This window comes from Hyaena hyaena, unplaced genomic scaffold, assembly GCF_003009895.1.
Source record: "Hyaena hyaena isolate Hyena2069 unplaced genomic scaffold, ASM300989v1 scaffold_35, whole genome shotgun sequence".
Taxonomy (NCBI): Eukaryota; Metazoa; Chordata; class Mammalia; order Carnivora; family Hyaenidae; genus Hyaena; species Hyaena hyaena.
Genome location: NW_024080667.1, coordinates 2,724,146 through 2,794,233, shown reverse-complemented (window position 1 = coordinate 2,794,233; position 70,088 = coordinate 2,724,146). Strand labels below are relative to the sequence as shown.

The following is a 70,088-nucleotide window of genomic DNA, read 5'->3' as shown; positions in this document are numbered from 1 at the left end:
GGTGTGTACAACGGAATACTACTTGGTGATCAAAAAGAAAGAAATCTTGCCATTTGCAACGATGTGAATGGAGCCAGAGTGTATTGTGCTAAGCGAAATAAATCAGCCGGAGAAAGACAAATACCATATGATTTCACTCGTGTGGAATTTAAGAAACAAAACAGATGAACATATGGGGGGGGGAGGAAAGAGGGAAACCACAAGAGACTCTTAATGATAGAGAACAAACAGGGTTGATGGAGGGAGGTGGGTACTAAGAAGGGCACTTGTGATGAGCGCTGGGTGTTGTAGGTAAGGGATGAATCACTGAATTCTACTCCTAAAACCAATGTTGCTCTGTATGGTATCTAACTAAAATTTAAATTAAAAGAAAACCTATATTTTTTTAAAAAAGAAAAGAATGAGAGTCTGGAGGGTTTGTTCTGACCTTACCATAGGGAAGCCAGGGGACATCTGTGAGTCTTAGCTGAGCTATGTGGGTAAGGGGAGTCCTCTGTAGTAAGCCATTTTCTGGAGCACAAGGGTGGGGGGCGGGTGTTCTTAACATTCACTGTTGTCAGGCCCACGGGCTCAGATGAATTCACCCCTGTCATCACTGAATCCCTGTGCCTCAGTTTCCTCTACAGCAAAGCTAGGGAATGGGAGCTCACCTGGGAAGCTCATCGAGAGCACTCAGGAGGTTCATACCTACAGAGAGCTTAGAGCGGTGCTCCCTGCTTAATTTTGTTCTGTGGGGACAAGGTCTCTGCCCTCACCCTTCAGGAAATGGTTACTGAGCGCTTCCTTGCTGTGTGGAAGCTGGCCGCCAGGCACAGAGATGAATGAGAGGGCCCTGAAGGCCAGCAGCTCACTGTCAGGGACCGGGGCAGACTTCCCAGCCCCTCACTGCCATGCCCTCCGACAGGGGGGCCCGGGCCCAGGGAGGCTGGGCGCACATGTGCGGGTCTGGGCTGGAATGTGAGGTCGGGATATCTATGCACACGGAATCTGGCTCACGGCAGTAGAGCTGAAGCTTCGACCCCTTCCTGGCCAGAGTGAGGGTGGCTCCATGCAGTCCAGCCCCACGTGGGGACCCCAGGCCCCCTCCCTGGAGCCCTCAAGGGCCCGTGAGGCCAGGTAGGTCACCACCAGGCCCAGGAGGGCACATTCCTGCGGGCCACGTGTGGGCCCCCTGTTTTCTCTCTCAGGCACACACAGTGGGCACTGGGAAGGTAACAAGTGGGACTAGTGAGTGGCTCTCCCCTCCACGGGGCTCAGGATTCAGATGCACTCGGCTCTGCTCTGGGTGGCCGTCTCCTGGCCTCAGGTCGATGGAGCAGGTGCGACATCAGGGCTCAGAGGCGCTTCCGAGGTTCCCAGACCAGGCTCCCTCGCTTGTTCCCAACCATCAGACACTGGAACAACACACTCAAAAACCTTGTCTAGGATGAGGGGGTGCCTAGCGGCTCAGTCGGTTAAGCTTCCGACTTCGGCTCAGGTCATGATCTTGTGGTTCGTGAGTTCAAGCCCCGTGTCGGGCTCTGTGCTGACAGCTCAGAGCCCGGAGCCTGCTTTGGATTCTGTGTCTCCCTCTCTCTCTGCCCTTCCCCCACTCATTCCACTCTCTCTCTCTCTCAAAAATAAATAAACATTAAAAAAATATTTTTTATTTGTCTAGGATGATCCCAGCTGGGCCCAGGCAGCCCCAAGAAGAAAACCTGGTGTTGAACTCAGCCTGGGGCTCGTTCCAATTTCTCAAGAGAGCACCAAAGGTCATCTCCCGAAAAAGGGACACCGGAGTTAGATCCTGTGCTGGGCACCAGAGACATGGCAGTGAGGGAGACAGAGAGACTGGACCCTCACAGGCTTACAGGGTAGCTGGGGAGAGGCTGTAGAAGAGGCAGTTATCAACACAAATAAGTACGGGGGGCTTGTCAGACGACTACGGGGCGCCCAGTGAAATTTGAATTTTTAGATCAACAATGAATAATTTTCTTTGTGCTGCGCGATGTTTGGAACCCAGGATCAGTTTTCATTGTTCATCCAAAATTGAAATGTAACTGAGTGTCTTGTGTTTTTATTGGCCTGCATAAGCTATTTTCAGCCAGTGACAAATAATCTGGGGAATGTAAACGAGGGTGATTGGTTTCATAGACTGCGATGGAGGGTGGGGAGGTGAGGGGCATCTTCTTTAGCCAGAATGGTCAGCAAAGCTGAGACAGGAATGAAGAGAAAGCCCCCATCTCACACCCCACCTCTGCCTCCCCACCCCCACACCCATTTATTCAACTGCCTTCAGGTTTCTTTTTTTTTAATATTCATTTTTTTAAACATTTATTCATTTTTGAGAGACAAAGAGAGGCAGAGCGTGAGTGGGGGAGGGGCAGAGAGAGACGGGGACAGAGTATCTGAAACAGGCTCCAGGCTCTGAGCTGGCAGTCAGCACAGAGCCCTGGCAAAGGGCTCCAACCCATGAACCGTGAGATCATGACCTGAGCCGAAGTCGGATGCTCAACCGACTAAGCCCCCCAGGCGCCCCTGCCTCCATGTTTCTTACGCTTCAACTCACTGCCACTATGAACACTTTAGAATTGTCCCTAGGAGCCAGACAAAAGCAGAAAGATGCAGTTGAGCATTACTGAAATATCTGTAACCGGCCAGTCCCAACGGGAAGTCCTTGAACAGCATTCAGAATACAATCAAGCGGTAAATCCGGTTGAACCAAAACCCAGACCCAAACACTTCACCTCAAATTTGACTTGACAAAGAGCCAATACACAGGTTGAAACCGGGCTACGGAACCACTTCCTTCTCACATGATGGGAAATCCTGTTCGAGGGACAAGGCATAGGGCTCATGTCCCATCAAGGTCATGGGCAAAAACCTACATCTAATCCTGAGGTTTCTGTGGATGGTAAGAAATCTTAGAGGAGATAACCACAAAATGGCTTGGGAAGTTAACCCCAAAATTTGCTTGGAGTAGCGAAATCATAGCTTTCGTGAGCCCACTTCTCTTAACAAGAATCGAGTAAAAAAATACTTAAGAGAATCAAACATATGAGCAGGTACATAGTGGTGTTAAGAAATAATGGCTGCGTGTTTAGAATTTTAAGTATTTATAATATTTAAGAGAATATGCTGGATGGGTGGAACAGAGCAGCCTTAAGTTTCTAATGGAAAATGCACAAATGAATCATTGATGGATTTAGACTTCAGATTTTTAAATTAAAATTGAACCAAGTTTGTCAACAGTATTAGAGTTGTTTTAAGAATTTAAATTCACCATCTTTATTAACATAAATTATCAGATTTCTAAGAACTAGGTAAGTGCCTGAGAAAGTTTTGTTTGTCATTAAGGCAAGTGAAGCATTTTAAACAGAAATCGAATATGTTAAATTTGTATATTCTGTTTAAAATGTTTAAGCGGGTTTCACCAAGATTGCAAACAAACATTCATCATTTTTCAGTCATCATTTCAAAAAATTATTTTAAAAGTTGCTATATTCATGAAAGATTTTTTATTCTGAACTCAAACGCTGAAGGGGGATTGTTGAATTTATAGCTATAATAAATTGCACATTAATTTTGGAAAACCAAAGGAGACTGAATAATCTCCAGGCAGAAAAGCCATCCTTCAAGGACACCAAAAACACATATTGACGCTCAGGTCGCAACAGCTGTGGAAATGAGCATCAGGTCACCAGCTCCCACCTTCCCAGAGACTTGAGCCCCCCACCCCCCAACACACACACCCAATGCCCCGATGCACATCCTCCTGCGAGGTCCTGGTCCCTGAACTGCTCCTATCACTTGGCTTCAGCCCTCCGGGCTAGTGGCTGTTTCCAGAACTTGCCCACCAGTAACAACAGCAGCTTCCATTTTCTTTCTTTTTTTTTTTTTAATTTTTTTTTATGTTTTATTTATTTCTAGGAGAGAGAGAGAGACAGCGTGAACAGGGGAGGGTCAGAGAGAGGGAGTCACAGACTCTGAAACAGGCTCCAGGCTCTGAGCTGGCAGTCAGCACAGAGCCCGACGCGGGGCTCGAACCCACGAACCGCGAGATCATGACCTAAGCGAAAGTCGGACGCTTAACCGACTAAGCCACCCAGGCGCCCCAGCAGCTACCATTTTCTGAGCACCGAAAGTACATAAAGCCAGGGGCTTTAATGGGCTTTATATCATTTCATCTTTATAACAATCATGTGAACAAGATACTTTCATCACCTACGTTTCACCGATGGGAGAATCGAAAGGTAAAGACACAATTTAAAAAAAAATTAAAAAAAAAAAAAAAAAGGGGCGCCTGGGTGGCTTAGTCGGTTAAGCGTCCGACTTTCGCTTAGGTCATGATCTCGCGGTTCGTGGGTTCGAGCCCCGCGTCGGGCTCTGTGCTGACTGTCAGCTCAGAGCCTGGAGCCTGTTTCAGTCTGTGACTCCCTCTCTCTGACCCTCCCCTGCTCATGCTGTCTCTCTCTCTCTCCTAGAAATAAATAAAAAACATTATAAAAAAAATTTTTTTAAAAGAAAGGTAAAGACACTGAGACATAAAGGTGGCGTCGCTGGGATTTAAATCCAGGTCCTCCCAACTCTAGGCTGCTGGTTGTGTCTTGCTAGGTCTCAATCCCTCCCCTAAAGAATGGAGTCCATCTAATGCATTCACTGAGAGTGGGGAGGAGGGGGCCCTTCTATCTTCCTTTTCCGAGCGCTAAGAAGCGGAGGGTTTCTGTGCCAGTGGCGCCCCCTGCTGGACGGTGGGCATACGGCACAGCGGAGCTCGGGCCACACGGAGAGGAGCTCACCTAAGATTTCTGCCTTGCCCCACCCCACGCCACCCCAGAGGGACAGAAAGGGCTCCAGGCTCCCAGATTTCTAGGGCCTGCCCCCAGAAAGTTCTTCAAACTCCACTTTGCCTCTAAGTTCAGTCCCACTGCCCCGTCTGTGGCCTCATCACTTGTGCCTCTAGCGCGGCCTCCCATCTGCTCTCAGGGGTCCCTCCTGCCCAACCGCACGGGCAGCCAGGGAGATCCTACCTTCCGTGGCTCCCCACTGCCCAAAGAATCCATCCAGAAGGCTCCCTGGCCTGGCACTCAAAGCCTCCATGGCTTGGCCCCAGACTGTATTCTTGGCCCTGCCGCTCAGGCATCTCCCCTCCATTTACCCCTCTCCCAGAGCTTCCACATTCGCCTTTTTTTTTTTTTTTAGGTTTTTATTTATCGTGGGGCACCTGGGTGACTCAGTCGGCTGGGTGTCCAACTTCAGCTCAAGTCAAGATCTTGCGGTCCATTGGTTCAAGCCCCGCATCAGGCTCTGTGCTGACAGCTCAGAGCCAGGAGCCTGCTTTGGATTCTGTGTCTCCCTCCCTCTCTACCCCTCCCCCGTTCATGTTCTGTCTCTATCCATCTTTCAAAAATCAATAAACGTTAAAATCTTTTTTAATTAGGCTTATCTTGAGAGAGAGAGAGCATGAGCAGAGGAGGGGCAGAGAGAGAGGGACAGAGAGAATCCCAAGGAAGCTCCACGCTCAGTGCAGAGCCTGATGCGAGGCTCGATCCCATGAACCGTGAGGTCATGGCCTGAGCCAAAATCAAGAGGCATATGCTTAAGCGACTGAGCCACCCAGATGCCCCCCAGGGATAACTCCTGAGTTCATGTTCCCCGTTGCCTCTGAGAGACCCTGAGAGACCCCAGTGGAATCCAGCCGCAGTTGCCCAGAGCAGTAATGTCTACGCTCTTTCTTGACTCCCTAACTTTTACTGCCTCAATCCCTCACTCTCTTACTGGGGTTTCCTGGGACTGCCTCTCAAATAAACAACTTGCACTAAATTTCTGTGGCAGAATCTGCTTTCAGCAGAACCCCCCACCCCGGCTTGTGCACTCCCCCGCCGTGGGATTCAGCTAATGACTTTGCCATAGCACGCACTGGTCAGCAGAGGCCTTGAATGATGACCACGAAAACCACAGGCAAGATGACTCGAGCACTTTCTACACGCCTGGCCCTTTCTCTGTATTATCTCATTTAACCTCATGAGAACCTGGGAAGTAGGTGCCCTATGTACCCTCACTTCACAGATGAGAAAACCAAGACTCATGGAAAATGATTTGCCCAAGTTCTCATGAGCCAGCAAGGGGCAGGGCTGGGATTTAAATCTAGGCGGACTGATTCTAGAGGTGGTGCCTGTAACCACATGTAGGATGTGGCAGGAATCATGAGGTGCCTGCCTCCAGGTGGTTGCAAATGCCCAAGCCATGTTCTCCTAAAAGGGGTTGTGTGTGTGTGTCCGCGTGTGTCGCCCCTGCTAGGTTGCTTCTAAAGATGGACTGTATCTTGTGTACCTGCGCCCCTCCTCCTGCCCAGCCCAGCGGTGATGCACGCTCAGTGAGTACTTATTAAGTGCTTATTAGAATGAATCAACACCCAGGCTCACGGGACCAAGGCATTAAGACAACAGAACAGGCATAAAGGAGGAGGCTCAGAGGGCCTGGCTCTGCTACCAGTACCAAAAGGCTGTGTGACCACAGGCAGGTCTCTGTCCCTCTCTGAGCTTCATTCCTCGTCATTCCCCCGTCTCTGGGCTCGTTGCCCCTCTGTCCAAGGAGAGGGTCCCACTCCAAAGGACCCACCACTGATCTCACACAAATGGAGTCAGTAGGGACCCCCAATAGGGAGAGGGTCCCAAACACTAAAGAAGGTGCTAAGACAGAGACAGAGGGCTTCCTTGATCTCCCTGCGTAAGGCAGCGGGTACCATCCATCCCTCCAGGGAGAAAACCTCCCTCCTCCCCGCTTCTAAAATGGGGATTTGGTGCCACCTCGTGGTCATCGCTGCTTCCTCGTCCGAACGTTTTCCTTTCCGTGTATCTTCTGGCCGGTGAGGCCCCGGATTCCATCCTGTTCACAAATTTTCCATATGTGCAGGCACAAAGGCTCAACCCAGAAGAGACAGTCACGAACAAGAGGGCCGCAGCCCCGGCCTAACAGTGTAGAAGAGTCTAGACCAGTACCTCCGGTAGAGATACCCAAGCCACAAGTACACCTCTCTTGTGTTCATTTAAAACTTCCCAGTAGCGGGGTGCCTGGGTGGCTCAGTCTGTTAAGCCTCCAACTTCGGCTCAGGTCATGGTCTCAGGGTTCATGGGTTCAAGCTCCTAGTCAGGCTCTGTGCTGACAGCCAGCTCAGAGCCTGGAGCCTGTTTCAGATTCTGTTATCTCCCTCTCTCTCTGACCCTCCCGTGCTCACGCTGTCTCTCTCTCTCTCAGAAGTAAATAAAACATTTTAAAAATTTTTTTTAAACTTCCCAGTAGCTACATTTTTAAAATCAAAATAAATAGATGAAGATAATTTTAATATATTTTATTTAATCCAATAGATACAAATATGATCATTTCCACATGGAGCTCATCTTTAATTATTATTATTATTTTTTTTTTTTTGGCACACCAAGTCCCCAAAGTCTGTGTATTTTATTTTACCCTCGCCGTACATCTCAGTTCAGACTAGCCACACTTCAAATGCTCAGTGGGTCTGTGTGCCAGTGGCTGCCTGCCACATTGAACAGCTCAACAAATAAACTGGGGACAGCTTACTCTGAAGCCTTGGCAGCTTTTCAGAGATCTGACCCATTACATACATCTTCTTTAGAACTTACCTTTGCAGCTCTCTTTAAGGGGTGTCGAGGGGCTTATCCAAGTTCCGTCCTCCCATTGAGCTGGGTTTGAATCTTAATGATTAGGGATAGGATGCTGTGCAAGTCACTGTACCCTTTGAAACGTAAAATGAAGGCAATAAAGAAACTTACCCCTGAGGTTGTGGCCGGGGTGACTGGCAGGAAGTCGGTCTCCGTAGATGGTGACCTAATGAATCAAAGGCTTAGCCCACCTTTTGCCAATGTGGTGGTTAATTTTATGGGTCAGATTGGTTCTGCTATGATGCCCAGTTGGTTAGGCAAACACCAGAATAGATGTTGCTGTCAAGATATATATTTTTTTTAGATGTGATTAACATATAAATCAATAAACTGAAGGTGGCTCATTCGGTTGAGCGTCTGACTCTTGATTTTGGCTCAGGTCGTGATCTTGCAGTGTGTGGGGATTGACCCCTGCATCGGGCTCTGTGCATAGAGCCTGGTTGCAGTTCTCTCCATCCCCCTCCCCCCACCCTCCCCTGCTCACACGTACTTTCTCTCCCTCAAAATAAATAAACTTAAAATAATAATAAATCAGTAGACTTTGATAAAAGCAAATCACCTCCACACTGTGGAGGGCCTCATTCAATCAGTTGAAGACCGTAAGAACAAAGACTGAGGTTTCTCCAAGAAGCAAATCGGCTTGAAGATTGTAACATAGAAATTTTGTCTGGGTCTCCATCCTGGAGATTTCAGACTCAAGGAAGAAACATCAATTCTTCCTGAATTTTCAGTCAGCCTGTGGTCCTACTCTACAAATTTCAGAATTGCCAGCCCCCACAATAGCCCAGTAGCATGAAGCATTCCTTAAAATAAGTTTCTACACACACACACACACACACACACACACACACTTCCATGGGTGATAGTAACCTTGGAAAGCGTTCACGTTCACGTGTGAGTACAGAGCAAGACGCACCTCCCTCACTCTGAATACCTATGGTGTTACAGATGGAATGACTACATTGTTATTGTTCAAGCCACTGTATAAATATAACAATGTAACATCTCATCCCTTCCCTTCCCCTGAGTGAAATGGCTCACAGGACCCAGGACTGAGGCAGCAGTGGAATTAATGCCCCATCCCAGAGCTCCTCCTTCGCTGGCTGGCCAAAGACCCCTTCCAAGAAAGTGGGATCAGAGAGTGGGCTTTGCTGGGGAAAAAGGGATGTGAGGGAGCAAGGAAAGACCCAGAGTGTGGGGAGCTGCTCTTGGGGGCAGAGTTGGGGGGCAGGCAATCCCTGGGCACAGAGGAGCTGCTTTAAGGATGGATGGCCCATCACCTCCCCACTCTGGCCTCCTATCAAAATCCCTGCCAAATTTGGCTCCACATGGTAATCAGAGTGATTTTCCTAAAGCATCCACCATATCATTTGCCAGTCCTTGCGAGGCTTTCCTGTGACCTTAAGGTAAAGCCAAAAGTCCTTCCTGTGACTTACAAGGCATTGTGTCACCTGGTCCTGGCCCGGCCAGCCCCTGCCCTACCTAAACCCTGGTCAGATGGAACTCACCAGACCCTCACACGTGCATTTGCCTCTGTCTGGAACATTCTTCCCATCTCCTCCTCCCTCCAGACCCTCCTCCATCTCTCGCCTCATTCTACAAGGCAGCCCTGCCCCTCTCCTCTGCGTCCCCAGGGCCCTGGCTCAGTGCCCCTCCAGAACTTCTGTATAGGGCGCCTGGGTGGCTCAGTTGGTTAAGCGTTTGACTCTTGATTTCGGCTCAGATCATGATCTCACAGTTCATGAGACTGAGCCCCACATCAGGCTCTGCGCTGACAGCGAGGATCCTGCTTGGGATTCTCTCTCTCTCCCTCTCTTTCTATCAAAATAAATAAATAAACTTGAAGAAGAAGGAGGAGGAGGAGGAGGAGGAGGATTTGAAAAAAAAGAGCTTCTACACAGAAGGGCTTTAGATTCAGGCATCTGCTTGAGTGGTTTTGGGGATCACCCCAAAATATGCCTCTTTGGCATATTGTTATTTTAAACTGGTTATTTTTAAGAAACTGCAGGCAAAAGAGAAGCTCTGAAAACCAGTAGAAGTTACCATTTCATAAGAGACATTTAATATGTATAAGGGAAATCTTTTTTTGTAAGGGTGTCTCCCTCACTGTACCAGGAAAAGGGGCATGACTATCTCTAGACACTCTCTCAGTGGAGAATCTTAAATCTGCATAACAACGTGATCCTTGTTGACTGTGCTTTTCCTGGTCCCCCCCATAACTGACTCCCAACCCAACATTTTATTTATTTATTTATTTATTTATTTATTTATTTATTTATTTATTTTTAAGTAACCTCAACACCCAGTGTTGGGCTTGAACTCATGATCCCAAGATCGAGTTGCATGCTCTACTGACTGAGCCAGCCAGGCACCCCTCTTCTTTTGTCTTTAGCCAAAAATGGTATTTAAGGTGACGGCTTCAGCCATTTCAGGAGTTACTCAGTTTTCCTGAGTCCCCCACCCACCATGTATACAGAAGGTATACATGCTATTAAACTCCGTTTGATTTTCTCTCATGAATCTGTCTCATTCAGGTGGATTCTTAGAGCAGCTACAAGAATCTTGAAAGGTAGAGAAAAGTCTTTCCACCCCAGCAGTGATCAAGGGCACTCCTCTGTGCCTGCCCTCTCCTTCCTAAGAATGGCACAGCTGTTTGTTTTTAGATCTCAGACCACCGGGCGCCTGGTATGGCTTGGCACACAGTAGCACTCACTAAGTATCATCTACTCCCTACCCTGCATTCTTCCATTTGCTGTCTGGATGGGTGACCTGGCTCCGATCCCTTCCCCTCTCCGAGTCTCCGTGGGTAATCTGAACCTTGCTTTAATCTGCAAACTCTGAAGTTCTGGACAATAGGAAGGGGGATGATGATCGCACCATCAGAATGCATGCTTCTAAAAAATTGCAGAAGCGTGTTAATAGAACAGCATGGACGTCAGAAGCCTGTTTTTACAAAAACTTAACATGTATTTAGATATTTAAAATGATGAGCCCTAGCCTGGGGCAGGAACACTGTGTGTGTGTGTGTGTGTGTGTGTGTGTGTGTGTGTGTGTCTCCATCTGTTGGACTTAGTCTGAGCTGGGCTCTGATATGCTAAACATTTTACTGTGTGTATCACCTTTCTATTCCTTACAACCTTGCAGGCTCCGTGCCTGCAAGTTTCTCCTGTTAGGAACAAGAAGCTAAGGTCCAGAGAGGTCTCCTAGCTAGCAAGGGGCAGCACTGGACTTGACCCCAGCTTTGCCAAGTCCAAAGGCCATACGTGCTCCTCTCCACCAGGCCAGTTGGTGCCTCTGTGCAAATTGGGCATAATAATAGCTCCCGTCTCACAGGGTTGTTGGGGGATTAAATGAGCTAAAAGGTGCAAAGCCCTCAGGGCGGCCTCTGGCAGAGCCTGAGGGCTAAGCCAGGTGGTCACCCACAGCAGCGCCCGATGGCCTCTGGGCGGGATCATAGTTTAAAAAAAGTTCACTGTGGTGTCTCCGGTGCTGATATCATGGGTGATCATGCTTTTTTTCTTTTTCGATGCTAATCAGGTATTACTTGTCTATCTCTGTCTTTTTAAACCCTAGCATGAATGATGCTCTCAGTGAGCTGTCGCTCTCCTCAAGGCAGATGTCCGCCTCCCCTCCCCAAGGCCTGGCACAGAAGGGCACAGAGACCCCCAGGAAAGGGTCGTAGCACAGAACAGCTCAGAGGAGCCCTTCCAGCCCGGGCTCTCCAGCCACAAGCTTGGCGGAAGCCGGAGTCAGGGCTGTGGGGTGCGGGTCAGTGCCAGGAACCGGCCCACGCTAAGCTTGCCCTTTGTTGACATTCCCCAAAAGGCACAATGTGATGCCACTGCGGCTCTTCCGGTCCCCAGGGGAGCGGTGGGAGCAGCCGTGATGCCTGAGACCTCCGGCCCTGAATCCACCGACAGCTGTGATCACTTCAGCTATTTTAAACCCTTGGGCACTGGGAGACCCCCCCGGCCCCCCCAACAACAACCAAGCCCGGAGCCAAGGGCAGGAACCCTGAGTGCGGGTCCACTGGGTCCAGGTTCGATTTTTTTTTTTAATATTTATTTATTTTTGAGACAGCTAAAGACAGAGTGTGAGCAGGGGAGGGGCAGAGAGAGAGGGAGAGACACGGAATCTGAAACAGGCTCCAGGCTCTGAGCTGTCAGCACAGAGCCTGATGCGGGGCTCGAACCCACAGACCGTGAGATCATGACCCGAGCTAAAGTCAGATCCTTACCCGACTGAGCCACCCAGGTGTCCCAGGCTGGAATTTTTTAGGGAGAGGGAGTCTCACCTCTCGAGTGCTTGCCTCGTGCCAGGCACGGTGCCAGTGTTTCCCATACATTGTCTCATGCAATGTCAGCCTCCCGTCTTTGCTGAGAGGTCAGTTGTTCACAGATGACAGAAATGAGGCTCCAAAGGCAGGGGGCATTGTCCAGGGCTCCACAGAGGCAGGCCCTACAAAGGGACTAGAACTTGGGCTTCGTCATCTACCAATTCGGAGACCACGTCGCTTCTCTGCTCCTGTCTGTTCTGCACCCGTCCGCCCCCCCCCCCGGGGCCACACGGGCTCCTACCCTGGCTCCGTCACTCTCGGGATCTAGAAGACTGAGGCCAAATACCTTGACCTTTGTGCAGCTCACTTTCTTCATGTGTAAAGTGGCAGGGTTAATCGGGAGGGTACAATGATCTAATTCTAATACATGAAAAGGACCGCTGGAGCCGCGCCTGGCACATTCCAGAAAGAACGCATTAAGGGCCTGCTGCTATTCCCTCTCCGCTGGCAATCACCGCCTCTTGCCTGACGTTATCCCTACGCTGCTCCTGTCGTGACCTGCCGGGGCCTTGGTGGGGGTGCAGTGTTCCCCCCCAACTCTGTTCCCCGGTGGGTGAGATGAGGGTGTCGTGCTCTATGACCCCCCAGGGAGGTGGGACACGCCCCCCCCAGCATATGGCCCGTATCTGCCACAGAGTAGGGGCTCAAAAGTGACTCCAGCAGAGGGATGCCCAGACAGGAGCCCACCTGGTGGGACCCTCAAAGGCAGCTCCAAGGTGCCCAAGGTAGCTACCATCTAGCTGTCTCCTGCCAGGATGGTGCGCTCCCTCGGCACTGCCAGGAGCCTATTAAAAGTTACCAGCGTCTCCCTGGGTCTGTGAGCCTTTTGGGGGCACACGCCCCCTCCCAGCCCAACTCAGGCCTTCCCCTTTCTCCACCCACATTCCTCCCAGATCCTGCTACCCACGAGCAGCTGGGCTTCACCACTTCCTAACTTGGGCCGCTTCGAGAAAGTTGATGGGGTCAGGGGCTGGGTGTGTCTCAGTTCCGGGCACCTGTGAGCCTCATCCCTCTGACTCAGGTGCACCCCTCCCAGGGCTCCCATGTCCCCAGCAGTCCTGGCCCCTCGACAAACACACCCCTCTTCAGCCTCCCTCGTCCTTCTTATAACCTCTGTCCACTCTCTCCCCCTCCCCAGCTCCACTCCCCTCTACCAAGGAACTCTTACTCATAGCTGGCTGGATTATCTGGATAGGCCCTGGCTTAGCTTCAGAGCGGGGAGGGTCTGAGATGGCGGTGGGGACTGCTTTGGGCTCCCACTGGACCTGTCCCATGCTTCAGCCTCCGCAAGACCCAGGCCGACCCCTGCGGTGGCACCCTCTTTCACCCAGCAGCCCAGGCCAGAATGGAGCCCCTCACTGTCCCTCCCCTGCAGCATCAATACCCCACAACCTCTGCTCAGATCAATCCTGCCCTCTCACACAGCCCCAGCTGGGGTCTTCATCCACCCCATCCCCTCACTCCTCGCTGCCCCAGGGCACCTCCGTCTTCCACAGCCAGAACGGCCCTTTTCACTTCCACACCTGACCACTCCTCCGGAAGAAGCCACGCCGAGGCTCCCAGCGCCCACCCTCTCATCGGCGCCTTGGCTTGGCGTCCTGACCCCGGAGGCTGCTGGGTTCCCCCTCCCCCATGTTCCCCGATCAGGAAGGTGGAGGGGAGGTCAGCTTGCATCTGGCTTCTCGGCTTTGACTCCCTCGCCTCCCTTCCCGCCTCCCTTCCCGTGAGTTTGCAAATGCCTCCTTTAGGAAAACAGGTCCGGGGCCCCAGGCCAGGTCAGGGCCCCCACTCCCTCTGGGCTCCCACCGCTTCCATCCTCGCCCCTCTGACAGCTCCGCGGTTGCACTCTCTGCCCTGAAAAACTGGGGGCGCCCGCAGCCGGGAGCCCACTGAAAGCGCACTGAGGGAGCAAAGCAAGCGTGGAAAGGAGGAAATTGGCAACCGCTGACTTCACCCGGATTCCAGGCTCCGGGGGAGGCGGGCGGGGCGTGGGCTGCGGGCCCGGCCCCCAAGCGTGGCCACGCCCCCACCTTCCCGCGCGACGCCCCGCCCACCGGCGGTATATAAGCCGCCGGGCCCGCAGCGCCTCGGGCGATCCCAGCGGGTTCCCCTGCAGCAGGTGCTCCGCGCCGACCTGAGCTGGACAAGCGAGGACCGGCCGCTGGGGGAAGATGCAGCAGGAGCGGACCGTGCGGCTGCAGTACGGGAGCCGCGTCGAGGCGGTGTACGTGCTGGGCACGCACCTCTGGACCGATGTCTACAGGTGAGCAGGGCCGCCGCGACGGCCCGAGACCCTCCTGGGATTCCGGGACGCACGTGACGGCCTTCCTCCAGCGCGAGTTGCCCCTCATCCCGAGGCCCCTGCCCCCAGAAAAACTAAGAAACTCACCCAGAAACCTGACAGCCTCCCCCAAATCCTGAGACCCTCACACAGACGCAGCTCCCCTTCCCAGAACCCCTCCCCTGCACTCCAGTCTGCCCACAGTCTGACCTTCTCCAGCCCCTTTCCCAGGACAACCTCGGAGACACCCTCCTCCCCCCCCCGCCCCCACCCAGTCTTCCCACCTCGGCTCCCCTCAGCACCTCCCTTCTCCCCCCCCCTTTCCTCTCAGACCCTCCTGACTCACCACCCACAGCAAATCAGCTGAGCTTTCTGCAGGATTCATTGGGGGTGGGTAGAGGCTGGGGCCAGGCCAGAGGGGAGCTGCCCTGGGGCGGAATCTGGCCCTGGGGGTTGCTCAGGCTCCAATTTCGTCCCGTGGGGGCTGCTGGTGGTGGCCTGTCCCCAGGCACTGGCTGCGAGCTCTGTGTCCCAGAATGCCTTCCCCTGACTTCACCCTGGGGCTGGGAAGGGCTTTATTCTGCCAGGCTGGAGGGCGCAGAGGCGGGGGTCTTTGTCAGAAGCGCGTCCCTGATTCTGGACCCCGTTCCCTCCCCGTCTTCACTTGTGCACAAATGTTGGTGGGGTGCAGGGTTTCTGGGACAGCAGGACATGGAGGGGGATTGAGGTCATGCCCCGCCGATGGCCCCCGGCCCCCAGGAAGTGGGCAAGTCCAGTGGCCCATCCCCTGCATTCTGTGGGGCATCCTTGCGAAGGTGTGGCTAGTGAGAGTGAAAAGGTGGAGAGAGTCCAAGGAGGGTCATTCTATGACCATTCTGTCCCAGCAACCCTCCATTCCAAGCATGTGCAATGTTCGTCGCTAGAGTTGGAGGGGTCAGTGCCAACAGGAGAGAGCATGCCGGACTCTAAGGTGGGACCCCATGCTGGTAGCCTTAGGCAGGTCCCCTAACCTCTCTGTGCCGTGAGCTGAGCTGGAGATGCCAATGTGGCGTGTTGCCCCCAAGTCACCTGTCATCTGGAGCACCCCACCTCCCCAGACCCTGACCACATGCTGCCCCTGCGTCTTCCCACACACCCGCCCCCTCCTCTGTCACCTCCAGTGGTCCTGGGAGCCCCGCCCACCCTATGCCCTGCCCCCTCCTCGGCAGGCACCGGCCACCCTGATACTCTTAAGCCCCCGCCTCTTTCCATGAAGGCGAAGGTCCTGGTCACCGTGCAGACGAGGGACGCTCGCCGCTCATCTGCCCCTGGCCTCCGTTGTCCACACGGAAACTCCAGGGTGGTTTCCGAGGGTCGTAATGCAACAGTGGCGTGTGGTCCAGGCCTCAGTGATTGGGAGAGCTCCCCTCCCCTCCCCACCCCCAGTCCGAATCTGGGCACTGCCAGGGAGTGGGCGGGTAGCCAGGGCACTCGGGTCTCTAAGCCTCAGCTGTCCCCATACCCGCCTGTTTGTTCACTGAGGCCCTTTTGCTGCAGCCTGAAAGACTGGCATGGTGCCTTTGGAGGGGGGATGGGGAGAGGAGAGAGGGGCCATGCTCAGGCTTCCTGCCCTGCCTCGTCCTGGCAGAGAGAGGCCAGCCCCGGGCGGGGGGGGGGGTGGTGCAGAGAGTCGGGGAGGTGTGGACGCATCCTCTTTCTGCCAGGGGATCCCCTCTGTCCTTTCTCAAGAAAGCGGCCACTGCCACCACGACCACACCCCCCGACGGCACTCCCCTTAAGACTACCACCCCCAAGAGAAGAGGCGCTGTCTAGACCAGCACTGTCCCACACAGACAGGATGCCAGCCACAAACTGAGCCGCATGTGTAAATTTTTCATTTTCTCGTAGCCACATTTTTTAGGATTGAAATAAAGAGGTGTGGGGCGCCTGGGTGGTTCAGTCGGTTACGCGTCCGACTTCGGCTCAGGTCATGATCTCGTGGTTTGTGAGTTCGAGCACCGCATCGGGATCTGTGCTGACAGCTCGGATCCTGGAGCCAGTTTCAGATTCAGTGTCTTCCTGGCTCTCTGCCCCTCCCCCACTCGTACTCTGTCTCTCTTTCTCTCAAAAATAAACAGAACATTAAAAATAAATAAAATAGGGGCGCCTGGGTGGCTTAGTCGGTTAAGCGTCCGACTTTCCGACTTTCGCTTAGGTCATGATCTCGCGGTTTGTGGGTTCGAGCCCCGCGTCGGGCTCTGTGCTGACTGCCAGCTCAGAGCCTGGAGCCTGTTTCAGTCTGTGACTCCCTCTCTCTCTGACCCTCCCCTGCTCACGCTGTCTCTCTCTCCTAGAAATAAATAAAACATTTTAAAAAAATAAAAAAATAAAAATAAAAATAAATAAAATAAAGAGGTGAAATTAATTTTCATAATATTTATTTTTAAGTATTTATTTTGAGAGAGAGAGTCGGTGCACACGCACGAATTGGGGAGGGGCAAAGAGAGACGGACAGAGAGAATCCCACGCAGGCTCCTCGCTGTCAGCCCAGAGCCCTGCCGGGTTTAACCAGCAAACCCTGATTACCCCAGGCTCCTGAAGCAGAGAAAGGAGAGGGCGAGGGGGCCCAGAATTCTAGTGGTGCCGGCCCAAGCAAAGCTCTTCTCTTGTTTCTGTTGAGAATCTTCTCAGTGCATCTCAAAGGCTGCAGGGGAAAGAAACATGTAGTTTGAAAAGCAGGATTGAAGCACATTCCTAAGGTTTTGGGTGACAAGTATAGTCAGGGTAGCAATGTGCAGGCAGGTGAGCGGAACGTGCCTGGGACAGTGTAGACATCATAGGAAGGGGGTTGTTTTTCTACTTTAGATGAATTGTTACACGGTGGGAAAACATGTTGATTCACAGGTAAGGTCCGGTTCTTTTCAGGCTTGACATGTCAAAGGACACCAGTTTTCCTGCTTTGCTTTGCTGCTTTTCAACCAGCCGTTTCCCAGGCTGCAAACCTTTCTTTCTTAGACCTTAGCCAGCCAGGCTCTATGAGCCTCTACAGAGCCCAACTCGGGGCTCTATTTCACAAACTTGTGAGATCATGAACTGAGCTGAGACCGAAAGAGCCACCCAGGCACCCCAGTTTTTGTACTATATCTTATTTAACCCAATATATCCCAAATACTAGCACTCCGATATGTAATCAACATAAAAATCGTGAATGAGATAGTTTACATTGTCTTTATCGTACTAAGTCTTTGAAATCCAACGCGTCTTTTATACGTACGGCACATCTCACCAAATTTCAGGTGCTCAGAGCCACGAGTAGGCGGTTGTCATTGTACCGAGCAGCACACGTCTGGAGCAGAGGTCCTGAACCTCAGCGCTGTTGCACGTGGAGCCAGACAGCTCTTTGCTGGGAAGGGAGGGGGCTGTCTTGTGCATCATAGAACGGTTAGCCACAGCCCTGGCTTCTAACCTCAGGAGCAACCCCCTGCAACTGTGACAACCAAAAGTTGTCAATCCCGGAAGTCCCTGCCCAAGGACAAAATCGCCCCCAGGTTTGAGAACCACTGGTCTAGAGGAAGGAAGCCCCTTCCAGAACGAATTTGCTGGGGCTATTACTGCCATTTTCCCTCCTCACATCTGTAGCATTAAAAGCTACTATCAGTATCAGTAATGACAGGGATGTTAGCAAGCACGTAGAAACCAAATGCATTATCTCGTATCTTCCTCGCCTCAGAACTTGCTGGTCATGCTGAGATCATCCCATTTTGTAGATGAAGAAAGTGAGGCCCAGAGAGGTGAGGCCGGTCGCCCGATGTCACATAGGATGCAGGTCCAGGTCTGTCTGACTTAACTTCCACTCTGTCCTGCGTGACCTTAAAACTAGCAGGTTGAACTGAGTGACCCTCTCAGCCTGTGTCTCTTCTACCCTCCACTGCCCCCAGACACCTCACTCTCTCCCCCTTTCAACCCTGCACTTCGCAGTGAGTCCTTCTGGACCCAGACGCAGGTTCTGACTCTAGACCCCACATGATGCTCCCCCCACCCCCAGGGTATCTGCAGAGACATCTAGGAACAAAGCCGGGTGGACCCTGGGCCCCGTTAGTAAGGGAGTGTTTTTGACTCCTCACTCCTGAGTGACAAAGGAGAATGAATGAGTCTCCACACCCACCCCCCATTCCCAAGGGCTTGGAACCCCCTTTCCTGAGATGCACACACTACTCCCCTCCCCAGACACACAGTGGGGGCCTCCCTGCCCCGCTGCTCAGCAAATGCTATGGTTGACCCACCCTCTCCCCAGCCACACTGACCCTTTGGGGGTGGGCGCCCTGACCCAGGCACATTCTGGAGTAAATGCACAGAAAAAAGGAAGTGGGGATTTTTATCTAGAGATTTGCTTTGCAATAGTTGTTAAAGGAACTTTCTGTTTCCTTCTCTCACTCCCAAAAGCATCTTATCTTAGGTCTGGCACACGTTACGCCCTGCCCGCACCATCTCCCCCTGATGGTCCCTTTAGCCGGCCAGCTGCTTCCTCGCTGGGACTGCCCGGGCCCCCGCCTGATGCTGGCGTGACGCTAGGGAGGCCACAGAGCAGTGGCACCCTGTGTTGTTTTCACCCTCCCTACTCACCTTTGGTTTCCCAGTGGAGACACCCCCAGGGCAGCCTTAGAGTCAAGGGACGGGGTGATCACCCTCTGCCTGACTCTCCCACTGACCCACAGACCAGGTTGTGAAGACAGATTCTCCTGCCCCCCCTTCATTTACACAGTCTGGGGGGATGAGCGGCGTCCCCTCCTTCACTCTGGTGGCAAAAGTTCAGGGTCCGTATCCTGCAGGAGCTTCAGGGCACGGATGACGTTGACAATCATCTCTTCCCTCTGCAGAGTGATCCCTTAAATTACATTTGACCTCAGGATGAGACGGGGGGGTGGGACGGTCCCCTGCCCCCTCCCCCCACACACCCCAGGGCAGAGGCTGACCAGCCATGTTTCCTGGTCGGATCTTGACCATCACTTTCTGGCAGAAGATAGGAGGGGGGTGGGGGGAGAGCGGGTACTGGGGCAGGAGAAGCAGGCACAGTAAAATGCTGGGAAAATAGGGAGGGGTACAGACTTGTACCCCACTTTGGGGAAGAGCCTGGAGCATCAAAATTCACCATCCCACTCCCTCAACTCTTCTCAGACTCCTTTTCTGTTCCTTGGTTGGTATGAGCGTTTTAGCAAGTACCCTTAGCACAAAGGCCAGGAAGGGTCTGCGATCCAGTTAGAAGCAATGGAGACTTGGGGTGCCATGGTCTCCCCCTCCCTTAGAGGGCCAAGCCCTGCCTCACTGACCCCATCTCCTCCTGCCAGCTACCCTGCACACACTCCACTGTGGCCGCATTGGCTTTGTGGATCCTACCAGCTCTCGACCATGCCAAGCTCATTCATACCACGGGGCCTTTGCACATGCCATTCCTTCTGCCTGGAGGGCTATCCCCCAGACCTCTGCAAGCCTGACATTTCATCCATCCAGGCTTAGCTCAGATATCACCTCCTCTGAGCAGCGCTCTTCACTACCTTGGTTTTGTGACCCCAGCCGCTCTCCACCCAGTACTATTTTCTTCTTTGCAGATCTTATCTACTTAATATCACTAGCTAACATTTATTGAACACTTATTCCATACCAGACTGCCTTCCTAACACCTTTCATACTCATCTCACACGTATTTAATAATTTATATGTGTTTAAACCTCACAACAATTTTAGGAATTAGGTACCATCACTAGCCCCCTTTTATAGGTGGGGAAACTGAGGTAAGGGACGTTTGTCCAAGATGGCCCAGCTGGCAAACGGTGGCGGAGCTGAGCCCAGGCCCCCGACCACTCTCCCAGGCTGCCTTCTGAGACTTAAGTTCCAGGCCTGTCCTCCTCCACGCTGGCTCCCATATACCTCCAGCCCTCAAGTCAATGAAGGGCCCCTTCATTGAGTAAATGAATGGATGGATGTGGCCAGTGATGCATGTGGACTGGCCTGACCCTGGGCTCTGAGCGCTCCACCTCCAGCCCCAGTGGGTGAGCGCCGTTGGACTGGCCAGTGGAAGGTCAAGGGCGTGTAGCCAGAGCTTGGCAGAGCAGTGCTTGCTCCTAAGAGAATGATGGTAGGAGGAATCAGGCCAAGTCAGGAGGCCTCATAAATTAGAACAGCACCCAGCGCTCTCAGCCCTGAGGAGGAGGCCTTGCCAGGAGCTGTCTGGGGGCTCTGGTTTCAGGCTAGTGCTTGGGCCGGGGCGGGGGCGGGGAGGGTGGTGGCGGGGTGGCTGCGTTCTAAGGAGGACCTGGTACCCTGTGTGTCCAGCCCGGCTTGCATAGCTGGGGTCCCCGAGAGCCTTCTCCCCTTGCCCACGGGGCCCTGCATCAGGTTGGGAGCACGGTGACAAGGGCTCACCTCCGTGTCACCCCCCGCCCCAGCTGGACAGACACGCCTGTTAGATCGTAGGGGAGGCTGGTTTTCAGAGGCAGCTCCGCCTGCCTAGTGCCAGACCCCATGGCCAGGGGCTTGGACTGTCTAGGTCACTCACCCAAGCCTTTGGTGTCCCTTGTCTGGGCCTCTGACCCCACCTACAAAATAAGCAGGGAGCTCTAGAGGGTCCCTAAGGGCTTCTCATTCTCGTTTGCCCTGGTCCTGAGCCAAGCCTGGCATTCCCCCATCCCCCTCCGCTAGAGGACCTTTAGGGAAAGACCATAACCTATGGCTCCTCCACCCAGAGGTCTGAGAGCTTGAATTTACCTCACACTCTGCCGACACCGTCCCTGAGGCTCAGAGCATGTGCTCACCCTCCGCGGGTCCCAACACGCTCATCTGTAAAATGGGATGATAATTGATACAGACCTCATGGGGTGTCAGAAGGATGGACTGAGGTCATGCGAGCCAAGGGCTTGGAACAGTGCCTGGCACATAACACATACTCTGGAAGTCACTATCATGAAAAAACATTGGGCTTAGTGTCATATTGGTAGAACAATAGAACAATAATGAGCTATGGCCTCACAGCAGCCATACTACTCATGGGAAAAAATGGTGAGCATTTGTTCTAAGTGCCATTTGAAGCACCAACAAAGGGAGGGGAGGGAGGAATCCTGGCCGATGGCATCAGGGAAGACTTGCTGGAGGAGGAGGCACCCAAGCTGAAGGGTGGACAGGGTGCACAGCGTGACCAGGACATGCCATGTAGAAGCAGGTACCTGACAGGGCACACAGGGGCAGAAAGGGCATAGACTCTGTAGCCTGGAGTGTAAGGCTAGAGAGTCTGTGAGCTCAAGCCAGGGCTTCGACTGCCAGGCTCAGATGTTAGACTTTGTTAAATAGGCAGTGGGAGGCATTGAAGGTGTCTGGGGAGGGAGTGACCACGGATGAGATGGTTTCTGCCCAAAGGAGAGGGGCGGCCGGAAGCACCAGTGCCTGCTGAGAGAGGCTGCCAAGGTCACCAGGCACAGAAGGGGGCCCCCATTGCGCCATCCCTGTCCCCAGCCCCCATTGCGCCAGCTTGATGCTTTGCCTTCCTCCCCCCATCCCTCTCCTTGAGGGTGCTTGCCATGGGGTCGCGTGCCAAGTTGGCACCCACGGGCCCCCTCAGGCTCCTGCAGAGACCCGTGCAGAGACACCGCAGGGTGTCACATTCAGATCGCCAGGAGCCGGGCTCGCTGTGGGGTGATGCCCGCCCAGTGTTAACGAGACCAGGGACAGGTGGATAAGCCCAGAGTGTCAGATGCCAGGCGGTAGCAGGCAAGCCGTGCCCTCACGCCTAGGGGTGAATGGGCACCCCAGACCCACGAGGCCAAGCTGGTGACCCTTCCCACTGACAGAGTGAAGATCGGAGAGGCTGGCCGGCTTGTCAGAGGCCATAATAAAACACTCATGGGGCCGGGCTCAGTAAACCTCCCTCTTTGACATCTGGCACCGCATCCCAGGCTTGCTCCACGTTCCTCTGTTTGACACCAGCCGTGTCTCCCCATGTCCACGGCCACCGCCTTGTCCCACACCACCATCATGATGCACCTGGACAGCGGCAGTCACTCCCTCGCTGGGCCCCCCTCACTTCCACTATGGCTCTTGTGAAACGCATTCCCTGCTCTGCACCCTGGGCGATCTGTCCATAGAGCAAAAATGATCATGTCACCCCAACCTAGAAGCCATCAGTGCCCACAGGGGGGAAAGGCCAGCTCCTCGCCACCAGCTAGGTCCCCCCCTCCCGCCACCCCCCTCCCCTGTGCTCACAGACTGCAGCCACGCTGATCTCCCTCTGGTTTCCCCAACGCTCTAGGCTAACGTCCATTCCAGTCGCCACCCAGGCCACCCATGCCCCTCTTCCTCCTCCCTGTGTCCAAATCTTTGGTTCTTAAACTGTGGTCCCTGGACCAGCAGCAGCAGCAGCAGCTGGGAACTTGTTAGAAAGGCAGTTTCCAGGCTAACCATTGGCTATATTGAGACCATGTGTGTGTCACCAGACTCCTGTCCCTTCCCTAGTTCTGATTTTGCAACTGCTGGTGATAAACTACCAGTTGCCTCTTGGGTGAGAGGGGTCTGCTGTCCTAGGTATCCGATTAACCTCCAGAAATGGTAGCACATTGGCCATAATACCTTTTGAAGATCACCCTTAATTTGCCATTAAATGACTTACAAAATGAAGAAAAGAAACATAGTTTCAACCCACAATGTGTATGTGTAGCAAATCATCATGTTGGACACGTTGAATACATATACAATGATATTTGTCAGTTGTCCCTCCATAAGTTTGGGGAAGAAAAAGAAATGCAGTTTCTCAGGCTCTGTCCCAGATCTGCTGAGCCAGAGACAGGATGGGCTAGTAAGCTGCATTTTAACAGGCCCTTCAGATAATGCTGATGCACGCTCCAAACTTCAGACCCACTGGTCTAGTTAAATTTTTTAAGTTTATTTATTTATTTTGAGAGAGAGAGAGAGAGAGAGAGCACAAGCAGACTGGGGGGTGGGCAGAGAGAGAGGAAGGATTCCAAGCAGGCTCCACGCTGTCAGTGCAGAGCCCAGTGTGGGCTCGATCTCATGAACCGTGAGATCAAGACCTGAGCCGAAATCGGATGCTTAACCGATTAAACCACCCAGGCACCCTGGTCTAGTTGATTGTTGCAGTCCTTCAGAGTATAGGGTTAGAGCGCAGCTCCAATACCACTTCCTCCAGGAAGCCCTCCTTGACCTGCACGCCAGGGCTTCATGACACCCTATACTTGTACGTTAGAGCATTCTTACAGCTGAAGCCACCTCATCGGCTGCCCAGTGCACTGAAAGTCTTTCTCTTCCACCAGAACATGGGCTCCACGGACACAGTGGACATGTTCTCTTTCTTGCAACCTACCCCCGGTACCCAGAACCATGCCTGGCCCGTTGTTGGTAATCAGCCAGTGTGTGTTGAGGGCATGAGTAACCACATAAGCGAGCCCCCCTCTGCCAACCCTGCCATCAGCAAATACTGTGTCCCCGGACTGAGCCATGCGCCAACACAGAAAAAGACAACCGGGCTCCCTTCAAGGAGCTAACAGCCACAAGGGAAAAGAAAACATGGCAATAAGTCGATGGCATTGGGTCCTCAAGGAAGGATTGTCAGCTGAGAATTCTCTGCCAGCAGAGAAGTCAGGGAAAAGTAGGGTGAAAGGAACTGCATTTGCAAAGTGCACTGTGCCCTGAGACAGAGCAGGCTTGAGAGGGTGGAGGCATAGCGGGGAGTGAGGCTGGAGGGCCAAGCGAGACCCAGTGGCTAAACGTCACTGGATGGATAACAGCTCAAAGAATTTGGCTTTTGTTGTATCGGCCGGCACCAAGGAGCCACGGAATATTTGCAAGCAGGCAAGTAACCTGATTTTAATTTTTTTTTAATCCCTCTGGTAATACAGTTTGGGAACCGAGAAGGGTGAGTTCATTCATTCATTTATTCCCGAAGTCTATATGGAGCATGGCTCTGTCCTAGGCACTGGGATACGATGGTGAGCAGAGCAGATGTGGGCCCAGTGACCGGCAGCCTGTCCTGGGCACGCGATCTTTAGCTTCCTTCCCATAGGCGGGAGGTCATGGCCACCACTAGTATCCCCACTCTCTCCCTCGAGACCATCCTGGGCCCCTCGCTGCAGCCTCCAGGGACAATCAAGGTGCCCACAGCCCCTGGTTCTCGGGTTTCTGGGGGATGGGTGGAGAGGCTGGTTCTTCCTGGAGAGGGAGGCAGCCAACGGGATTCACAGGGGACAATGGTGCCTTTGTCGCTTCTGCCAGAGCTGCTCCAAGAATAGCTGTTTGCTCAGCCCAGAGCAGGGCTGGTGCTGGGGTAGGAGGGTGTGGGGCCCTGGGAGCGGCGTTAACCCCCTGGGCCGCCTCCAGTTTCTCACTGGCCCAGAGGAACGAAGGTGGCAGAAAGCATCACTTAGAGCAGCAAGTGTCAGAGTCGGGTCCTTAAAACTCACCCTGCACTGTGAGTTTGTAAAGCATTTTTTTTCTGAATAGAACTGTGTGCAGAAACTCAATGTATAAAACCAGATGAAATCATAGTGGTTCTGCATAAACAGAAGTGGGGACCCAGCCGAGAGACCCCCAGCTTCTCAGGGCCCCCCTCCTCACCCCTTGGTGCAGAGCCTGCCCACCTCTGGGCCCTTCAGATGCCAGCACCTCCCGCTGGGGTCACGCTCCCATTTTCTATTTGGTGAAACAGAGGAAAAGGGCCTCGCCCAAAGCCATCCAGCAAGTTGATGGTCAAAGCGGGGACTTGCGCTGGAGAAATATTTTCCTGACCTGAGACCACAATTGCTCAGACGCGTGATTTTTCCCCAAACCATATTCTACCTGTAGTACTATTAACATTTTTCTTTACATCAACTCACATTTTATAACTTGATTTAGTTTTTTAAGTTTATTTCCTTATTTTGAGAACGAGAGAGAGAGAGAGTTTGAGCAGGGAAGGGGCAGAGAGAGAGGAGATGAACCTGATACGGGGCTTGAACTCACAAATTATGAGATCAGGACCTGCGCTGAGATCAAAAACTGGACGCTCAACTGACTGAGCCACCCAGGCGCCCCTGACTTTATCTTAAATTTTTTTTTTTAATGTTTTATTTATTTCTAGGAGAGAGAGAGAGACAGCGTGAGCAGGGGAGGGTCAGAGAGAGAGGGAGTCACAGACTGAAACAGGCTCCAGGCTCCGAGCTGGCAGTCAGCACAGNAACTTCTGCTCTTTGAAAGACACTTCGGAAAATTGGAAGACAGGTCATATACTGGGAGAACATATTTCCAAGTCATATATCTGATAAACGGATTTGTATCCCAAATATATAAAAAAGTCTCAAAACTCAGCAGTAAGAAAGTGACCCAATGAAAATGAGAAAAATATTTAAATTTAAAAAAAATTTTTTTAATGTTTTTATTTATTTCTAGGAGAGAGAGAGACAGCGTGAGCAGGGAAGGGTCAGAGAGAGAGGGAATCACAGACTCTGAAACAGCCTCCAGGCTCTGAGCTGGCAGTCAGCACAGAACCCGATGCGGGGCTCGAACCCACGAACCGCGAGATCATGACCCAAGCGAAAGTCGGACGCTTAACCGACTAAGCCACCCAGGCGCCCCCCCTGACTTTATCTTAAATGGAGATCTTGCAGAGGGCGTCTGGCTGACTCAGTGGGCAGAGCATGCGACTCTTGATCACAAGGTCATGGGGGTTATTTTAAAAAATGAGTAAATAGGGGTGCCTGGTGGCTTGGTCAGTGATTTGTCAGACTCTTGGTGTTGGCTCAGGTCATGATCTCACGGGCGTTTGAGCCCCAAGTTGGGCTCTGTGCTGACAGCTCAGGCTCTACTTGAGATTCTCTCTCTCTCTCTCTCTCTCTCTCTCTCTCTCTCGTGTTATCTCTCTCAAAATAAATAAATAAACTTTAAAAATGTTTTAATAAAAATAAATAGAGAGCTTATGTTATTCCCATACATGGCAATCCTTTATCAATTGCTATAAAAGGATAACATATTTAATAAATACATGAATCTTCTTTTCAGCTATGCGTCCACATGCCACCTAACAGCCACCTTACCCACATGCCCTTAGGACGATGCCTCCTGGCACTTCTAGAAGGCTCACCTCTGTCCTGCTCAGCTCCACCCTCTTTGCTGGGGTGTGTGTGATGTGCCCAGCCCTGCGCTGGTCTCTGAAGGAGGGGGGATGGGGGAGGCCAGTCCCTGCCCTCGGGGGCGCACGGTCAGAACAGGTACCCCGTGGCCAAAGCCCTGGTATGGATGACAAACAGCTCCTGCCCTGTGACGGATGACAGACAAAGCCCGTGGGACAGGAGAGGTGGGTGAGTCCCTTCTGGGTCGGGAGATGGACACTCAGAAGGCCCATGGGACACACCCATGTCTCCCCCAGCAACTCAGTGGCAAAATTAGGCTCAAACCCAATGTGTGTTAAGCAAGTGGACTCCCCAACCCAGGTTTTCGTTGTGACTCCGCTTCTCCTAACGAGGGGTGTGGACAGAGGACAGCAGACCTCTGCCAACAAGTGTCCAGCCTCAGATCAGCCCGGTGGCCCTGAGATGGGCTGAGGAGTTTAGAAGGGGGCAGATGGACAAGAAACAGGGTGGCCTCAGAGCTTCTTGTCCAAGCTCCTTCCCCAGCCCCGGGCACGGGCTGCCAGACCCTGACCTGCTCTCTCCCGCTGTGCCCCCGACCAGGGGTCTTTGCCAGCAGCCTTCAGTCCATGGCCTGGCTCAGAGACACACTGCCCGGTGCCCTCTACAGACTCACACTCACGACCTTGGCCTCTCCAGGGCTCTAACCACTAGACAGCACTGCCTAGCGTCTAGACCACTGTTTCTCTAGACCCGTGTAGCCCTGGACCAGCATCACCAACAGGTCTCAGAAACGGTAGAAAGGCAGGGCAACTGGGTGGCTCAGCCATGAAGCAACTGACTTTGGCTCAAGTCGTGATTTCATGGTTTATGAGTTCGAGTCCCGCTTCAGAGGAGCCCCGCTTCTTTCTCTCTCTCCCTCTCCCTCTGCCTCTGCCCCTCCTGGGATTCTCTCTCTGTGCATTGCTCACTTGTGCCCTCCCTCTCTCAAGAAAGAAAAGGAAGGAAGGGAGGAAGGAAGGAAGGAAGAGAGGAAGGAAGGAAAGGTAGAAATGCAAATTCTCAGCACTCCAGAGCTACTGAATCTGAAACTCTGAGGAGGGCCCAGCAATCTGCATTTAGACGAGTCCTCCAGGTGAGGCTGCCGAGCTCTGAGAACCTCTGGCCCAAACCTCTCATCCAGCCTCTGGCCACTGCTCGCCCCGGCAGCTGCCTCAGCCAGACCTCCCCTCTGCCAGCCAGACTCTCCGGGGAGAGGATCCACAAATCTCTAGCCTTGAAAAAAGAAACCCTGAGGATTTAGACTGCACCGCCTGATGATTCTGAGGCCCGACCATAGTGGAGAACAGTTCGGGAACCCGGGAGCGCCAGGCCCTCTGGACAGCAGATGTGCCTGCGAGGCTGACACTTACATCTATGTCTTAGTCCCAAATCCCACGAGAATCCCACCTAAATCCCTCCGAGCCCTCTTTAGCCTCTGGTAACCTTGGGGGCTGGATTTAGCAAAACCGTCCACCCTGGGCGCCTTCCTCCCTGTCTCCCAGTCCTTCTTGTCACCTCCCCTTAAACCAGTGTCTTAGGCAGTAACAAAATGCCGTGGGCCGGCGGGCTTAAAAACAGGCAATTCTTTCCCCCCGCCCTGGAGGCTGGAAGTTTGAGATCAGAGGCCAGCGGGGGCGGGGCGGGTGGGGACACTTCCTGGCTGGCAGGTGGCTGCTGTGAGCTCCCACGGCCTTCCCCAGTGCGTGGGACAGAGAAAGACCTCTCTTCCCCTTCTTCTGAGGCGGCCAGTCCTAGCAGACAGGACCTCGTGCTCATGACCTCATGTCACTTTAATTATCTTCCAAACGCCTTATCTTCAAATACAGTCGTGTTGCGGACAAAGGGTTCAACATGTGAATTTGTGTTGGGGACACGAACCTGCCTAGCAACCAGATCAGACCAGTTCGCTTCCTGGCCTGAAATCTTCATGGCTTCTCAAGAATTCCAAGTGTATCAGCTTTTCCTAGAAAACGCTCCAGAACCCCGAGGAATGACACACACACACACACACACACACTCCCCGCAGGGGGAGTTCCAAGCTGGGAAAGAAAGTCATGGCGGGAGGGATCTTTGTGACAGAGCCAACCCACCCCTGCCCGTCGAGGACCCAAGTCCCAGGCTCCTTCCCTGGGCAGACCCGGCACATGGGCGCCTGCCGCTCTGACGCCTTTCAACCAAGTTCTGCCTGCAGCTCAGACACGGGGTGGGGGGCGGGCGCCGCCTTTGGAGCAAGTTCATTCCTTGGTCTGGGCCTCCTGCCTGCACCTGTAAGGTACCACGTGGCTGCCCATCGGAAGCATGAGGAAGCCATTGAGGATTCAGATCCGCAGGCCCCAGCCTCGAATGTTCTGACTCAGTGGGCACAAGACAGGCCCAGGGAATGTATGTTTCTACCAAGGGCCCTTCTCACAACCAGGTGATGGTAGTGCAGCTTGGTCCCTTGGGGGCCCCCAGGCCCAGAAGCGCCCTTGCCACCTTGCCTCCCCCCAGGAGTCTTTTTCTGAAGCCCCTTGTCCCACCTGCCTGGGGATGGCCTCCTCTGACCTGCTCTCCTCTCTCCCTGCAGCGCGGCCCCGGCCGAGGCCCATACCTTCAGCCTGAAGCACTCGGAGCGTGTGCGGGTAGAGGTGGTGCGTGACGGGCAGGCTGAGGAGGTGGCCACCAATGGCAAACAGCGCTGGCTTCTGTCGCCCAGCACCACACTGCGGGTCACCATGAGCCAGGCGAGCACCGAGGCCAGCAGTGACAAGGTACCACGGCGTGGGAGGCATGGGGGGGGTCCTCCGGGGGTGGCGGGACCCAGGGGCCGAGCCAGACCAGTGCCACCCAGTACAGACCGAATGCGAGCCATGCACACATCACTGCCACTATTCTAGTGGCCACGCTGAATGAGCAGAAAGAAACAGGTGGGCTTAATTTTTTCACAGTGTGTTTTCCTTAACTCCATAGATCACAATACTATCGTTTTGACATGATACATAAAAAAAAAAAAAAAAAATTAGTGAGCTGGCACACGTTCTTTTTCATACCAAGTCCATGCCACACAGCACATCTCAAATCGCATTTGCCCCATTTACGCACTCGGTGCCCACCTGTGGCTGGTGGCTACCGTTGCGGAAGCTCCGTGCCAGACCGTGGAATGATGGCTTCGTGGAAGGTTAACGCTGTAGGCTGCCGAGTGATATGTTAGAATCACTGGAAGGTACCCCCCTAAAGTCCTTGGTCTCAGCATTACTGAATGGGGGGCTGGGGGCCCATGCAGCAGGGTGATTAGCCCAAGTGGTCAAGCTTGGACCAGATGTCTCTTCGCTGGGTTCTTTGATTATGAACCTTGCCATGTGCCTCATGGCAGTGATAGCACTGGGTGTTATTCAAAGCAAACAACCTCAGCCCCGTGCCCCGGTTACTAAAGGAACCAGCCATAAACCATGTGAGACCCAGGCCCTCTACCCCTCACAGGCAGCAGAATGCACCAGAGTAAGCAGTCAGCACCCTGGATGCCCTCTGAGAGGAGGGGAGTCCCCTGCCTAGTTGGATAATTTGAGAGAAGCAGCCCACCAACCCAGGAATGCTTCCTGGAGGAGACTGCTTAGATGTTCGGGGAGAAAATCAGCTGGACAGGCCATGAGGTGTGAGTCAGGGAAGGGGGTCGCTGCAGATTTTCCTGCCTGTGATCTGTGACGTCTGCTCTTCTCTTCCTCCCGATGCGCCCCTTCCTGCCAAGGTCACCGTCAACTACTATGAGGAGGAGGGGAGCATGCCCATCGACCAGGCGGGGCTCTTCCTCACGGCCATTGGTAAGTGGGTGTGGCTGTAGCTCGGTGCCTTTGCGGCCTCGCAGACCTGGCACTCGGAACTTCCTCTGAATCACGCAGGCCCGAGAAGTGATGCCACGGCCACCCAGGCCCTTCTGTGTGGGTTGGGGGACTTCCTGGAGGGGGCAGGCCCTGGGCTGCCAGCACCTCACCCCAATGTTGGTTGAGAAGAAAGAGCAAAATGTGTTCCTCCCTGGCCTCTGCCCTGCAGCCTGGAGGAGTGTAGTGAGGGAAGTGGCCTGTCTACAAAGTTTGCTCTGTTCCTGATTATCCCAGCCACCCTCTTGCCCTCCCTGGACCCAGCCCTGAGAACACACAGATGCCTGAGTCCTTGACTCACCCAGTCCAAGCCCTGTATTTGGCAATTGGCACAGTAAGGCCCAGAGAGGGTAGGGAGCTTGTTCGAAGTCACACAGCAGCTCCATAGCAGGTTGAGTCCAGGGCTCAGGATCGTTCCCCTCCCAGGGCCTTCCCAGCCACACAGCACTCACCTGCCTGGGCGCCGGGCCACATGGGCAGGGGTCCTCTTCAGTTCTTCAGTTGAGGGAGAGCCCAGCCCTGGGGTGGGGTCCTCGGGACACCCTCCGGGGGCCCTGGGAAACAGGTGCCAAACTCCCCCCTCCTCCCCCCCCCGGGTGCAGTGGAGAGCCGGCAGGTTTGTGCACGTGAGGTTGTCTCAGATGACTAGCCCTGAGTAACCTAATCCCCCAGGGACCGGGCCGCCTGGCGACAAAGCAAGAAGGGCAGCAGCCGGAGGCCTGGCCAATGGGGGTGGTCCCAGAGGGCTGATGGTGCCTTTAGCGGGACTTCCACCGAAGCAAGGGAGACACGGCTCATGGTAATTCCCCGGGAGGAAGCAGGACTGGGCCCCCCTCTCCACTAAAAGACCCTGAATCTTGTACAGAGAAGGAACATCAGGGCTGGGACCCCAGAACATACTAACTACACTTCCAGATAGTAGATTCCACAGACCAGGAAGATGCGCACCCCCCACCCCAAATAATAAGCCTGACCATTTAAATATTTTGTAATGTTTACTTTTGAGAGAGAGAGAGAGAGAGAGAGAGCGAGCATGAGCAGGGAAGGGGCAGAGAGAGAGAGAGAGGGAGACAGAATCAGAAGCAGGCTCCAGGCTCCGAGCCATCAGTACAGAGCCCGACGCGGGGCTTGAACTCAGGAATGGTGAGATCATGACCTGAGCTGAAGTCGGACAGTTAACTGACTTGAGCCACCCAGGCGCCCCTAAGCCTGACCATTTAGATGCTTGGACAAAAAGAAAAGACGCCAATAAAATAATTCACCATCAATTATCACAGCATTATCGTTTTGACACGATACCAATATATTTAAAAAAAAAAATCAGCAAGCTAGTTTATGTTCACTTTCATACCCAGACTGTGTCCCCAGAGCACATCTCAAATCAGATTTGCCACATTTACCTGCTCAGTAGCCGCCTGCGGCTGGTGGCCATGGTATCAGAAGCTCAGGGCCATTTTTAACATTGTCATGACTAAAACGTAGGCGGGGCATGATTTCAGACTAAAAGTCACTTAAGTCACTTACATTGCAGAACTTAAGTTTTGTGGAAAAACTCACGCATTGAACTTATGTTTCCTGTTCCACCAGGGACCCACTGGTCTGTCTGACTCTCCAGGTCTTGTCTTCCCTGGGGAATCTACCACAGGAGCCTTGAGCCCCAGGTCCTGAGTAATCACCCAGGGGTGGTACCTTAGAGGCAGAAACACCCCAAAGATCCCCTCATGGTGGGACTCCCTCCCTCCAGGGACATATCTGAGTCCATTGAACCCTAGTTCTTTTTTCTTTTTTTTTAAGTTTATTTTGAGAGAGAGGGATGGAGAGAGCAGGTGCAGGAGGGGCAGAGAGCGGGAGAAGGAGAGAGTCCCAGGCAGGCTCTGCGCTGTCAGCACAGAGCCCGATGTGGGGCTCGAGCTCACAAACCACGAGATCATGACCTGGGCTGAAGTCGGATGCTTAACCCACTGAGCCACCCAGGTGCCCCCCATTGAACCCTAGTTCTGTCCTGAGCCCGCGCTGAGCAGAGAGAGCCCTGGTTGTGGAGTAGACAGAAATAAGTCTAAGTTCTGGCTCTACCCCTTCAGCTGCATTGGGGCCGTCACCCCCCACCAAGCCTCTGGGTTCTCACTGCCCAGTGGGGTTCACCGCGCGCTGTGCTCACAGGAATCCGATGGGATGGTGTGTGCAAAGATGCTCACTCGGGACTTTTTCTCCCTCTGCTTAGCGGGAGCCACACTTTCGCTCTGCCTGGGCCAAGCTGAAGATCCTTATTGTCCCTCAGTTTTCCCCCTGCGATTTGGAAATAAACCCATGGCGCTGTTGGCCAAACCAGGTCTCGGCTCCCGGTCCCGCCGAGGACTTGCTATGTGACCTTACCAAGTAGCCCACCCCTCTAGCTTCACGTCTTCCCAGCTGTAGAATGAAGGCTTCGGGGCCCTGTGGTCCCCAAGGATCTTCAAGACCCCAGATAGGGCTGATTAGCAAACACACACACACACACACACACACACACACACACACACACACCCTTAAGGGGAATGTGGGAAGGGAGAGACAGGAGAGGAAGAATGGGCTCCTCCTTGCTGTTGTCCTGGCAACAGGATTTAAGTTTTAGCGTCAACCTAAGGACCTCGTTCCTTGTGCCCCTTACCCAGGGCCTAGGATGACTGCCCTAGTTGGCTGTGGGGGAGAAAGCCCTTCTTCCCCACTGCACCCCGGGCTGCCCAGTTACATAACAAGGCCGGGCACCCAGCCACTTGCCACGGGGGCCAGGGCCCTGCCAAGATGCTTATGCCTCTGTGTCAAGCCTGCAGCCTCAGTGTCTAGATTCTCGGGGCAGACTACCTTGAACCCCGTCCCAGTGACATTTCCCATAAATCTGCCCCACACCCCAGGTGCCACCTGACACCTTGGGGCTATTCTGGGGAGCTGAGGTAGGATTCAGAGCCTCTGGGAAATGTCGTCTGAAGATTAGACGCCCCGAAACAGATGTCCTCTCTTCTCCTCCCCCCACCCCGCCCTCAGGGGAAGACAGAGCTATCTCAAGAGGGCAGAGCTCTGGGTGGGTCATGAGAGGACTATTCTCTGTCCCTACAAGGATCATCCCATCAGAATCTAGTTAAATTGGACTTTGGAGGAAGCTTTGAAGGGGAGAAGTCCTCGGGTTGGGAGGCGGGTGATAAGTGGGGGTGATAAGGGGGCCTGGGATGCCTGAATATTCTAACAGGAAGTCAGTGAGACAGTCTGATGCTAACCAATCAAGGAAGAGGCACAAAGCATATTACGGAGATTGCCTCAGGCAGGTGAGGGGATGGGGTAGACAGGAAACGGCTGTTTTTCTTTAGAAGCTGTTTGGTGCTACTTGCATTTTTCGCATTATGTGCAAATAGGACATCGATAAACAGTTTTAACTTCAGGAATTTGTCATCAGGTAAACCACAGTTAGGTGCCTCATCACTTCTCTCCTGTGATCCGCTGCTCTCATGGACCCACCACCGCCATGGTGGGGCGCCACCTTGACCCCAAGATGAAAGCCACAGGGCTGCCAGGGTGGGGGCGTGGCCAGCCGCTCTGGGAATGACCTCAAAGGGAGCAAGTCTTGGGTCTTTGAAGGCGGAATTGGGTTTCAGAAACAGCCCAAGGAGGAGATCGGGCTGAGCCAGTGGAGGAAACAGACCAGGGCCAGGGGTCTGGCATCGGAGGCCCAAGAGGGATGCCGGGTTCTGCACTGTCTGAGGACATCATGGTCACTGCCCTGCCGGGTGCCTCGGTTTTCTCATCTGTATGGTGGGTGGGGGTGGCAGGGTGAGTGATAATGCCTCCCTGCGTGGCACGCCCTCTGCCTCTGGCACAGGGAACCGGCGCGCGCGCGCGCTCACACACACACACACACACACACACACACACACACACGACAGATTGTTACCTTGAAAAGCAAAGAGAGGGATTCCGGAAGGAGGCGGGGCCTGTGGCTGGTTCTCGGGGGCGGAGCTCCGGGAAGCCGACCTCCCCGAAAGGCAGCGCTGACTGGGGCGTGTCCCGCTGGACCGTTCACGGAGGTCTGGGAGACAAAACACTTTACCCCCTGCACCACTTTGTCCCTAGCATCCTTACCCTGCGCCTCCAGGTTATCTCTGAGGCTGGGTCTGCTCACCTGTACAACGGCAACAGTAACATATACGCCACGGGACTGAGGACTCCAGGGCAGGCGCTGGGCCCTGAACGCCCCCCTCCCCCACCCCCACCCCCGTCCCCATGCCTGGTTTAGTACCTAGAATATAGTGAATAATCAACAAAGTAGAATATAGTGGATGATCCGCTGAGCAGATGGGATTGGCGGGAGAAGCTCACCTAATCATGCCCTATAGCACCTGGCATCCCTAGGGAGGCAGAGGTGGGGACCCTGGGGTGCTGCCTGTCCCAAGGACCAAGTACCCTCAGAGCTTCCCCTGCCCTGCCTCCTTCTAGACCCAGAAAGACCACATTCAGGGAATCGGGCTCTGGGCAAAGGGAAGACTTGTAATCCCCGGGGTGAGCTGCCTCAGGAAAGGTGACATCAGTGTCCAGTGTCCTGGGCCAGGACCCTCCTCCCCACGAGCCAGGGAGAGAGCCTGCCTGCCAAGGGGACAGACGAGGAATGCCTTCATTCCCACCCAGCTCCCGCCTCTGTCCAAGTCATGCTCAACGTGGGGCCGAGCCCATGGGCACTTCCAGGATCCGGACTGGCTCACCCCATTATGTGACACTCCCTTCATCTTGGGACAACTCCCCTGCCCCCCCCACCCCATTAGTCTCTAACTCGGGGGCCATTTGGCAATATCTGGGGACATTTTCATGGCTGAAATTGGGGGATGTTCCTGGCATCCAGCAGGTGGAGGCCAAGGATGCTGTTAAACATCCCCCGGTGCACAGGATGGTCCCGCAACGAGGCATCCAGCTCGAAATGTCCATCGTGCCTCTACTGTTGCGATTAGTACACCTCCTCTTACTAGAAAGGGCCCCATTTTGCAGGTAAAGAAATGAGGGCTCAGAGAGCCTGTCTAACCTGCCCAAAGTCACACAGCTTGTAAGCAGAAAAGCAGGGTTCGAACCCAGCACCGTCTTGACCCTAAATCTTGGGTTCCTTTCACTGCCCCACGCAGTTTCCATGACACGTGTCCCCAGGACGGGTCTGAGGACATAAAACGCCCCTTCCCCCAGAGAAAGAATAAACAGAGACCTCGCCCTGAATCTTCTGTCAGACAACCTGGTTCTCGGGCACCCTGAGATGGAGAGGGGTTGGGGACCCGGTTTCCTGCCCACAGTAGAACACTGGCGGGAGGCGGATGTTCTAGAAGAGATGGCGCACAAACGCGCGTGTGTGCGCACCACCGGGGCAGAGGACGGGAAAGGCAGTCAGGAGCCCCTGTGAAAGTTTTCAAACTATGAGCTTCCGATCTGACCAAACACGGTGTGTGCCCCGGTTCTACTAACGCACCTGTTCACCCAGGGCAGGTGACTTGGCCCCTCTGAGCCACGGCGCCTAGATCCGTGTGTAGTGAGGCGCATCCCGCCCACCGCATCCCGCCCCCCGCCCAAACGGGGTCTGCGGGGGCGTTGAGGCAGGGGGTTGGGTCAGATGACCTCAGCGAGGCCTGCCCCTTCCAGGGACCCAGCGTAGGTGTGACGCACGGGTCTTCCTCTGGGCCCTGGTCCTGCCCCACCTGGCCTGGCAGGCTCAGCAACTCACCGGTGTGTCTGTCCCCAGAGATCTCCCTGGATGTGGACGCAGACCGGGACGGCGTGGTGGAGAAGAACAACCCAAGAAAGGTACCTAGTTACCAGGGCAGACGGGGCCGCCCGGGGGGGGGGGGGGGGAGCGCCCCAGGGGGCAGAGCCCCAAGATGGGTCCCGTAGCCCTCCCAGCAAACACAGATGAGGAGACTGAGGCCCAGCGTAGGCTCCCACACCCGGCACACCCAGGGCAGAGCCCACGGGGGAGCCGAGCTCCTGAAAGCAATGGCTACAGAGCCCTTTCCTGAGTCTCAGTCCCCCCACCCACAGGATGGAACACCAATTCGTGGAAATAATGACAGCCCTGCCATTGTGCCTTTTTTTTTTTTTTTTTTTTTAATTTTAGAACTGAATGAGGGGGACTGTCAGGAGCAAAAGGTTGCATTAATCCTTCTCAGTTCAAGGCATTTTTTTTTTCATTTGAGAGAGAGAGAGAGAGAGAGCACACGAGCAAGTGAGGGGAGGGGCCAGAGGGACACAGAGAGAGAGAGAGAGAGAGAGAGAGAGAGAGAGAATCTTAAGCAGGCTCCACTCTTAGCTCAGAGCCCAACACAAGGGCTCGACCCCAAGACCCTAGGATTGTGACCTGAGCTGAAATCAAGAGACCAAGAGTTGGATGCTCAACCGACTGAGCCCCCTAGGCGCCCGTGCATGTTATTTTTCATGATGTGCACACCATGCCTCTCTTGTTCTACTCATGCATGCATTCACTCATCATTCATTCATTTATTCTCTTTGATCCTGCATTCCACACTCCCATCCTGCTCCCCCACAGAGGACCATTTTAACAGGTTCAAGGTGTTTCTTTCTGTTCTCACCATTCTTTTTTTCTTTTCTTTTTTTCCTTTTCTTTGTTTCGAGAGAGACAGAGACAGCACAAGTGGGAGAGGGGCAGACAGAGGGAGGGAGAGAGAGAGACAGAGAGAGAGAGAATCCCAGGCAGGCTCTGTACTGTCAGTGCAGAGCCTGATGTGGGGCTCGAACCCACGAACTGTGAGATCACGACCTGAACCGAAACCAAGGGTCAGACGCTTAACCAACTGAGCCCCCCAAGTGCCCCTCTATTCTCATGATCCTCATAGAATACACAGCGTGGTGGGGGCGCAGGTACTTCTAACTTGAGTAGACAGCCATGTGTCCCCATTTCATTCTGCTTCGTCCTTTTCCCTCAAGCCAGCTTTTCAACTCTGCTGGTTTTGCCCTGTGTGTATCCAGGCGGTTTACTCCTATTTTCCATTTCCTCCCCTTCTACATCCCTGACATTTTTGCCGTGGACGTATGTTACTTTTATAAAAACAACATAAAGCCTGTTTTAAATTATATGTAGACGGGCACCTTAAAAATTTCAAGGATTACAGGGGTGCCTGGGTGGCTCAGTAGGTTAAGCGTCTGACTTCGGCTCAGGTCATGATCTCACGGTCCGTGGGTTCGAGCCCCGCGTCGGGCTCTGTGCTGACAGCTAGCTCAGAGCCTGGAGCCTGTCTTAGGATTCTGTGCCTCCCTCTCTCTCTGACCCTCCCCTGTTCATGCTGTCTCTCTCTCTTTCTTAGAAATAAATAAAACATTAAAAAAAATTTTTTTTTAATTTCAAGGATTATAGCCCAGAGAGAAGCCTGGGTCCTGGCAGCCAGCCCCAGACTCTGTATGTCTCCAGATGGGACGGCCTCCCTCCTGCCAGGGAGCCCCCTCCCCCCTGGCTCCTCCATGGGCGCTACCCCGGCCCTGCCTCCTGGAGGCAGCCGGCTGCCAGGAGACGGCCAGTCTGCATCCGTGGCCAAGCCACGTGACAGTAGACTCCACGGAGGCCTCTGTGGCATCCAGTCTCCCCCAAGGACCTCTGCGGCCTTGGTGAAGTCGCCCAGTCCCCGTGGGCCCGAGTGGACTCAGGCTCTCTCCATCTGGGCCCGTGAAGTTGCACATTTCCTCCGCCTGTCCCATAAGTATTTGTTGGGCACCTCTGATATTCCTGCTCAGGTGCCAGGGCCGCGTGACAGAAAGGCCGCCACTGCCTTGGGGACACACACCATCCAGTGAAGGGGGCAAGGTGGGGGGGTAGGGGGGGCACAGTAAGCAGAGTGACGTGAGTAGCCGTTTCATCACAATTGTCCCAAGTCCATCCCCAGAAAGGACGTGTAAGGTACTGGAGCATCAGAAGGGCTCCCTTTGATGGCCATGCCCCAACCAGAAGGAGGAGTGGGGGGCTGGCCAGGTTAGGGGAGACAGACGGTGCTGTGAGCACAGGGATGCCGACGGGCACAGGCCTGAGAGCGGGGGGAGCGAGCGGGGGGGGGGGACAGAAGGCGAGCCGGCCAGTCTCACCTGGCCTTGCAGCCTTCGGTGAGGGACTGGGGCTGTTAAGTGCACAGGGAGCCCCTGGCAGGGCTCAAAGCAGGAAGGCAACATGATCGGGTTGGAGATTGTTCCAGAACAGCCCTGGCCGCACCATAGAGAGCGGATCACCTTGCAGGTCCCATTCGGAGCACTCAGCATGTCTGCAAACAGCTGGGTGTCCGTCCCTCCAGGCATCCCCCACCCGCCCTCGATCCCCGGCAGGGACTTGAGAGCCTAGCATAGGACGTCGCTCCTGCTGGCGTCTCTGGCCTCCCTCTGTCGCCTGCCTCCACCTTCTCCAGGCACAGGCACACCAGCCACGAGACTCATAAAGGCCCCGGTCAGACTTCCTGTCTCTGCCACCGTCCCCTCCCTGAGCTAACCTCCGGAGCTTCCGCTGACCCTCTCCGGGCGTCAGATGTGGGGTTCGCATCTGCCAGGTCACCCCCACCCCCTGACGAGTGCTGGCTGCTCTCACCTGTCAGCCCGGGGCTGGGTCTCCGGTGGCCCGTGCGTCCGCAGTGGCACCGGAAACCAGAAGGTAGACAAGAAGGCAGTGACCTGACCCCCTGCCAATGCAGGCATCCTGGACCTGGGGCCCTGAGGGCCAGGGGGCCATCCTGCTGGTGAACTGTGACCGAGACACACCCTGGCTGCCCAAGGAGGATTTGAGCGACAATAAGGTCTACAGCAAGGAAGGTACCAGCGGGCCCCGCGCTCGGGGTGGGGGGCAGGGCGGAGCAATGCAAACCCTGGTGTTCTGTCCTGGGCTGGGTCAAGGCGGAGGCCGGAGCGCCCCTCAGCCCCCCGGGGACCGGAGCGCCCCTCAGCCCCCCGGGGTGTGGGGATTCAAATAGCCACTCTTGCTAAAAACAAAAACAAAAACACAAAACAGAAGACAAAGCCATGAATGTGGTTCAGCTGGAACCATGTTTTTTAGGAGTTATACGGACACACACACCTAGGTAACGGACTGGAAGGAAATTCCCAAAAGGTTATAGGAGATCATGGCGTTGGAGGTGATAACCACATTTTATGCTTTTCTATAGTTTCCACAACACACATGTTGGGGGTTTTTTCTGACTTGATGGGAAAAGTGATAGGTTATTTGTGATCCAACGTTCCAGCCACACGTCTTAATTCTAACCTCCTGGTGTCCCCCCGCCCCCTGCCCGCCACAGACCTTAAGGACATGTCCCAGATGGTCCTGCGGACCAAAGGCCCAGACCACCTCCCGGCGGGGTACGAGATCGTTCTCTACATTTCCATGACGGACTCGGACAAAGTGGGCGTGTTCTACGTGGAGAGTGAGTGACCCCTGCCTTTCCGAAAGTTTCCATCCATTCGGTGCTCACTGAGCTGTCCTCACAGGGGCCCAGCTCTGCCCTCCACCCTCCCCAGACGCGCCCCGCCCCCCAGCAGTTATGGCCCCTGCAGATACAGGTGACTAGAGATGGCCAGGGTCGGCCTCTTAGAAATACGCACTGGGAGGGGCGCCTGGGTGGCTTAGTTGGTTAAGCTTCCGACTTTCTCTTAGGTCATGATCTCGCTGTTTGTGGGTTCGAGCCCCGCGTCGGGCTCTGTGCTGACTGCCACCTCAGAGCCTGGAGCCTGTTTCAGTCTGTGACTCCCTCTCTCTCTGACCCTCCCCTGCTCACGCTGTCTCTCTCTCTCTCTCCTAGAAATAAATAAAACATTTAAAAAAAAAAAAAAGAAAGAAAGAAATAGCCACTGGGAGCACTCTTGTCCTGTGAACTTAGGAGGCCCCAGGGATAAGCCTCTCCTCCCGCAAAGGAGCTGGTAGCGATGCAGGTCTGTGTACAGCCTAGAGTCCCTTCTTCCCCATGAACCAGCGGGGGAAGGGCTTTCGAGGTCCATCTTTTCCAGAGCCTTCATAATACCCACCCATCACTTCCCTGCATGTTTTCTGCCCATCTCAGATTCTCTGGAGCTGAGAACAGCCTCCAACTTTTTTTTTTTAATGTTTATTTATTTTCAAAAGAAGGCGTGTACGTATGTAAGCAGGGCAGGGACAGAGAGAGGGGGTTACAGAGGATCCGAAGCAGGCTCTGCACTGACAGCAGTGAGCCCAATGCGGGGCTCGAACTCACAAACCGTGAGATCACGACATGGGCGGAAGTGAGACACTCAGCCGACTGAGCCACCCAGGCGCCCCACCTGCCTTCTAACTTCTAAAGGGTCTCCAAGGAGGTTCTGGGCATCCTTGCAGAACTGAGCTCTTGTTCCTCTTGATGGTGACAGGGCCCCCTGGGCCCCCGCTCGGTAGGGAACGTACTTCCGCCACAGACCTAGTCCTCACAGTAGGGAACAATAATACACAGTGACAGGGAACATCACGGGCAGAGGTGAGGCATCGCCAGCCCCGGTGGTCTGGGAAGGCTTCTCTGAGCAGGTGACATTTGAGCTGAGACCCAAATCAACAGTGAGGAGGAACCAGCCATTCGTGCGCTGAGAAAAGAGCATTCTAAGCAGAGGGAACAGCACATGCAAAGCAGAGAGGAGTGGACCAGCTCAGAGCGTGGGAGGAGCTAAAGGAAGACTAGAGTTGGGGGATGTGTTGGAGTCAAGGTCAGCGATCTGGGCGGGAGCCAGGGCATGCAGAGAAGCCTCAGATTTTATTCTGAGTGCAGTGGAAAGCCATTAGAGGGTTTTAAGCAAGAGACTGTCAAGACCTGATTTATATATTAAAAAGCTCTCTCAGCAAAATATTTTGCTTTGCGATTTGCCATGATGCAGGGTGGGGCTTCCCCTGTGTGCCCGGCGCTCTGGGGGACCCAGGATCTCCAGCCCTACCTCTGGAGCCCGCCTCTGGGCAGGCTCCCTAGAACCAGGGCAGTGGCCACGAAGAGCTGGTCACGGGGGCCCTGGACCCTCACTGCAGGGAGTGATTTAATGGGGACAGCAGTGGACAGCTGCCGCCCAGGGCCTGTCCTGCCTCCAATCCATGCTGGGCCCGGTTGGTGACCTCACGCAGGTTGGAATATCCCCAGAGCCAGGCCGGCTCTGCTGCCCCAGGGGGCCGGAGATGTTGATGTTTACCCCGTCCGGTCCAGGGTTGCCACAGCAAATGGGGCTTCCACCGGGGCAGGGCCCCCACCTGCGCCTCTCGACCGTGACATTGAATCGTGACGTGGGATGAGTTGCTCGTAGTGTCACCTGCACGTTATCGAGAGGGCCCTGTTTGTTAAGGGGAGTGGGTTGCCGTCCGGCCCCATAATCACATCGCGGCCCCACATGAGATGGGCCCCGAGCAGACAAGCGCCTTGAGACTCCGTTCCCGGGTCTGCCTTATCTGGGCTGCTGTCCTGCGGGGCAAGGGACTGGGGGAGGCATTCCTGACACAGCAGTGATTCCAGAACAATTTTCCACAAAATGTGGAATCTTGGAAAGAACAGATGGAGGGAAGGGAATAATCCATCTGTGACAGTTTTTTTTTTTTCTGCCGGGCAAACGTTTTCAGGGTTTGTGAAAATCTGAGCACGGCTGTGGGTGAGACTGGGTTGTGTCACATGAATGTGGTGTGTCACCTGTGTCCCCCAAGGGCCGGGAGCTGGGCTGGGGGCCCAGGGGCCCCAAGAGGAAGCGCTGGAGCCTGGGAGGTTCAAACCCTGGATCTCGGCGAGTCTACCCACGGGCCCACGCCTTGGGTTCATCTGGGACATGGGAACAGTGACAGACCCTCCTGTCCCTGCTCACAGTGGGGACCAAACAGGCATCAGGCACTCAGCGCAGTAGCCGGCCCACGGACTGTCTCTGTGCGGGGGCGGGGGGGCGCGTGCTGCTTCTGTTGGGATTATTCTGATGATTATTCATCACAGTCATGGCCACAGGCAGAGGCTTCCAGTGCCGTCAGGCAGACACAGGTGTCTGTGCTCCAGCTTCAGATTCTGCCCCAGGACCCCAGAGGTGGGGCCTGACCTCTTCCTACAAGGACATAGTGACCAGCTTGCCCCCAGTCCGCCCAGGACTTTCCTGGTTTTAACACCGAAAATCCCTGATCCTGGGAAACCCCTCAGCCCCAGGCAAACCAGGCTGGATGGTCACACTTTCTTTTTTTTTTTTTTTTTAATTTTTTTTTTTTAATGTTTTATTTATTTTTAGGAGAGAGAGAGAGACAGCGTGAGCAGGGGAGGGTCAGAGAGAGAGGGAGTCACAGGCTGAAACAGGCTCCAGGCTCTGAGCTGGCAGTCAGCACAGAGCCCGACGCGGGGCTCGAACCCACGAACTGCGAGATCATGACCTAAGCGAAAGTCGGACGCTTAACCGACTAAGCCACCCAGGCGCCCCCTGGATGGTCACACTTTCAAGGAGCCTCCTTGGGAGGTGGAATGGCTCCAAAGTGAGCAGAAGGGTTATGCCAAACCATACCACGCGCCGGCCAGTAGGGCCCTGCCTAGGGCCAAGGAGAGGTCAGGGTGGCTGGCACGCATGTGGCTGCTCCACAGAAGGCCATTGTCTGGTCCTGCAGAGAGAGCCAGCTGTGCTCAGGGGGCCTGCGCCAAGCTGGGGACAGGGCGGGGGTGGGGGGGTAGAGGAGGGTCCTTGGGACAGTGGCTAGACTGTTCCCACTGAGGAATCAAAATGCCTGGCACCGACCCAAGTCACCAGAAAGAGAGACATATAAATTGCGGGCCATTAGAGGGAGGATCCTACATGCCAATGGGCAAGAAGGTGTCCTTGCACCTGACCCAGCTACCTGGCCAGACCCCTTCCCTATCCAGGCCCAGGTGGAATGCCTGGCTGCCCAGAGCCCTGGGGAAGCTTTGGGGCTTTCTGCCAAGACAAGTCAGCTTCTGGGCCTGAGGTCTCTCTCCTGAGCATCAGCACAAGTGCAACCCGGGGGGGGTATGGGTGGGTCTGAGTGCCTAGAAGAGAACTTTCTTTTTTTTTTTTTTTTTTTAATTTTTTATTTATTTCTGAGAGAGAGAGACAGCGTGAGCAGGGGAGGGTCAGAGAGAGAGGGAGACACAGAATCTGAAGTAGGCTCCAGGCTCTGAGCTGTCAGCACAGAGCCGGACACGGGCCTCGAACCCACAAACTGTGAGATCATGACCTGAGCCAAAGTCAGACGCTCAACCTACTGAGCCACTCCGGTGTCCCTGGAAGAAAATTTTCTTAACCGTCTGGATCTACTTAGTGGCTAGGATGTGCTCAGGGCCCACGCCACTGCTTCTGTGTCGTGCCGTGATGAGCTCCTTGGCATGTCCAGTGTCTGAATCTATCTGCCTCATTTCTGGGGCCCATGCAAGGCAAGGTGAGGTGAAGTGTTATTTCTTTGCCTTCTGTTCATAAGCCGTTCAATGAAAAGGCCCTGAGGTTTGCAGAAAGGGCTGTGCCAACTCATTCACGGGCTCTTGTGATATTGATGCCAACAGGTCCAGCTGTGTGACTGATGGTTGCCCAGGTTACTGGGTTTCCCTCACTTGCTGATGCTGTGTCATTTTATCCTGCGATGACCTTGTGACGTCACCTTTGTTATCCCCACTTAACAAATGGGTAAACTGAGGCTCGGGGAGGTTAAGTGAACCCCGTAAGGTTTCACTGCTTGTAAAGCTAGAACGGTACTTGAACCCAGGTCTCTCAGACTCCCTTCACAAAGGGAACCTGCCCTCAGCAGATGTATAACCAGGATCTAGTTGAGCGTATTATCCTAATATGACGAACTGTCCTGAAACTGGGCTTTGGAGATTCCTCCATTTAATTTACAAGATTTTTTAATGTTTATTTATTTGAGAGAGAGAGAGACAGAGTGTGAGTGGGGGAGGGGCAGAGAGAGAGGGAGACACAGAATCCGAAGCAGGCTCCAGGCTCTGAGCTGTCAGCACAGAGCCCGACGCGGGACTCGAACCCACAAACTGTAAGCCGAAGTCGATGCTTAACCGACTGAGCCACCCAGGCGCCCCTTAATTTACAAGTTTTAATCAAGCACCCTATTTGAACCAGGACTATCCCAGTTACATGTTCTGACCCGTGAGTGACTGGTCATTAATCGTCACCATTGTTGTTGATGATGAGCACTAAGCTGAACCTGGTTCTGCCCTTCCAGCTCCGCAGGGGATAGAGAAACTCCTTCTGGAAGCTCTGGATAGGGTCCTACCTCCATGCCTTTGGCGATGCAAGTATCCCCTCTCCTCGCCGCATCCCACCCCTGCCACCCTCAAGGGCATCTCCAAGTCTCCCTTCCTCTGCTCACATGCTTCCCTCCCTTCCCCCCCCCCCCCCCCCCCCCCCCCCCCCCCCCCCCCCCCCCCCCCCCCCCCCCCCCCCCGCCGTTACCAGCCGGGATCTCTCTCCTGCAGCTCATTTATGACGTGTCCCACATCCGCGTTATCTTCTCATTGGCTGAGACAGAGCCAATGTCTCGTAGGCAGAGAGAGATGCCGCATCCTGACCACTTCTATCCTTCCCCAGACGCCCTTGCCCATGCTAGGAGCACAGTAGTGATTCAGTACATGTGCTCTGGCCAGAAAAATCTACAGGGCGTGGCGTGGAAGCCATTGGTTCATTCGGTAGATTGTTATTAAACATCGACATACGCTCCATTGGCACTGGGCCCAGCCGGCCTGTCTCTGCCCCTAGGTGACAGTCTCTCAGGGCCAACAGCTAAATGCCAAGATCACACTCCCTCAGAAAGTCTGTGATGGGCAAGGAGGGGGCCGCAGAGGCTCCACACACAGCCCCTGGCTCGGTCTCTGGGGGATCTGGGCAGAGTTCCCAGAAGGGACACAAATCAAGGCCTGGAAGGAAAGGAACAACTGTTCCCGGGGGAGGGAGGAGCACTGTGAAGAGCTGGGGGCCTCCGGTGGGGGCTCAGCACTGGAGAAGCCTGCCCCGCCACGGGAGGTACAGCCAGAGGCCACGGGTCTTCCCGCCAACCTGACTTCTGTTACACAGACAGGAATTTGGGGTACAAATGGACACCGCGGTGTTTTGTTCATTAATGGGGAAGGGAGATTGGGGTTCAGAATGACACATGAGTTTGAGTCCCAGCTTGGCCGCTTCCTGGCTGTGTGACCTCAGACAAGCCACATCCCCATTCCGAGACTCGATCTCCTTGCCTGTAACGTAGGAACGTAATATCCTTCCTCAACACCGCTAGCTGCTCAGTCATCATCTGCTCCCATTTTGTGTTCGACGTGCAGGCGAGAGTTAGCTCCTTTTGTAGACGAGGAAGCCCGAAGCCAGAGAGGTTGTCTGGTTCTGCACCACGTTCAAGTGCGACATCGACCAGGCCGTGGCCCTCCTGGTGGCATTTTCTGCTTGTGCTTTTCTCCCTGTGTCTAGAGGACCAGTTGCACTGCCATCCTGTCCCCCGCCCCGCTGACCCCTGCCCTCCCTGGTGGGGGCGGGGACCTGACGTCGGCCCTCCTCCCTCCAGACCCTTTCTTCGGCCAGCGTTATGTCCACATCCTGGGCCGCCAGAAGCTCTACCACGTGGTCAAGTACACGGGCGGCTCCGCGGAGCTGCTGTTCTTCGTGGAAGGCCTGCGTTTTCCCGACGAGGGCTTCCCGGGGCTGGTGTCCATCCACGTCAGCCTGCTGGAGTACATGGCCGAGGTGAGGGCTCCCGGCCTCCGCCATGACGGGCCAACCCTGGGACCGGGTGGAGTCCTTCCAGAGGGCCAGTCTTGAGGCCCCACTGTGCTCCACTCCCCTCCAAGCACCAAGAGGGGGTGGCCCAAGCTTGGAGACCCACTTGCCCCCCACCACCCACACGGGTCTGCCCTCCCCGCTGTCAGTTCCAGACCACCGCGGGCCAGGACACAGAGGACTCTGTAGAAGGCGAGGCTGCATCTAGCTCAGATTTATGAGAACAGGCTCTGGAGTCCGACTGCCCAGCTTCGAGCCCTTGGGACACGGGGCAGGTGAATTTGCCCCCCGTGCCTTCGTTTCCCCATGGATAAAACAAACGGCAGAAGTGTCTCCTTTTGGTTGCAAGCAGCCAGGCTTGTAGGAACGCATTCACAGTGCGCCCTCAGTTCCCTCAGAAGAAAGGCAGGAAAGGTGGTGTTAGCGGAACAGGGTAAGGAGAGGGCTTCTGCTCCCACCTGTGCGTGGAGTAGCCTGACCATGGGGGTCTCAGCCCCCTACCACCTCCCCGCCACCAGCGGAAACCAGCAGAGATTCAAAAGGCAGACCCAGGCAGGAAAGGCGGGCAAGGCCCATAGCCCCGCCCACCCCCACCTTCTCCACCAAGGGCAGGTGCCCGTTTCCTATAGCTGTTCAAAGCCAACTACACAAAGGAACCCTGGAATTCGCTTCTTTTCCCTCAGGCTCCAGACAAGCTTTCTGAACCTCTCCTTAAAGAACAATCTAGACTTTGCAAGATTCCCCCAAACATTGAAAACGGTCACCTGTAGAAAAGGACAAGGTGCCCAGAGCAGAAGTGGAAGGCCCGGGGCTGGCTCGGCCAGCCTGAGGGCCAGTTTCAGGAAGAGGACTTTGATGAAGCAAGATCCGATGGTGGTTGAGAGTATGGTTGCAGCAACCTGACCACCTGGGTTCAAATCCAGGCTCTACCCCTCGTAGATCACGTGACTGTGGACAGCTCCATAACAGGTCTGTGACTAGAGGTCTGTGACTCAGTTTCCCCACCTGTAGAACCCCCCCGGGGTTGCAATAAGGCAGAAACGAGATGTCATATGTGATAGGACCACAGGACCCAGCACACAGCAAAGGCTCAACAAGTGTAGAATGGTTGTCAGTTTCACCCACTTTACAAGGCAGGCGTGAAAGGCACCCTGGCCAGACTTTGTGATCCCCTCCTTTGTCCCACGCCCAGGAGATTCCCCTGACTCCCATCTTCACGGACACCGTGGTGTTCCGGATTGCTCCGTGGATCATGACCCCCAACATCCTGCCTCCCTTGTCAGTGTTCGTGTGCTGGTAAGCAAGCAACGGGGCTGAAGCTGGGGCTTTGGGGGCAGGCAGACCCGAGTTCAGATCCTGGCTCTGTCATTTACCATCTGTGTGACCTTGAGCAACCCACGGGGCCTCCCTGTGCCTCCGTTTCTCTGACATGCTGACATCGCAGAGTCACTGTGGGCATTAAACAGAGCAGGCAAAGTATTAATCCAAGGTCTTGCTTGGTACAGTTGGTGCTTTAAATAGAATAGCCATCATTTCTTATCTCATTCTTGTCTTTTAATTTTTTTGATGTTTATTTATTTTGAGAGAGAGAGACAGTGTACAAGTGGGGGAGGGGAGGAGGGCAAGGGAGACACAGAATCCGAAGCAGCTCCAGGCTCTGAGCTGTCCGCACAGAGCCGGACGCAGGGCTTGAACTCACAAACCATGAGATCATGACCTGAGGCGAAGTTGCATGCTTAACACACTGAGCCGCTCAGGGCCCCTCTTTTCTCATTCGTGCCCACGTTGTCTGGTTAGGAACCTCCAATGCGTATTCAGTTCATTTTATGCAGCATTTTTTTTCAAGCATCTATTATGTGCTAGACAGGTGCAGCAAGATGAGAAACCAGGGAAAGCAATGCCTGCGTGGGTGGCGGCCATGACAAATGGGACCCTGAGGCCCTGGGCCTGTCCCCTGCCTCTAGGCTAGACATAGCTTTTCTTTGGAAATCTGGGAAGGTGGGGGCAAGAGGCCCCTTTCTCGTTTTATTTGTTTGTGACCTTGGCAAACGCCATGAGCAGAGCAGTTTGCTTGGCCTTGGCTCCCCCTTTGCAAAGGTCAATGTGGACACATTGGTGGCCTCGTCTGCCCAGCACAGCCCAGAGGTGCCAGCTGCTTGTCGCCACTGAGGTTGGACTGGCCCCTTGTCCTTCCTCACCCTTCCTTCTGGCCTCCCTCTCTTCCCCAAACTTCTCAGCATGAAGGACAATTACTTATTCCTGAAAGAGGTAAAGAACCTGGTTGAGAAAACCAACTGCGAACTGAAGGTCTGCTTCCAGTACGTAAACCGAGGTGACCGCTGGATCCAGGTGAGGAACTCCGGGCTGGGAGGGGTGTGGCCCGTGGCTATGCAAGAAGAGCTGGCTTCACGTCAGTGCCCTGGCACCCCGCAGCTCCTTTATGGGAGTTCTGCTACCAGCTCATACATGCACATGTGCACAGAGACATACATGTATAAGCTAATGCCCTGTAGCACTGCTTCTGATAGTAGCAAAAGACTGTAAAACAACCTAAATGTTCATTAACGGGGGACTGGGATATGGCACGATTGGGAGAGCCTTAACATGGAGTACTATACAACAGCCAAAAAGAAGCCAACATATATATACAGAATGCACTTCAAACAAAGGTGTTCCTTGCAAGAAAATGTACATAGGATGTTACTGATTGTGATTTAAGATATGAGAACAAAAATGTTTGGAGTGTGCAGAGACTATTTGAAGGAGGATATGTAAGGGACCACTGTCACTATTTGCTAGTGAAGAGAACTGGGGAGGTTGGCTCATCTGACAGCTCTCCTCGGTGTCCCTGCAGGATGAAGTTGAGTTTGGCTACATAGAGGCCCCCCACAAAGGCTTCCCTGTGGTCCTGGACTCCCCCCGAGATGGATACCTGAAGGACTACCCAATGAAGCAGCTGCTGGTGAGATGCTGAGCGCCACGTCGGCCTAAGGGGTGGGGGGAGCTCTAATTACACAGAATGGCCAGGAGACCTTGAGCATCCTTGACAATTTCGTCTATTGCCCAGCACCTCCATCTTCTCTGCAGAATGCATCAGCTGGGATAGAGACCTCCAAGGTCACGTCCTTGAAGAATGTTCTCATAGGAGAGTGTGACACTACCCCAGGGCCTGACACACCACACATGCTCAATAAATGTACTGTTGTTATCAGTTGCGCGCACTTGGGAAGGCAGGTGTGAAAAGCTATACCCTGACATGACTTTTTGATCCCCCCTAGATAAAAAGTTTTCTCATAGGAGAGTTTCCTCCCAGGAAATGGGAACTATGGGAAAGAGACAGGGCAGGGGCCTTAACTCCTGCCCCTGCCCCAGCCCCGGCTTGCAGAAAAATAAGTTCCAAAGAGGAAAACTATAGATAAGCGATTGTCAAAAATCATGGTTCCAACTTCCAAGCTCACTGAAGCTGTGGTTTTTAGTTTATGTGTATTTTTTGTTGTTGTTTTGTTTTGTTTTTGCTTAGAGAGAGAGTGTGGGGGAGGGGCAGAGGGAGAGAGAAGGAGAATCTCAAGACGGTTCCACAATGCAGATCCTGATACAGGGCTCAATCCCACAATCCTGGGATCGTGACCTGAGCTGACATCAACGAGCCATGCAGGTGCCCCAGTTTACACGTTTTTTAAAAGCAAGCGGACTCCCTGATTCTAGAGGCCATTACCAGCCCACTTACACCCTGAACCACTGGCAGAGTAAAACCTGTCTCTTTTGTCTTCACTTTCCACCCTGAACAGGCAGGGAAGGCTTGGACAGAGCAGGAAGCAGAGGGGGTAGGTCAGGGGGCTTTTCCCAAGGTCTCATGCAAGGCAGCCTGTCCTGGAGTCCTGAGAGGTTCACAGGGTCACACCTACTTCTTGAGAACCTCCCCTAACCTGGTGCCCTCACCGCGGGGAGATGGTAGAGCCTGGCCTCGCATCTTGTTCCCCCCACCCCAAGCGGCAAGCCGCTTAACCTCCTCAGCCTCAGTTTGCGCATCTGTAAATGGGGGTAGAAACGGTATTGTTGTGAAGATGGAAGGCACGTATGAGGCATCGTGCCGCACCCGACATAATGGTCATTATCAGCCGGCGTTACGGTTACCAGTCCATGGCCTTGGACATCACCCTTGGTGAGGACTGTCCACTTCTTCCCACGCTGCAAGGGGTAGAAACAAATCAGCAGCGGTTGCCGCAGGCATGAGAACCGAGGCCTCCCAGCTCTTGTTCTCGGCCTCTTCCCGGGTCGCCACCTGCCTTCAGTGTTCCAGGCCGGCCGGGTTCCAAGGCTCCGGGCTGCATTGTTCCCGGAGGCCCGGGCCAAACCCAGCTTTATGCCGCGTGCCTGCTCGCCTGTGTGATGCCGTAAAACCCAGCTGCTCCAGCGCCCGGCACGTCACGCCTTGCCATCTGGGGCTCCCGGGCGAGAAAGCGCTAAGCTTGCAGCCACCCACCGCACTGGGCACGGCCATCCCTTGAGCCCTCCGCTGGCCCAGGACAAGTCACATCTTCTCGCCCCATGATATTTTTTTTTTCTTACACAAGAATTTTTGTCAGGCAAGCTCAGTCCCAGCCCCAGTGCAAGTTTCCAAGCAAGGCCCCTATTTTTTCACCAAAAAGTCATGAAAGGAGCTTTAAAATTCAAGAGTCCCTGGGGTGATATTATGTGCCACCTCTAGTTTGTCGGAGCTCTGTGCTGAGAAGGATTCTGAGGCTACCTCTGGGCTCAGTGAACAAATACGGTTGGTTAGGAACTGGGGGTGTGGTCTATATGTCGCCTATCTGTCGTTCCTTCATGTATCGGTCTGCTTTTACAAAGTAAGGCTGCAGTAACAAACAACTCCCAAATCGTAGTGGCTAACAACTATTGGTCTGCGTAGTGCTTGCACTCAGTATGGGCTGTTGGTTGGTTATCCGCAGACCTGCTTCCTCCTACCTTCCCCATTCTAGAACCCAGGCTGCAGGGGCAGCCCCAGCCGGGGAAATGCCATTCTCCTAGCACAGGGAGAAGAGAAAAAGTTGGCAGGCGTATGCAATGGATCTTACAGCTTCTACTCTGAACTGGCCTGCGTAGCACTCACATTTCGGTGGCCAAAGTCACGTGATCAAGTCCAACCCTAGGCGGGGATTTCTATTCCTTCCACAGAGAGATACCACCTACCAGCAGTGACTCAGGATTCAAGGTCTTCTTACCAGGAAAAGGGTAGTGAGTTTCTGGGAACAATGATACAATCTACTATTGGATGCCTCTTTTTACAGATTGGGAAACTGAGGGTCAGATAAATGAAGCAATGAGTGGGGATTTCAAAAGCACAGAAGGTGAACTAACCCTGAAGTCACCAATATGTCTCTGTGTCTGAGAAAGAGAGGCATGGGGCGCCTGGGTGGCTTAGTCAGTTAAGCGTACGACTTTCACTCAGGTCATGATCTCACGGTTCGTGGGTTCGAGCCCCGCGTCAGGCTCTGTGCTGACTGCCAGCTCAGAGCCTGGAGCCTATTTCAGAGTCTGTATCTCCCTCTCTCTCTGACCCTCCCCTGCTCACGCTGTCTCTCTCTCTCTCCTAGAAATAAAAATATTAAAAAAAAAGAGAGAGAGAGAGGCATGTGCAGAGACCCAGTGCACACACACACTCCTACACACCTGTGCATGCCCACCCTTACACCAACGTGCTCACAAACCCAGCCTCCCCATGCCCAGCCCCTGCTCTTTGGTGGGAATAAGAAGACCGTGGGCAAGCGTCTAGACACTAAGTGCCCATGGCGGCAGATGGAAGGTGGTGAAAGAGTAAGTCATCAGGTGGTGGCTGAGCTGGGGGGCTGAGGACCCCTGGCTCCAGGAGACTAATGATGGGTGTGTGCCCCGTGCCAGGGCCCAGATTTCGGCTACGTGACCCGGGAGCCCCTCTATGAGCCTGTTACCAGCCTTGATTCCTTTGGGAACCTGGAGGTCAGTCCACCAGTGACCGTCAACGGCAAGACGTACCCTCTGGGCCGGATCCTCATTGGGAGCAGCTTTCCTCTGTAAGAGAAGTCAGGGTGCGGCGCGGGGAGCGGGGGTGGGGAAGTCGCTCTTTCTCTTTAGGAGTGGCCTGGGCCGCTCACACGCGGAGCGATCGACTGGGAGAATGAATCCCTTCCTCAACTCTGAAAAGATAACAGACACTCTTAGAAATAAAACCAGGTTAGCCTTTATATCTTAGCATGACTTAGGATCTAATATAAAACTAAATAAATAGCTCTTCCCTAAACGGGAGGGCGTATAGTGAGACTATAAACCAGGTAGGGAAGGGACAAAGGAGTCCATAGAAGGCAGCTGATAGAGGATGAGTGTGGGAGAGGATCAATAAGTCCTTGGGGTGCCCACACACAGAAGAGGGCAGAGGAGACATGGCCCTACCCCAAAGCAGGAATCCCTGGCTCCCTCACCGGTTCGTACCACCATCACTCCCTCCCCAGGTGACTCACTTCCCAGTGAAAAGGCAGATTCTTTCTTGATCAGGACATTCAGTGGGAAGAGTGAGTACTGTCGGTCCTCATTTCACAAAAGGGCTGCCAGGAACCTGCACATACGGGATCAGCCAGGATTTGGGCACCAAGTCCCTCTGAGCTGCATGGGATGCTCTACCTCCTGGGAGGAAACCACTGGCCAGGAAGTGACCATTTGTCTAGCTCCTCGCCACCCTCCATTCACCAGATATTTTCCACGTACCAGCCAAGTGCCAGCCATGGTGTTCTAAACATGACGTCCGGCCCCGCCTTCAAGAAGGCAGTAGAACTCACAGACATGAAATAGCAGGGGCAGAGGAGGGACATATATAGTGATAGAAAGAAGGCTATGGGGCCAGGGGAACCCAGAGATAGGTTCCCCCTTGGGGAGTTCAGGGAGGGCTCCTTAGAGACAAATACTTATTGAGGGCCTCCCCTGCCAGGCACTGTTCTAGGCTGTAGGGATACAGCAGTGAGCCAAATAGACAAAGCCCTGGCCCTCGGGAACTTTTCACTTAGGGTAGGAGGAGTACAGAAAATCAGCATGGGAGCCAGCAAATACATGAGATCGTTCTGGATGCTAATAAGTGCAACGAAGGAGAAAAAAGAAGGCCACGTGGTAAAGAGTAAAGTTAGCTCTCGTGGTTTTAAGGACGTGACTTGGGAATTGAAGCTTGAGTGAGAAGGGAGCAGCCATGGGTAGATCAGAGGGAAATAGCATTTCAAATGGAAGGAAAAGTAAGGGCAAAGCCTTCGGGGAGAGCCAGCTTAGCAAGTAGAACAAGGAAGAAGGCTGGTAGCAGATCCCGGTGGCAGCCAGATCAGAGAGGAATTTCTTGGCCACTGTGAGGGCCTGGAGTAATAGACTAAGGGTACTGGGGAGATTGAAGACCTCAGAGAGTCTAAAAGTCAGGAAGTGCTTCCTGGAGGAGGTGTTGCTTGAACTGATTAAAGATCGAAGGTAAGTAGAAGTTAATGTAACAGAGAGGCTCATGGGCTAGGGTGGGCAAGACCCCTGAGCACGGACGCTGGTCTCTTTATACCCATCGACACCCTCGGGAACTGAAGGGGCTGACGGCTGGGCTCCATGCCATTCGTATAGGCCGCGGCTGCAGCGAAGGCCTCCTTCTTTACCGCTGGGCACACACGCCTTCCTGCACCTACACCGGAATCTCTCAGCCCTGAGGCTCAGGCTCCTTCCTGGGCCTCTCGCTGATGTCGCCCTCGATCCAGGCTAGAGGTTGCAGAGGTGAACGCCTGCAGGCCCTCGGGTGAGGCAGGCGCAGTGGGAAGTGCCCTGAAGAGCTGCCTGGTCCCCGCCCCTACCCCAGGTCCGGTGGTCGGAGGATGACCAAGGTGGTGCGGGACTTCCTCCAGGCCCAGCAGGTGCAGGCGCCCGTGGAGCTCTACTCCGACTGGCTGACCGTGGGCCACGTCGATGAGTTCATGACCTTCGTCCCCATCCCAGGCACAAAGGTGAGCCGGCCATTGAGGCCCCAGGGAGCAGGATAATGGAGAACTCATGTACTACCAGCTCCTGTCAGCAGAGGGCAGGATCTAGAGGAAGTGGACCACACAGAGGAAGAAGGAAGTAGGCTCAAGTCAGTTTGCACGTTGTCGCTGTGGCAGGTCAATTTTTAACCCAATATACCAAAATATTAGCATTTCAACATGGAATCCATGTAAACATTTTTAATGAGAGATTTTACATCCTTTTATTCATACCACAGCTTCAGAATCTGGTGTTCCTCTTACTCTTAACAGCACATCTCAGTTCAGACTAGCCACAGTTCAAGGGTCCCATAATCACAGTGCTGGGGCTACTGTATTGCTGTAATGCTCTAGAGAGCTCTGGGGTGCAGCCCTGGGGCTCTTTTGTCTTCTGAAGTGAAAGGAGTGGGATTGTTATACAAATGGCCCAGCCTGGAGAAGCTCTTCCATTCTGCCCAAAGCCACTTTGGACTCTGATCTTTGACTCGATGGCATTGCAGAGAAAATCCTGGCAGGCGGTCTGTGCCACTCAGCACAGGGGAGGCACGGGGAGGCTTGAGGCCACAGCAGACGGGGCTCCGAGTCCCCCGGGGGCTCCCTCATGCTCCTCGGCCACCTCCCCTCTGTTGACACTGTCCCTCTGGATGTTCTTCCACAGCAATTCCGGATGCTCATGGCCAGCACCTCGGCCTGCTACAAGCTCTTCCGAGAGAAGCAGAGGGAGGGTCACGGGGAGGCCTTCATGTTCAAAGGTGAGTGCCCACGGGACCTCAGCAGGGAATGGGGAGCTGAGCCCCCAGAGACGCCCAGGGGGAGGGGGCAGCTGAGCACTTTGCTCCTGAGCAGCTGGCTCCACTTTCTGGGTGTTGGATGGCTCCAGGCTGTGAGATCACCGCTGTGGGAAGCAGACCTGGCCTCTTGTGACCATCACGGTCCTCAGCTGTCCGCCACTCCCTACTCTCAGCGGCCGTGCGAAATGCTCATTCAGCACTTCAAATGGCACCAGACTCAAAAGAGAGCTAACTGACCTGTGATCTGGATTTGAGGCACTTCAAAAGGGAGACAGATGGGGTGCCTGGGTGGCTCAGTCAGTTGAGCGTCCGACTTCGGCTCAGGTCATGATCTCACACTCTGTTAGTTCGAGCCCTGCGTCGGGCTCTGGGATAACAGCTCGGAGACTGGAGCCTGCTTCGGATTCTGTGTCTCCCTCTCTGCCCCTCCCCTGCTCATGCTCTGTCTCTCCGTCTCTCAAAAATAAATGTTAAACAATTTTTTAAAAAACAAGAAAAGGGAGATAGACAAAAATATACATAATGCAGTTTGGGGACAGGAAGAAAAGTGGGACTAGATCGACATGATGTACAGCCAGACATCATTCCTGTCAGTCCCAGCGTGAGAAATTATCTGCCTAATTTAGGCATTCACTTAATTGGGACAGACGAAGACTGAGACTAGGTGTGCTCTTGAATTAATCATGGCAAGAGGGAAAGCTGATCGGCTGGAGACAGTGAGCCAGGTTAGAGAGGCCGTGACAATTTCTTACATGTTTTTCTTAAATTACTCTTTGTCACTTTGCAGCTTGATATCTCCTGTCTACTTACTCCCAAAAGCCCGCGTTCCTAAGGCTGATAGATACTTATGTCCATCGCTGCCCTCCGTATGCAAAGGCAGTGTTCTTGATAGTGACTGTGGGCCAGGACAGACAGAGCCAATTTAAGACCACCATCCTTTTTTTAAATTCCCAACCAATGGGAAATTTTTTCTTGGATTGGCCAGCATGAGTCTGGATTTTCTGGAGCCTTCTTAATATGGTAGACACACCCCAAAGCTACCCATGGGATATAGGAGCCATTATCTTCATACAGACAGGTCCAAGTGGCACTGTGGAGGCAGCACGGGTACAGGGTATGACAGTTCCAGTCTCTTTGCCCGACAGCCTGCAAGATTGGGAAGGGCAATGGACCAGCCGACTCTTCCCAGATCAGGCACAAAAAAGGAAAAAAGAAGAAGAAGAATTAATAGCTTAGGTTCTAGAATAAGACTGCCTGGTCTGCATACGGGTTCTGCCAAGGCTAGAAGACCTTTGACAAGCCATAGGACTCCTCTGTGCCTCAGTTTCTTCATCTTTAATGCTAACAGCTGTCCCATTGGAATGTAGGAAAGGTTCCTGAGTTGACCCATGTAAAACATCTGGAAGGGTGCCTGCCTCGTAGCAGGTTCTCGACGAGTGCCAGGCACGATTAATCAGACCGAAAGCCATGTACGGAAGAGGGGACAGCTGCAGGCAGGCGCTGAGCGTGAGGCAGGTCTAGAACACATGACAGGTGCCTCTGGTTTTTTGCCACACTCACCCTGGTCAGCGGCTTGTCCTTAGAAGCAAGCTCCGGGGGAGGGGAGACCCAGGTACCCACCTGTACCCCCCACCCTCTGGCCAGAGAGCAAGCAAGCCACCTCTTCCGTGTCCCAAACAACATGGCCCCCCATGGAGAAAGAAGTGCGTGCTGCCCTCCGCTGCCCTGGGGTTACCTCCCTGGGCCCCTCCCTGTCCCCAGCCCCATCTCCTTCCTCCCAGCAGTTATTACCCCACTAGCTGGGGTTGGGGGGGGGGAGGCAGCTGACAGAGGGGAGCACCCAGGCTGGGCACCTGAGGCTGGACTGTCCCCTGTGACCTCTGACCTCCACAGGCTTGGGCGGAATGAGCAGCAAGAGGATCACCATTAACAAGATTCTGTCCAGTGAGAGTCTCGTGCAAGAGAACCAGTACTTCCAGGTGAGGCCCCGGGGGGGGCCACCAATGGCACCTCTCACACCCTCAGGGCTCCCTAGGGAATGACCAAGGGTTCAGGGTACTCGCCAGAGGGAAGGGCCTCAATGAGCTTCCCGTCCCGCCTCCCTGCTTTGCTCCTGGACTAAAGTCGGAAGCTAAGCTTGCTGTGCATGGACCCCGCCTTCTGAGTCCCTATCTCGTTTCTACCTGAAAGCGTCATTTCTGCGATCTTCTGTCTTGCTCTCTTTCATCACTACCGTTGAGCCCGGTGGGAGGGACACTGGAGGGGCGGTGGGGTGCTGGGTGAGGGCCGGAAGTCTCCCTGGGGTGCCGGGGCCCAAGGTCTGACGCTGCAGACAGGAGCGGGGCTGATGAAGATGGCGGGAGGGTCCTCGGACCTGCCCACCCTCCCTTGGTCCCCCTCCCCCAGCGCTGCCTGGACTGGAACCGTGACATCCTCAAGAAGGAGCTGGGGCTGACAGAGAAGGACATCATCGACCTGCCCGCCCTGTTCAAGATGGATGAGCACCGCCAGGCCAGAGCCTACTTCCCAAACATGGTGAGCCCCGCGGGGCCCCAAACCTCGTCCGGGCCAATCGGGGGCAGCCGGATCCACAAGGTCCCCTCGGCAGAGTCTGTTTGGTCGGGAAGTCCAGGTCCCCTCCCCCGGCTGAGCTGCTGGGTGGCCTCGCTCATCCGTCCCAGGCACCTGTCGTCTCTGGGCTGCGTTCCCTTCCAGGGGTGAGAATGGTCCTCCTCGCTGCCTCACTGGGTCCTGGAAATCCTCTACCTTAACAGATAGGAAAGTGCTTTCTGGGTTAAAAGGACCTTTATGGGCGGGAGAGGGGATCCTTGTCATACAGGAGAGTCTTCTTTGAGAAGGAGGGAGGTTAGAACACACACACAGATACATATATGTGCACACACAAGTACCCATGCACACGCCAATGTGTACACATTTCACCACGTGTGTATGCATGCACATATACCTACACGTACGTGCAGAGGTAGGCTGCCTGGTTTCCGTCTTCAGCTCTGCCGTGTGTGAGTTGCTTAGCCCCATCTGTGCCTCAGTTTCCTCGTCTGTAAAGTGGAAATAATCACAACACTTACTGGGTAGCTGGGAAGGAGCTTAGAACAGGGCCAGGAGAGTAGTAGCTGCTCACTAAACAGAACTGGTGTCTTACCCCCGTGGCAGGTGAACATGATTGTGCTGGACAAGGACCTGGGCATCCCCAAGCCGTTCGGGCCTCAGGTGGAGGATGTTTGCTGCCTGGAGACGCACGTGCGCTCCCTGCTGGAGCCCTTGGGCCTCTGCTGCACCTTCGTGGATGACATCTCCGCCTACCACAAGTTTCTGGGCGAAGTCCACTGCGGCACCAATGTCCGCAGGAAGCCCTTCACCTTCAAGTGGTGGCACATGGTGCCCTGACCTGCAGGAGGCTGCCGTGTGCGGGTCTCAGCCCCTTGATAATCCGTATCGGGGCTGGACCGGCCCTCGCGGTTCTTACAACTGCAAGATGCCCTTAAACAATAACTGTCAGGAAACTTGGGGGGGAGGGGGGGAGGATTCCTGCCTACAGGACCTAGAAATTACATGGCACACTTGGGGCCACACAGAGGGGTCACAGGGAGAGAGAGACCGCACGGACCTGGGGTTCTGCTTTTTTTGGAGTTGGCTAGCGTTTGCGGGCTCACTCTTTATTGGTGAATTTAAAACACAAGAGCTGGAATTTAAAGCACAGGAAGAGGAAAATCCAGGGGCCCAGATGGTCAGCTGTAGAAACCAACCAAACCAACCTTTGTTTCTAAAACAAAGGAGACTGGGGGAGGGAGAAGCCTCGCTTTTTATCGAGGCCTGTGGCCGGCAATATGCTTATGGGAGACAGGCTTCTTTGAAGTGGCTACCTCAGCAATCAAAGCCGAAGGCAGGCACTTGCATCACCAAAGAGAGGAGACCCAGCTGTCGGGGCTTACGCCCACAGGTGCCTTGGCGATTCCCTCCTCCCTTCCTTCTCCAGACTCCTTAAACCCTCCAGAGCTTCTCCTTGCCTGGCAAGGACTTGACAAGGGACTACTGTCCCCACTGGGGGCCCTTTCAGGAAGAGGGGAGGAATTTGGGATATCTGTACCTTGTCATCTCTCAGAAGGGCCCCAGCATCCACCAACGAACGTCACCCCTGTGAGCCTCAACTCTGTCCTTCCTGAAAACAGCTGTGCACTTGGCCAGTGTCCATATAACCCTGATACGAAAAACAAAAAAGGAAGCAAAACCTGTGCACCCAAATCATTCCCCCAAAGTGTCTCCCTTAGCTCCCCCCGCCCAGTCTCTTGTCCAAAACTGAAAGAGGGGAGAAGGGAAGGAGGTTCTGGAGGCTCTGGGATCACCAGTTCTGGTAGCCACGCCCTGAAGGTCAAGTTAGATCCCGTGGAAAGGGACCCTGGGGCCCCCCAGACATACCTTGAACTGCTGTCATCATTTTCAGTTTCAGCTCTCTTGGCGTGTCCAGGAGGCTGCCTCCAATTAGTCATTCCTTCCCTGCATCGCTCAAATCCCCTTGGCTTTCTGTCTGCAGCGCACACGCCATTGACTAGCTTCCCCATTCCCTGAGGGTCCAATAATTTACCTTAGAACTTTCCCTGGAACCAGATTTTATCAGAATGGCCTTCTCCATTTTCAAGATGCTCCTTATACCTCATCTTTCTGATGGACACAGGCTCCCCCAAATGTTGGGTCCCCCCCAACACCAGCATCCTTGTGCCCAAGAGGGCAGTGCATGAAGACGCCCAGACTCCACCGTAGCCTTCTGCTGCCTGGTCTCTGGGCAGTCCCTGACCTCCCTCGTTGCCTGCCTCCACTTCCTATTCCAGATGCCTCCAGGCAGCTAAACCAGGACTTTTCACCACCAGTCAGGCTCAGACCTGCCCCCAGGAGACAATGAAGGACCCACCTGTCCTCCCCAGATCTTAGAGTCAACATGTAAGGACTTGGCCCAACCTCCAGCCCGACAGCCAGCTCTGGGCCAGCAGCTGGCCTTACACACAGACCGTGTGTCCCACAGAAGTTCACCAGCGCATTTGCTGAGCACCCTCTCCTTTGGACGGAACTAGATTAATTCCCTGGCTTCAACCACAAAAGACTCAGTTTCAACTAAAAAAGAAAAGTGTAGGGCCAGCTGATGTCAGGAGAATAAGTAAAGTGTAATTCCACTTTGAGAGTTTAAAAAGAGCCCATTTATAGCCAATGAAAAGATTATACCTCTGTATTCTTGAGAGAACAGGATTTTTCTTGTACTACTTCATTCATCCTAACAGCAAGCATTTATTGTATGCCTACTAAGTGCATGGCACAGTGTCGGGCTCTGAGGCTAGGGTGGTTAGCAGCAAACTGCACCTTGTCCCTGCTTTGTGGAGCCGGTCAGGTCTCAACATGCAATGGTCACATCTAAATGGCCAGCATTTGTCATTTCAGGGGTGCGTTCTTTAGCAATGCCAACCTGCTACGTTCAGGAAATGCACAGGGCGCAGAACTTCCTGTAAGTCACAGTTTTAGATAAAAGTGGAGGGTTCTTTTTCAAACAAGCTTCCTTCCCCATCCAGCTGGGCCGGTACCACCCGGCAGATCAGACCCCAGAGCCTTCAGAAGCTGTCGTGCCCCCCCTGCCTTTTGGGGCCAAAGCCCCAGATACCTGCAGCCCCAGAGTGCCTATTTGAAGTTTATCGGGAGACTTAGAGTTTGTCGTGTGTGTTTGCGTGTGTGTGTTTGGTTAATGTGGAGTTTGGGGTTTCTTTCATTTTTTTTTTTCTAGTCTACCTTAAGGGAAAGTGAACGCCTCCCCTGTGGAAACAGTGTGTGTTATAGATTTTTCTAAAACTCTTCCCATCGGGAAGTTGGTAGTTTCTGATGATTCTGGAGCCCCCAGGACTCAGACACCTATTATCTCGTTTGCCCCTGCCCCGTGTGACTGCCTTCAGTGTGTACGCCTCCCCTACCCCGTGGATTCACTGCTCTTCCCCGCCCCCCACTTTCTATAAATGTAGGCCTAGGATACACTTCTGTGTTGCACAACTCAGCTAAGTTCCTGTTTCGATCTTTATTTTGAAATATTCTGTGTAAGAGGGAAGGGGGGGTTTTGTGAAGAAGGCAAGAAGCAGGGCACAGTTTCAACTTTCTGGATGAGAGGCCATGTTGGAGATCGAAAGATGTTTGGGGAAGAGCCTGATTAAATAGCAATAAAATAAACCATCCGAGGGGAAGTTCTGTGTCTGTGTCATGTTCATCGTTGCTTCATGGACGTGGCCTGGAGCGAAGCAGTGCACACGTGGGCCCGGCCTGGTCCTGCCACCCCTGCTCTTCTGGGCACAAGGTCGGGGCTCACCAAGGATATCTCAAGAGTTTAGAATCCCCTACACATTCAGTGGATATGTATTACATGGCCACCACCCAAGGTCAATACCAATACCCATAAAGCAGCCTGGCTATGTTTTTAAGTCCCTCCAAGAGAAACCAGGAAGGGGGTGGAGGAAGCAGGTTGAGGAAAGGGAAAAAGCCAAACAGGAATGTGACTTGAGGTGTAGCCTCAGCCTGATCACTGGGGAGCTCTTGGGCTTAAGTGGAAGCTCAGAGTTGTCCCATCGGGAGGCAGAGTTTTGCACATCTGTAGCAGTCAGTCATTGGCTATGGGGACTTTGGTTCTCTGAATGGGCAAGGGGACACCAGTAGCCCATTAGCCATCATTTAAAGGGGATCACAGCTGCAGTTAGCAGCAAAGTCACAGGAGCTGGGGAATGGGCTCATAACCAGAAAACGATCTGGCAGGGCACCAACAGTATCCACTGTAGATAATATCATATTCTTATATGGAATTGTTACATGAAGATATTTGTGATTTGACCCACGATATAAAAATCCTTACTACATAGCCATGGTCTAACAGGGTCTTCATGAATAAACTCTCTGAAGCCCTAAAATAAAGCCACCTAGTTGCTTGCTGGGACTAGAAGCCACTCCCAATTCTTTGGGGAGTGTACCTCAGGAGTTCTTACCCCTCAGCCCCACCTTGGACTTCTGGACTGATGTTTTGGTGATGCCATTTTAAGAGGCCACTACAAAATGAAAGTCACTAGTTCTCATACTCCCAGTCTTAACCCATGGGTCCAGCCCTCTGAGGTCAGGCTTCCCTTTTATACCCAACTAATGTGGCCCAAGCCATAGCAAAGGCAATTTTCACTGTGGTTTCCTGACCCAACCATTTCTGAGACACACACACCCCCCCAGGGGATGCTGGTGTGTTAAATCCAGCCTAGTGGCACTTTCATATCTTGGCTACTCACCTACCTCAGGATTGCTAGAATCCCCCTGAGGCTTCTAGAACAGCACTTTCCAATAGAAATATGCAAGCTACACATGTGATCTTAAAAGTTTCTAGTAGGCATATTTTAAAAATTAAAAAAAAGTGAAGTTAATTTTAATAACATGTTTTCTTTAACCCAGTATATCCCAATTATCACCATTTCAGCATGTAATCAAACTTTTAAAATATTAGGGAACCTTGGTGGCTCAGTTGGTTAAGTGTCTGACTTTGGCTCAGATCATGATCTCACAGCTAGTGGGTTCGAGTCCCAAGTCAGGCTTCGTGCTGACAGCTCAGAGCCTAGAACCTGCTTCAGAATGTGTCTCCTTCTCTCTCTGTCCCTCCCCCCTTCACGCTCTGCCTCTCCCTCAAAAGTATTGAAAAAATGTTTAAATATCAGCGAAATAGTTCATGATGAGGGAGCAGAAGGCAAGCTGACCCTGGCAAACCCCTCTCCCCACCAGGTGGGATGTGTGTGATATTCCTCAGGCACTCCTGGCTGCCCAGGAACAAAGGAAGGGGGGAAAAACAATGGTTAATTGATAGAGATCACAGTCATGTGGGACCTGAGTCCCCATCACTTTACAAATGTCTGAGTAAATTATAAGAAAAAGGCAATCTTATCAATAGCCTAGTCTCCAGAGACCTACAGACTCAGTTTCTGGGAGCCCCAACATCATCCCTCCATAGTGATGTGGGGAACAAAGGGAAGAAGGAAACGGTAGATAAATTTAAATTTCCTTATAATCTGCAGCTCACTGATTATAAGGAAATACTTGAGGCAGGCAGAGTAAGACATTCTCCAGGAACTTCCAACTGTCTTGATGTTAATGCTTTTCATGGAGGGAAAAACAGCCTGAGCTTGACGATAGCCAGGCATCCAGGATCCTGGATGCCTTCTCTAGAACATGAAAGTCCTTTTGCAAACTTCCCCTTGCCTGTAGCTCTCCCAGCTCCCAAGTAGTATACAGTCAGTCACTCCTCACAATCCCAGGGCAGCTCTTTCTGCCCACGGGTCCTGTCCCCGGGCTTTCATAAAAACCACCTTTTTGCACCAAAGGCGTCTCAGGAGTTCTTTCTTGGCCGCCAGCTCCGGAGCACCCTCAACCCCCCCAAAACCACATGGTTTCACATTCTTTTATAGTAAGTCTTTGAACACTGATGTGTATCTTATACTTACATCACATCTTCATTCAGACTAACCATATTTTTAAAATATTTATTTTGGGGAGAGCACCAGCAGGGGAGGAGCAGATAGAGGGTGACAGAGGTTCCAAAGTGGGCTGTGTGCTGACAAGCTGACAGCACTGACTCCAACGCGGGGCTCGAACTCACGAACTGCGAGATCATGACCTGAGCTGAAGTCGGACACTTAACCGACTGAGCCACCCAGGCGCCCCCAGACTAGCCGTATTTTAAGTGTTCAATAGCCATAAGTGGCTACCAGGTTTGAAAGCATCGTTCTAGAATCTTCTCCACCAGGGTGAGCCCCAAGTATAAGAGTAGCCACATGCCTTAAAGCCCCAGAGCCTGACGAGTCTGACTACAATGGCCTTGCCCATCCAGAAGGTTCTCTTGCCTGTGGCTGCTGCCATGTTGCTAGACCTGGGCTCTCTCTCAGCAAGGGGAGTGCCTTTGGCCAGGTGGCCTCTGCCCTGTGTCAAGATGAGAACCCCCACCAGCCCCATGCCCAAGAAAGGGAAAATATAGCTCCCTCACGTCTAGCCCCCTTCCCCTCACCATGTCCCAGGATACAACTTGCTTCTCTATGTTACTGAAGGATGGGGTCAGCAGGTCCCAGGTGAGTGGAGTTGATGTCCTCGTTAGCTCAAGGCCTTCATTCCAGGTGGGATCCAATCCACACCTCGGCCTGGCCAAAAGGTGTAGAAGTAGGATCCCTCCCTCCATCCTCCCCCCCAAAAAAAGAGCAGCCAGGGATGAATTCTGCCTGCCCGGTGGAACTTATCCAGGATCTTTACCCGAATAGCATCAGGTCCAGGGGGCCGATGGCAATTATTATTGGCAACTAAATATAGTGAGTGACATCAAATGACACCGTGTGGAATCTCTTCTCCATCTGGACAACCACAAAAAGGACATGACCAGGCAGAAAGCTGGGCTCAGCAGACTTGGCCCAAGCCTGGCTGTTGTGAGATGTGCCTTTTCCCTCATGCTTCACCTCTGGGCAGCCCGGCCTCCTTCTGAGCCATGATCTTTGAGAAAGCAAAGATCTGGGCTCCTCTCTCTCTCTCTCTCTCTCTCTCTCTCTCTCTCTCTCTCTTTAACATTTATTTATTTTTGAGAGACAGAGAGACAGAGCGTGAGCAGGGGAATGGCAGAGAGGGAGAAAGAGAAACACAGAATCTGAAGCAGGCTCCAAGCTCTGAGCTATCAACACAGATCCCAACGCAGGGCTCGAACTCATGAACTCATGAACCGCGAGATTGTGACCTGAGCCGAAGTCAGACGCTTAACTGAGCCATCCAAGCGCCCCAGATCTGGGCTTCTCTAGCTAGTCTCGAAGCAAAGTGCCAGGTTCAGGTCAAGCCTGTTTCTGCCTCAGTCCTTCATGCTCTGTCAGCTAAGGTTCAGTCATTGGGCATACCGCCAGAGGACTTTTCTTTCTCTAATATTTATTTCTGAGAGAGTGTGCATGGGGTAGGAGAAGAGGGGGTAGGAGGGGATCTGAAGCAGGCTCTGCACTGATGGGTTGACAAGCCCAATGTGGAGCTCGAACTCACAAACCTCGAGATCATGACCTGAGCCAAAGCTGTAAGCTCAGGCGACTGAGCCCCCAGGCGCCTCTGGCTGGATGACTCTCACAGAGCAGTCTCTGACCTGCATTCTGGAGCCTTCCTTACATGCTATTCTGCTATTTAGCTGAAGATGCTGCAGGGCTGTTCTATTTCCCTCTTGTGATTCCTGGCACATAGTACTCAGCAAATACGTTTTGGGTTTTTTTTTAAGATTTTTATTTTTTTAAGTAATCTCTACACCCAGTGTGAGGCTTGAACTTACAACCCCAAGGTCGAGAGTCATATGCACTACTGACTGAGCCAGCCAGGAGCCCCAGCAAATATGTTTTGAATGAAACAATGAAACAATGGTTCAGCTAGGCAATGGAAGCAGAAAGATCAGCCTAATCAAATGTGAGGTGTGAACAGCCACCATTTCTTATGCCAGGCAGCTGTCAGCTGATACTATAGGGCATGCCGTTTTGAAGGTCAAAATGTTCAAATAGAGATAATTTCGTATGGTTCAGCCTGATATTTTACTATCCCCACCTTATAGATGAAGAAACTGAGGCTTGGAGAGGAAGGGACTTGGCCCAAGTTTCCACAGCCATAAGTAGCAAAACTGGGATTCACACGCGGGTGATCTAACTCCAGGACCCACTTGCTGAACCTCTGCTCTGGGCCACCTCATCTTAGAAACAGCTTCCTAACCCTAGTTCAATGGCTCATAGTCTTTCATTCATAAATGCTGCCTTTATGCCAGCTATTTCCTAGCATGTCCCATTAGAATCTTACAACAAGTATACCCTACTACCAATGAGCAAGCTGTCTGAGGATTGTAGAATTCCATAAACCAGACCCCTCAAAGACAAGAAAGCCCAGGTTGAAATGACCTCTCCATAACGTAGCGCATTCTCTCCAGTCTCCAGCCCAGAATAAGAAGGCGTCTCAAATCATGAGAAGCAAGTTACATTCATCCATCCACCGTCCATTCTGGTTTGCAATTAACAGTTACGGGAAGCATCTATCGTGTGTAAAACTAAAGTGACTACATGATCTTTTCATCCAAACCAGAGTGAAAGGAGGCACTACCAATAATTCCATCCAGACAACTGGTGGAAACTGGAGCCATGCTGGGTAAGCCAGGATACATGTTCTCCCCAGAAGCCCCTATGCATGAGACATGATCTCATCACCCCGCCTCCCCAGGAACCGACAGCCAAGTCAGGGAGACAGACAGGAGAGCAAGGAGGCACTTGAAAATATTTGCTGAATGGAGGAATGAATAAGGTACAAAAAGGTGTTGAATAACACACACACACACACGTGCGCGCGTGCACATGCACACACACACACACACACACACACACACATTTCCAGCTGGAAGAAAGGCCAAGGGAGGCCCTGGTGCTCATTTAGGCTGGGATGAGTATTGAATGAATGTAGGAATGGATGACTGTTCAGAAAAGGGAGGGCTACTTAACTGAGTGGAGAGACAACCAAGTGTAAACGTACGACATGCTTAAGAAATGGTGATGATGGGGGCACTGGGCTGGCTCAGTCGGTTGAGCATCTGACTCTTGATTTCAGCTCAGATCATGATCTCACGGTCATGTGATCGAGCCCCACATCAGGCTCCTTGCTGAGCGTGGAGCCTACGTAAGATTCTCTCCCTCTGCCCCTCGGCTGCTCAAGCATGCAACCACACACACATGCGCTTACTTGCTCGCTCTCTCAAAAAATTAAAAATAAAAAATAAAAAGCTAATAGGAAAATCATTTTTAAGAAACTTCCCGAGGAATGACCAAACCATGGTACATCCCTACATTTAAACATTTGGAGGCAGGGAGATGAAATAGATTTTGGACACTGACACAGAAAGAGCTCCAAGGCAGAGCATTTGATGTTGGTACTTAAAAAAGAAAAAAAGAAAGGTGGGCGGGGGGGGGGGGGAGGATGTCAAGCAAGACCATGGATTTCTGTAGAAACATACATATGTATATACATGCAAAGAAAAAGATACGGAAGCCATCCCTGAAATTGACAATACTAATCACCTCTGGGAAAGGTAGTGTGACGAGGGGATTTATACTTTACCTCTGTTGCTTGAAAATTTTACATAGTGAGAATTTAATTACATACATATTTTTAAATAATTTTTTAAAGCTGCCTGAGACCCTTGGCATCTTATTTATACCACAGTCTTCCCATCCTGATTAGCATAATCTCTTCCCCCTAATAATTCACAGCTCTCTTTGGCCCCTTTCATTCCCCCAGCCGGGCTTTCTACCACCAGTTTGAGACTTACAGCTCCTTCCAGATACCAATTCATTTACTCCTGCCCATCAGGTGACTATGATTCTTTCCTCTGTTTTATGCCATAGGAGAGTAATGCACAGAGACACTAAGTAATGTGCTCAATGTCACACAGCAAATGACTAATATAATAGGATTTGAACCCCCAAAGGACCTGCAGACTTAACCATTCCACTTCCTTGCTCTCTAGAAGGTCAAAATTGCTTTTAACTTCTTGCATCCCTCTGCCTTGAGCTGCTTGTAGTAAGCAAATATCTAGGTACCACCGATGAATATTTACCACTAATTCCTTTTTTGCAAGGTCTCACTCATTTACATGGCTCTGTCTCTGATAGAAGGGGGTGCTCAAAATTCAGAGTCAGCTGGAAAGGGAGTTTTATCATGTACTGTGTTTGCAAAGCACACACCCACACACATGCCCAAGGACCAAATTAACTGCTAATTTGAGACTATGCTGGTAATGTGGCAGACAGACAGGAGTGGGACAGAGGTTAGGCAGGGTGGGTGAACTCTTTGTGTGTGTGTGTGTGTGGTGTGGTGTGGTGTGATGCTATAGGGCCCAGCAACATGACAGTCCCCAGAAGCCCTTGGGCCACTTGCTAAGTCCCAGCAGCTGAGCTGACTTCAGCTGTGTAAAATGCAGCCCCATCTGGACTGGGAGTGGCTTGTGACTTTTGCTCCAGGAGTTCCGTAGAGGCTGCTCATGAAATTGGAGACGTCTGTAGCATATGATTGTCCCCATCCCACTCAGAGAGAATATTTTGAGAAGTCTAATTATATGGTGGGGTTTGGAGGAAAGAGGGTTTAGATAAGCCCTTTCTAAAGGCAGGTTGAAAGGGCTATTGGGGAGCCTTGGGCAGTTCCGTGAGGCAGGCGCGCCCTCTGCAGGTGGGCCACAGTAGCTGCAACCAGTGCGTTCCCTGGGAGGCATGCCCAGCCATCTCTCTAACAGAGGATACTGACCTCCGAGCTGTGTGACTTAGGTGAGTTGTGGACCCTCTCTGAGGCTCAGCTGCCTCCACTTGAAATGAAGGACATAAATCCCGACCTCGTGGGGTCGCTGTCATGATTAGACAGAGAACATGTCCCCAGAGCGCTCTGCAAAGGGGCTGGTACACAGGACCAGTGTCCTCTCAAGGCGGCAGCTGACCTGGAGGCCTTGGAGACCATGCTGGGGGTTGGCGGTTGATTGGATGCAGCAGAGGGAAGAGTCAGGTGCACACCAGGTTTGCGGCTTAGAGGCTGGGTGGATGGTGCTGAAAAGAGAGGAGCTGTGAGCGCCTCGGGTGACATGGATGATCAGGGACAGGTTGAGTTTCAGAGGCCATTGGGATACTCAGACAGATGCTCAGGAGACAGCTGGACAAGGGGGGGAGGGGGTCAGCCAGAGAGATGGAAGAGAGTGACAGCCCATTGGGCGAAGGAGAATGAAATCCTAAATTCTGGATGATGAGGATCCTAAGTGCCACCACAGAGATGTATTGGGGTAGGTGGGTTTTTCTTGGAGACAAATGACTCTCCCAGGCAATAAAATTATCTGATATTTCTCCTCTAAATCTTATCTGACAAATCTCTCTTAAATCCTTGGCCCTCTGGTTGGAGGGGAAGGAGGGGGAATCAGTTCAGGTTGCCCTAAATCACCAGACACCAGACACAGAGTTGCTCATACAAATGACAATTGATACAACACAATGCTTTGGGGTTTACTTTTTAATTCTCAAGTGGATTTCCAGCCCTTTGGAAAGATTCTCACCCAAGACTGTTCACCTTTCTCATTACCCAAAGACTAAGAAAGTCTGTAAAATGGGGGGGGGGGGTTATTCCAACCGAAAGCGTTGTTAGGAGGCCTAAGCAGACTGTTTCTGTAAGCACATTTGTAAGCGATGAGGCGCAGCATAAACCTACAGCAGCAAGCCGATTGTTGAAAACCAATACTTCACTCGCTAGACAAATGGAAACAGACAAACACAAAACCTTGGTTCATGCCACGAGGACACCTTGGGAAGATCTGTCAGGAGCAGGCCATGAAAACCTCTAAGCCGTGCAGCTGTGCCTTTCTGGAATCCCAAAGTTCAGGGCGGAGGTGCAGCCGCCCAGGAATTTGTTCCTCCATAACTCTGAGCTCCCCAAATCCCCATGAAGCCCAGGGACGATGTGCCTGCAGGGCGCGTGGGCCCATTGGCACCAGAAGCCCCTCCATAAATCAAGGTCTCACTTCTGCCGGCCTCAGGCTGCTCTTTCCAAGGTGACCCGGGCAAAGTAAAAGAGTTATCAGTTATCTAGGAGTAGCATCTGCCTTGGAGCTGAAGGAGTCCTGAAAATGCCAACAGGACCAATCCTTTACCAACAGGTTCCTTGGAGGGAGAGGATGCCCTTCCTTCATCTCTGAAGACAGTTCAGCCAGGAGGGGTTAGAGAGAGAGTAACAATCTTCCCATGACTCCATCCAGGTTGGGTGGCCCTCTGAGGCCCTGGGGCAGACTTGGAGAAGCCCTATTCCAGGGCTGGGTCAGCCCCAGTGGAAAGTCAAGGTGACTTCAGCTTTGTCAACAGTTACTGCCAAGACAGCCCCCCCTTAAGCAGCCATGTGAATTCCAGAACCCTAAATCAGCTGGTCCAACACCCTGATGATGCAGGCAAGGAAACTATAGGCCAGAGATGGGGAGGGACAGGGGACCTCTGTTCAAGGTCACAGAGCCTTGAGAAGATTCAAGGTTAGACCCAGGGGTCCAGGCTGTTTCTTGTGGCCTCACTACACACCTCCTTTAATGAGGTCACATAGCAGCGGCACTGGCGGGTTCCAGTCCAGGACTCCAGAAACTTAGCCCCCAAAAACCAATTTTCCCCGCCATCTTAATTTCCCCAGTCACATCTACATGAGCTGTGAGGAAACTAAAGACTATCAAAAGGTGCCCTTCATAGGTCAGAAACAAGCAGGCGGAG

At 53.2% G+C, this 70,088-nt stretch overlaps 1 protein-coding gene, 1 long non-coding RNA gene and 1 pseudogene across 3 annotated transcripts; 2 read left to right on the top strand and 1 right to left on the bottom strand.

Moving 5' to 3' along the window:
• The first annotated feature begins 14,104 nt into the window (after positions 1-14,104).
• Positions 14,105-61,004, top strand: PADI2 (peptidyl arginine deiminase 2). Of its 2 annotated transcripts, XM_039228969.1 has the most exons (17): positions 14,105-14,263; positions 28,970-29,153; positions 30,128-30,200; positions 36,001-36,062; positions 38,939-39,056; positions 39,539-39,664; positions 45,757-45,935; positions 47,161-47,264; positions 48,206-48,317; positions 48,823-48,930; positions 51,696-51,782; positions 51,867-52,018; positions 53,815-53,959; positions 54,633-54,726; positions 56,659-56,744; positions 57,172-57,300; positions 57,940-61,004. In XM_039228969.1, exons 1-17 carry the CDS (start codon positions 14,172-14,174, stop codon positions 58,171-58,173), a joined length of 2,085 nt encoding a protein of 694 aa, XP_039084900.1. In that variant the 5' UTR covers positions 14,105-14,171; the 3' UTR covers positions 58,174-61,004. The 2 variants fall into 2 exon arrangements, with proteins under 2 accessions (XP_039084900.1, XP_039084901.1); XM_039228970.1 differs by lacking the exon at positions 51,696-51,782.
• LOC120229841 lies at positions 22,664-22,788 on the top strand (annotated as a pseudogene).
• Positions 32,475-35,545, bottom strand: LOC120229762. Its single transcript, XR_005527837.1, has 3 exons — positions 35,473-35,545; positions 34,180-34,314; positions 32,475-32,543 (listed from the first exon to the last, which is right to left on the bottom strand). It is a non-coding gene; the product is annotated as an uncharacterized LOC120229762 (long non-coding RNA).
• Positions 61,005-70,088: the final 9,084 nt, after the last annotated feature.

Bases quoted from the DNA above. Each gene is read 5' to 3' on its own strand.
- PADI2 (XM_039228969.1), top strand. From the start codon at position 14,172: ATGCAGCAGGAGCGGACCGTGCGGCTGCAGTACGGGAGCCGCGTCGAG. The intron at 30,201-36,000 runs GTAAGTGGGTGT...GTCTGTCCCCAG, and splicing joins GCTCTTCCTCACGGCCATTG to AGATCTCCCTGGATGTGGAC. The intron at 45,936-47,160 runs GTGAGGGCTCCC...TCCCACGCCCAG, and splicing joins TGCTGGAGTACATGGCCGAG to GAGATTCCCCTGACTCCCAT.